This window comes from Rutidosis leptorrhynchoides, chromosome 1 (genome assembly GCF_046630445.1).
Source record: "Rutidosis leptorrhynchoides isolate AG116_Rl617_1_P2 chromosome 1, CSIRO_AGI_Rlap_v1, whole genome shotgun sequence".
NCBI lineage: Eukaryota > Viridiplantae > Streptophyta > Magnoliopsida > Asterales > Asteraceae > Rutidosis > Rutidosis leptorrhynchoides.
This window is the reverse complement of record NC_092333.1, coordinates 563,852,486-563,924,574: the sequence shown is the minus strand read 5'-3', so window position 1 is coordinate 563,924,574 and position 72,089 is coordinate 563,852,486.

Here is a 72,089-nt window from a genome sequence, read left to right as displayed (position 1 = left end):
AATAAGGTTGATTCGAACGAAAAATTGAAGTTGACTTGCTGGAGCTGTGACAAAATTGGCTAACTTGAAAAGGGATTGTAAAGTTATTTTGGGTAATAATAATGCTAAAGGATCTAGCACAGATACATGTTAAAAGTTTACTCAGGTTCCGAGAGTTTTCCAGGTGCATAACTATATGTATCAATCTTTTCTTCCGTAGATGAAGTGTGGTTGGTTCATCCTCTCAATTGAGGTGTTTTCAAGAATCATGAAAGGTTTGAACTCAGATTAGAATTTTCAAGATACAAATGGCGTTTAAGATGAAATCAAGTGGCAACTTGAAGAATTATTTAGTTTCATATATTATAATCAATATTTTAATTCATTTTAATTGTCCAATGTTGGTAGTCCTCAGTTGATAGTCCACAGTTAGCAATTCAATAATTCATATATATAATTATATATATAATATTCGAATTAATACGTATCGTGACCCGTGTACATGTCTCAGACTCGATCACAACTCAAAGTATATATATTATTGTAGAATCAACCTCAACCCTGTATAGAAAACTCGATCATTACTGCATATAGAGTGTCTATGGTTATTCCAAATAATATATATACATGCGTCGATATGATATGTCAAAACCTTGTATACGTGTCCCGATATTTAAAGTGCGTAAAATAAATAACAGAAATTAAATGACGATAAATAAAATTGCGAGAATTTAAATTGCTATAAATAAATTGCGATAAATAAAATGTAATCAGTTAGCTAGGAACAGTTAGCTAGGAACAGTTAGCGTGGATTCTTAACAAAAATTCTTCTCATAGTTTAATTGTTTGTTTCTAACAAATTTTATTTTGTCCAATGTTTTCTTCATTATGCCACTTGTTGGATTCTGATGAATCAAAATCCAATTTTGAAATTGAATGAAAATGATTACTCTGTGGTGAATCGATTCGTATAGCTGTGGGTGTAAGTAGGATAGTAAATGACTGTTGAATCAGATTCGAAGAATGTACAGTGTAACTTACTAATATGAAAACTAAATATTCCTCGGGTATTACCTACTCGTTAAAAATATTTTCACCATTAACAGTTTGTACAAAAGAATTTTTAATTACAATCTTTATGAAAATATACTTGCATATATATTTTCTTCAGATGTAATCATGGATTTAATGAGTTAATATGATATTAATCTCATTTGCTTTTCGGTTTGAGCTAGAATAAGTAATTTCTAAAACTATTAGGAACCACATATTCTTCGCAGAATATTAATGAAGTTATGGATCAATACTTCATCGTTCATAGTTGTTGGTACTCTTTGGTATCTGTAGTGCGTATGATGTTGATGTTCGTGGGACAGATTGTGAAATTGAGGCTTGGGATGCGGATGTTGTTGTTGGTGGTACTGGTTATGCTGTTAATGCTGCTGATGGTGTTTGTAACCTTTGCACCATATTCTTCAGGGTCACTACCCGAGCGCGAAGCTCGTTGACTTCTTCTATTACACCGGGGTGACTGTCGGTCGGAACGAGCAGATGAATAAATTTTAGAATTTTAGATAGAATATAATCGTGACGAGATATTCGGAAAATGAGGGTGAAAATGGTGTTTAAGATTGGTTCGTCGGTGAGTGCTTCAGATTCATTGCCAAGAGGGCAATAGGGTGGATGAAAGGGATCGCCTTCTTCTTGTCTCCGATGATTAAGTAGACTACGAACTCATCAGATGAATTGGGGATGGCTGATTGGTTGATTTATTCTGGTGACGCCGCTTTTGGAGCTTAGGTGAATATCCATATCGGAATAGCTGTCGGAATAACTATCGAAATCTGAGGGACTCGAACTGGTTGAGGGATTCATCTCGTACGATCATATGAAGGATTTTTGGTAAGAAATAAATTATAGGATGTAGATTAGTACCCTGCAATACATAATTTACATATGTATATATAATACTAAAATCCCATAAGTTACGGAGGAATCTACGGAATATGTCAGGCAACGTCTACAGTAACAGATACGCTAAGATATGAATTATCAGATACGCTACGATATGAATTTTATCTATACACTATTCATGCAATCATTGCAGTAAGATGTGTCTAGACTAAGAATGATAAGCAGGTAATTTCCTAAGGATGATAAACAGATGATTTCCGACAAAAATGATAAGCAAAACTTTTGACATGTAGACACGGTCGAAGTCCAGACTCACTAATGCATCATAGCGACTATCTGTTAGACACACTAATGCAAGATCTGGTTCGCTAAGACCAGCACTCTGATACCACCTGTAGTGACCCGTCCTAATCCTCCTGGACGAAGTCATCAACATTTGGTCCCATTGTGAGGTACTGTCCTAAATATGCCATGAATGACTCCAAGTAATATCTTTAAAATGAGCAAATGCATAGCAGAAGATTTCTTTCATACCTGAGAATAAACATGCTTAAAAGTGCCAACCAAAAGGTTGGTGAGTTTATAGGTTTATCGTAACAATCATTTCAATATATTTATAGACCACAAGATTTCCGTTTATAAATATATGTACACTCGCAAGTGTAGTGACCCGAGAATTTCTGACTAAATTTAAAGTTAATCTTTATATGATTTCAATACAATAAGCAAAGTCTGTAATATTGAGTCTCTAAATTTTTGAACTATTTCATGTCATCAATTACCCTTGAACTGTGCTCGACAATTCACGAACAATTAATTGTAAATAAATATGTATATATATTATACAAATATAACTATAAGTATATTTATAATAATTTTGAATTAGTAAAGCATACTTTAATTATTTGAAGTTTAATATTTAGAATAATAACTAGAATAATTATGTTACTACTAATATATATATATATATATATATATATATATATATATATATATATATATATATATATATATATTGATATGCTTAAGTTGTATTATTATTATTATTATTATTATTATTAATGTTAATATTATCATTAATAATATTAATATAATTTGTATTATTATTAGTATCACTAATAAGATTATTAATATCATTGGTAATTAAAAATTAGCATTATTGTTAGTAATAATATTATGATATTACTATTTATCATTTATTATTATGAGTCTTTATTAATAATATCATTTATATTTATAATATTATTATTAGTATTATTAATATTAGTAGTATTAATATAATTATACTAGTTAATTATAAAAAATAAAAATAAATAAATAAAAATAAGAATTTGATAGATATATATACAAATATATATAATCAATACATATATAAATACATTTATATCGTATGTACATATATAAATACAAATAAAATACGTATTCTATTACAAATCCTTTTCAAGCTGGAGATGATTTATTTTTCTGTCTAACAATTCGTACAAAACAGAATATAATCACTTGAACAAATCCATGAATCTGTTAGCAGTCAATTTCATTCATTATTTTCTTGTCTGCTCCAATTTGAAATATCGATCTCAATACAGAACGAAATCGGTTGCAGGTCACTATCCAGTTTTAAATTTTTTCTCCTGCCTTCATTCATTATTCGATTCTTCCAAGACTATACACAAGAAGTTAAATTAGTGTCAGATACAGGAGAAGATATTAAATTGAAGTGTTTCTGCTTTATTATATTCGTTCCTCTAATTACATATATACATATGCATATTAAAAGCGTTAAGAGAACAAGATATAACCTTCTTGATATCAAACTTCACCTTAGATCACAGCTATCATCGTTTGCCATTTCTTATCCGAACCGTATATCAAACTACCCAATAAAACTTACTGCTATACTCATTGTTTTGCTATCTATTTCGACAAAACCACCATCGGTCACCACCATTATAACCCATGAAATAAACCCGATAAACCACAATAAAAAAAAACAACCTTTCACCATCTCTTCTCTCTTCCTCTCCTAAATATTTTGATTTGCAGAATCATCACCATACAGCCTTCCCATCGTCATTTATTTTCTCTACATATTTCTGCAGACCCAATTAATATTTCGTGAAGCACCTGCTGTACTACTATTTTTTTTCGTGTGATGAATGATCGAACACAGCCATCATCTTCGAATTCTCTTTTCTCTGGTGAGCATTTTAAATACATGAATTGAGTGGTATATGGGTATTTTTTTTAAAAGAAAAACTGCCACCTTGTATGCATATAATAGTATATTAGCGCCTTTTTCTAATACAAGTGGCCAAATGGGATTATCAAGTACATAATGGTCCACAATGAAGATTACTAGGGGACATTTTTTTTTTATATTTAATTGAGGTGTGGGACAAATTTATCAAACACATACAACTTGTGATTATAAAAAGTTGATACCCACCTGCCACTAGTTGATTCACTTTTTGGTTATTTTTTTATTCGATCATAACACAGCTGGAAGGAGTTAGTTGAGATGATAAAGGAAAAGACACAAGTAGTGGCTGACCCATTTTGCTTATTGTTATTTAAATATATTTTTTTTGATAAGTGAATAGGTCTTGTTCGATAATGATTAGAATAAAATAATGGTGCTAGTTTTATGAGGAGATGAAGATTATGATTGATACATTTAAAGATGGTGAACTAATAGATGGCAGCTTATTATTTTTTTTCGATTCCTGTTTCCCATCGACAGGAGAACCCCATTGAAATTGGAACTGCTGTTTGATCCCTTGTTTTTAAGGTTGGGCCGTGTGATTTGTCTAGTTGGGCCGAGATATACATTAAAGGTTGGGCCAAGATATACATTAAAGTTTTAGTTGGGCCTATAGCTTGACTACTAGTCGATAAATGGCACACAAATATAATCAATTGAGCTGTGTTCCTGCCACTATTCCTATTGAAAGAAGAGTGAATTGATGATGAAGAAAATGTTACTCGATGTTACTATTTCCATCAAGATCCATTTATGGAATAGTGAACGATGATAACGAAGACAAATAGTGATGATGATGAATGACGATAATATGATGATGATAGATAATAATAAATGATGATGTACAAGAGGAGTAAGTTAAATGGTGATGATAATCATGATCATAGAAGGATGATGATAAGGCTTGGTTTTGATAAAGTAGAAGAAAAAGGGGAATAAGAAAATACGAGTTATATACAGTTGGTATCTAATTAATATTAGAAAAATAGAATTGGATGAAGGGTTAAGAGTGTTTGTGGGTAAGCGGGAGGTCGTGGGTTCAAACCTGGGCTTGGAAAATTTTTTCAGGACTACTCCATTGAGGTAGTTATCTATTTATTTACTTATCATTATTATCATTATAATTATTAATATAAATGTTAGTATTGTTATTAGTAAAACCATTATTTTCATAATTATTAGTAGTAGTATTATTATCATCATCATTATTATTATTATTATTATTATTATTATTATTATTATTATTATTATTATTATTATTATTATTATTATTATTATTATTATTATTATTATTATTATTATTATTATTATTATTATTACTACTACTTTTATATTAACAATAATATTATAACAAATAAATAATTCTATATAAGAATATATATATTACAACTACCATAATATTACATATAATTATATATATTAAGATTATTTACATAAATATTTACATATAACAAAATATTGATTTTAAATTAAACTATATAAATATTAATTATTTTAAATATATACAAATTAAATATATAAAATATATAAATATAATATATGAATTTATTTGATTACAATTATATGTTTTAATATATATAAATGATATAGGTTCGTGAATCCAAGGCCAACCCTGCATTATTCAGTTGTTCAATATAGTCATATGTATTTTTACTACAAAATACAGTATGGTGAGTTTCATTTGCCTTTTTACCCTTTATATTTTTGGGCTGAGAATACATGCACAATTTTTATAAATGCTTTACGAAATAGACACAAGTGATCGAAACTACATTCTATGGTTGGATTATTAAACCGAATATGCCCCTTTTTAGTCTGGTAATTTAAGAATTAGGGAACAGACACCCTAATTGACGCGAATCCTAAAGATAGATCTATCGGGCCCAACAAGCCCCATCCAAAGTACCGGATGCTTTAGTACTTCGAAATTTATATCATGTCCGAAGGAGGATCCCGGAATGATGGGGATATTCTTATATACAAATTGTGAATGTCGGTTACCAGGTGTTCAATCCATATGAATGATTTTTATCTCTATGTATGGGATGTGTATTGAAATATGAAATCTTGTGGTCTATTAAAATAATAGAAATGATTGTTATGATAAACTAATGAACTCACCAACCTTTTGGTTGACACTTTAAAGCATGTTTATTCTCAGGTATGAAAGAAATCTTCCGATGTGCAATTGCTTATATTAGAGACATTACTTGGAGTCATTCATGACATATTTCAAAAGACGTTGCATTCGAGTCGTTGAGTTCATCAAGATTATTATTAAGTCAATTATAGCTAGATATATTATAAAATGGTATGCATATCGTCAACTTTCGATGTAAGGAAGTTTGTCTTTTCAAAACAAATGAAATGTTTGTAAAATGTATCATATAGAGGTCAAATACCTCGCGATGTAATCAACTATTGTGAATCGTTTATAATCGATGTGGACTTTATCCGGATGGATTAGGACGGGTCTTCACAGTTGGTATCAGAGCGGTGGTCTTAGCGAACCAGGTCTGCATTAGTGTGTATAACTGATAAGTCGTTAGGATGCATTAGTGAGTCTGGACTTCGACCGTGTCTACATGTCAAAAGCTTTGCTTATCATTTCGTGTCGAAAATTACTTGTTTATCATCCTTAAAGTCTTACTGCTGCTATTGCATAGACAGTGTATAGATAAATTCATATCTTAGCATATGTTGTTACTTTGCCTGACAGCTTCCGTAGATTCCTCTGTAACATATGGGATTTTAGTATTATATATGCATATGTAAATTATGTATTGCAAGGTACTAATCTACATCCTATAATCTATTTCTTATCGAAAATTCTTCATCTGATTGTACGGGATGAATCCTTCAACCAGTTCGAGTCCCTCGAATTTTGATAGCTATTCCGATAGTTATTCCGACAGCTATTCCGACGTGGACGTTCACCTAAGCTCCGAAAGCAGCGTCACCAGAATGAATCAACCAATCAACCATCCCCAATTCATATGATGAGTTCGTAGTCGACTTAATTAATGGATACGAGAAGAAGGCAATCCTTTCCACCAACCAAATTCACCTCTTGGTGAAGAACCTGAAGCACTTACCGACGAACCACACCGAATCACCATTTTCACCCTCATTTCCCGAATATCTCACCACGATTATATTCTATCAAAAATTCTAAACCTTATTCATCCATTCGTTCCGACTGACAATCATCCCGGAGTAATACATGAAGTCAGCGAACTTCACGCCCGAGTTATAGTCTTGGAAAAATATGGTGCAAAATTTACCAGCTTCAGCAACATCACTGGCACCAACAGTACCACCAACATCAATACCAATACCACCAACAACCCAAGTTTCAACATCACACGCCTCAACATCTCATTATGTACCCGGAGCATAATCATCATTCTACGTATCATTTTACATCATTTATCTTCGTTCGACATGGCGATTATGAAATCTCTAATGTTTTAGAGATTATATATTCATATTCTAACGGTAAATCAAATGAGTTTAATATCATAATAACTCATTAAATCTATATTACATCTGAAGAAAATATATATATGTAAGTATATTTTCATAAAAATTGTAATTAAAAATTCTTTTGTACAAACTGTTAATGGTAAAAATATTTTAACGGGTAGGTAATACCCTAGAAATATTTGGATTTTGCATTAATAAGTTACACTGTACATTCTTCGAATTTGATTCAATGATCATTTACTATCCTATTTACAACCACCGATATAAGTATCCGTTCACCAAAGAATAACTATTTTCATTCAAATTCAATTTCATATTTGGATTTTGACCTATCAGAATCCAACAAGTGGCATAATGAAGAAATAATGGACACAATAAAAAAAAAATTGATTAGAAACAGACTAATTAACAATATGAAATTTTGTTAAGAAACCACGCTAACAAGATCCTAGCTAACTATTCCTAGCTAACTGTTAATTTCGTATTACATTTTATTTTATCGCAATTTATTTATCGCAATTTAATTATCGCAATTTATTTATCGCAGTTTATTTATCGCAATTTATATTCTCGCAATTTTATTTATCGTCATTTAATTTCTGTTATTTATTTTACACACTTTAAATATCGGGACACGTATTCAAGGTTTTGACATATCATATCGACCCATCTATATATATTATTTGGAATAATCATAGACACTCTATATGTAGTAATGCGGGAGTTAGCTATACAGGGTTGAGGTTGATTCTACAATAATATATATAGCTTGAGTTGTGATCGAGTCTGAGACATGTACACGGGTCACGATACGTATTAATTAATTCGAATATTATATAGTAAACTATATATGAATTATTATTTGTACACTGCTAACTGTGGACTATCAACTGAGGACTATCAACATTGGACAATTAAAATGAATTAAAATATTGATTATAACATATGAAACTAAACAATTCTTCAAGTTTGCCACTTGATTTCATTCTAAACTTCATTAGTATCTTGACGATTACAATCTGCGTTCAAACCTTTCATGATTCTTGAAAACACCTCAATCGATAGGATGAATCAACCGCACTTCATCTACAGAAGAAAAGATTTATGCATATAGTTATGCACCTAGGAAACTCTCGGCAACTGAGTAAAAGTTTAACACGTAGCCGCGTCAGATCCTTTGGCATTTATTAGTAAAAATAACTTTGCGATCCCTTTTCAAAGTAGCCAATTTTGTCACAGCTCCAGCAGGTCAACTTCGACTTTTCATTCGAAGTAGCCTTACTATAATTCTGATATATACGATTACCCTTTTGATACCGGAGAATTCTTTTATATTCCACCATATTACCAGCAGACATACCAGCAACCTCGTTACCTCTTGGCTTAAATCTCTCTGACAAATCATTATATTTATTCATTGAAACCCTATCATATACTCATCCACATCTTGTAACGAGAACTGCCATAACAATTATCAGGAATCAGCAATCAGTACTTTGAAAACTCACCGCATATCTACATCAACAGTTATATGTATGACATTTATCTCTTAGAATTATGATCTCTCATTCTGAAATTTTGAAAAGCACTCAATCACAAATCAATACTCTGAATGTTGAAAAAGCTGAATGAAGCAGCAGAAACCATAGACAACCGTAAACGACCTTAATCATCGAAAGTTTGATGATAAATAATAGTATGTTGGAAAAGCTCAGAAAAGTTGGAACTGGAAAATGGATTGAGCTAACCACGAAGGAGACCAAGGACAAATACAAGGACCATACCATATATTCAAAGAATCCAGGTAATTCTGGATCCGATGAAACCTTCAACGAATATCTTGCTCCGTACTCATGTTAAAATCTTGCGGAAAATCTTCCTCATCAACCATCGAACTTAGAAATTCCAAAATATCATCATCAATATCTTCAATATTTGAGGATATTTTCATAAATATTCTCGTCCGAAATTATATACCTCTTCGTGCTTCCTGTGTATCATTATATTGGAAACATTCAATAGAAAAATTTAGTACCGAAAAGCAGATTATGCAAAACTATGAAGAAAGCCGTGGACAAATCACAAAGAATAAGTTTGACTTCAAAGAATCCAAATGAATCAATGCCTGCTGAAGTCTTTAGCGAATATATTTCTCCTTACTCTAAACCCTTGGGGATAATAGTTTCCATCATCCTCTGATCTTAGATATTCAAAGATTTATCGTATCATTCATTATAAATATCCTCCATATTTCTGAAGATATTTTCATAACTATTCTTATCTGAAATCATTAACCTCTTCGTGCTATCAGTGTTACATCATATAGAAACTGTTAGTTTCTATATTATGTAAACTTTCGAGCCTAAAATATGAATGTTATTGAAGTAATGTTGGGAACTGATACATGAGTTAGTATAATATAATGACACTTGATCAACGTGATTATATTACAGTAAGTCATGCTGAGTTTCTAATGAGATGTGATGATTCACAGATCATAACGTCATCACTTGCCATGTTACATAACTTTTTCATTCTGCGTAACTTTTGAACATATCAAGAATATATATTCTTGATAGTTCTATACTCAGTGATTCTGATAATTTGACAAATCAAATCGTGCTAATACTTTCTTTCTTATTTAGAACATGATGTTTATCCGAAATTCCATACTTACAAATTCTGGACCATTACTCGCTTTACTAGAGGTCGGGAGGATAATAAAAAGACAAAGAGATCCAAAATATAAGAGAAAATATAAAGCCCAATGACAACACCGAAATTACAAACCGTGGATATCAGTACGTATAGCAATATAAAGACACGGGAGGATTATAAGTACAATAATCCCTAGAGCATAATAGAAATAAACAGATTCTTCAGGTGGTAGTTGGAAAAGAAGAACGATCATTGCGATAGTTAGAATAAGAACAAGGATCAGAACAGGGTTAAGCATTTTCATAAATCTTTTGAATTTGGAAATTGAGTATAGAAGTGGTGAAAACAAATGGAACGGAAAAGGTAAATTTATAAAGGAAATATCAGACGTAGTAATCGGGGCAGATCACCGTATTTAATTAAAGAGATCTTAATTTCCATAAATCTCGAAGAATCAGATCTTATAGATCTTCAAGATTTTCTTTTAAATCCCTTGAATTTCGGAATTCAAACCTGACTATGTCAAAAGTTAAAAACAAATCTTTGTTTCTCATTTCATTTTTTTTGTGAATAGCTTCACTCGTGCTCTTCGAATAATCAAATTGTTTTATCCATATTACTCAATGATGATAAAACTCTATTTATCAACTCATATTCGTCATGAAAACATTTTTATAGTTAGCCATGACGACCTCACTCAAATTTCGGGACGAAATTTCTTTAACGGGTAGGTACTGTAGTGACCCGAGAATTTCCGACTAAATTTAAAGTTAATCTTTATATGATTTCAATACAATAAGCAAAGTCTGTAATATTGAGTCTCTAAATTTTTGAACTATTTCATGTCATCAATTACCCTTGAACTGTGCTCGACAATTCACGAACAATTAATTGTAAATAAATATGTATATATATTATACAAATATAACTATAAGTATATTTATAATAATTTTGAATTAGTAAAGCATACTTTAATTATTTGAAGTTTAATATTTATAATAATAACTAGAATAATTATGTTACTACTAATATATATATATATATATATATATATATATATATATATATATATATATATATATATATATATATATATATATATATATTGATATGCTTAAGTTGTATTATTATTATTATTATTATTAATGTTAATATTATCATTAATAATATTAATATAATTTGTATTATTATTAGTATCACTAATAAGATTATTAATATCATTGGTAATTAAAAATTAGCATTATTGTTAGTAATAATATTATGATATTACTATTTATCATTTATTATTATGAGTCTTTATTAATAATATCATTTATATTTATAATATTATTATTAGTATTATTAATATTAGTAGTATTAATATAATTATACTAGTTAATTATAAAAAATAAAAATAAATAAATAAAAATAAGAATTTGATAGATATATATACAAATATATATAATCAATACATATATAAATACATTTATACCGTATGTACATATATAAATACAAATAAAGTACGTATTCTATTACAAATCCTTTTCAAGCTGTAGATGATTTATTTTTCTGTCTAACAATTCGTACAAAACAGAATATAATCACTTGAACAAATCCATGAATCTGTTAGCAGTCAATTTCATTCATTATTTTCTTGTCTGCTCCAATTTGAAATATCGATCTCAATACAGAACGAAATCGGTTGCAGGTCACTATCCAGTTTTAAATTTTTTCTCCTGGCTTCATTCATTATTCGATTCTTCCAAGACTATACACAAGAAGTTAAATTAGTGTCAGATACAGGAGAAGATATTAAATTGAAGTGTTTCTGCTTTATTATATTCGTTCCTCTAATTACATATATACATATGCATATTAAAAGCGTTAAGAGAACAAGATATAACCTTCTTGATATCAAACTTCACCTTAGATCACAGCTATCATCTTTTGCCATTTCTTATCCGAACCGTATATCAAACTACCCAATAAAACTTACTACTATACTCATTGTTTTGCTATCTATTTCGACAAAACCACCATCGGTCACCACCATTATAACCCATGAAATAAACCCGATAAACCACAATAAAAAAAAACAACCTTTCACCATCTCTTCTCTCTTCCTCTCCTAAATATTTTGATTTGCAGAATCATCACCATACAGCCTTCCCATTGTCATTTATTTTCTCTACATATTTCTGCAGACCCAATTAATATTTCGTGAAGCACCTGCTGTACTACTATTTTTTTGTGTGTGATGAATGATCGAACACAGCCATCATCTTCGAATTCTCTTTTCTCTGGTGAGCATTTTAAATACATGAATTGAGTGGTATATGGGTATTTTTTTTAAAAGAAAAACTGCCACCTTGTATGCATATAATAGTATATTAGCGCCTTTTTCTAATACAAGTGGCCAAATGGGATTATCAAGTACATAATGGTCCACAATGAAGATTACTAGGGGACATTTTTTTTTATATTTAATTGAGGTGTGGGACAAATTTATCAAACACATACAACTTGTGATTATAAAAAGTTGATACCCACCTGCCACTAGTTGATTCACTTTTTGGTTATTTTTTTATTCGATCATAACACAGCTGGAAGGAGTTAGTTGAGATGATAAAGGAAAAGACACAAGTAGTGGCCGACCCATTTTGCTTATTGTTATTTAAATATAATTTTTTTTTTGATAAGTGAATGGGTCTTGTTCGATAATGATTAAAATAAAATAATGGTGCTAGTTTTATGAGGAGATGAAGATTATGATTGATACATTTAAAGATGGTGAACTAATAGATGGCAGCTTATTATTTTTTTTCGGTTCCTGTTTCCCATCGACAGGAGAACCCCATTGAAATTGGAACTGCTGTTTGATCCCTTGTTTTTAAGGTTGGGCCGTGTGATTTGTATAGTTGGGCCGAGATATACATTAAAGGTTGGGCCAAGATATACATTAAAGTTTTAGTTGGGCCTATAGCTTGACTACTAGTCGATAAATGGCACACACATATAATCAATTGAGCTGTGTTCTTGCCACTATTCCTATTGAACGAAGAGTGAATTGATGATGAAGAAAATGTTACTCGATGTTACTGTTTCCATCAAGATCCATTTATGGAACAGTGAACGATGATAACGAAGACAAATAGTGATGATGATGAATGACGATAATATGATGATGATAGATAATAATAAATGATGATGTACAAGAGGAGTAAGTTAAATGGTGATGATAATCATGATTAGGATTATGATCATAGAAGGATGATGATAAGGCTTGGTTTTGATAAAGTAGAAGAAAAAGGGGAATAAGAAAATACGATTTATATACAGTTGGTATCTAATTAATATTAGAAAAATAGAATTGGATGAAGGGTTAAGAGTGTTTGTGGGTAAGCGGGAGGTCGTGGGTTCAAACCTGGGCTTGGAAAATTTTTTCAGGACTACTCCATTGAGGTAGTTATCTATTTATTTACTTATCATTATTATCATTATAGTTATTAACATAAATGTTAGTATTGTTATTAGTAAAACCATTATTTTCATAATTATTAGTAGTAGTATTATTATCATCATCATCATTATTATTATTATTATTATTATTATTATTATTATTATTATTATTATTATTATTATTATTATTATTATTATTATTATTATTATTATTATTATTATTATTATTATTATTATTATTATTATTATTATTATTATTATTATTACTACTACTTTTATATTAACAATAATATTATAACAAATAAATAATTCTATATAAGAATATATATATTACAACTACCATAATATTACATATAATTATATATATTAAGATTATTTACATAAATATTTACATATAACAAAATATTGATTTTAAATTAAACTATATAAATATTAATTATTTTAAATATATACAAATTAAATATATAAAATATATAAATATAATATATGAATTTATTTGATTACAATTATATGTTTTAATATATATAAATGATATAGGTTCGTGAATCCAAGGCCAACCCTGCATTATTCAGTTGTTCAATATAGTCATATGTATTTTTACTACAAAATACAGTATGGTGAGTTTCATTTGCCTTTTTACCCTTTATATTTTTGGGCTGAGAATACATGCACAATTTTTATAAATGCTTTACGAAATAGACACAAGTGATCGAAACTACATTCTATGGTTGGATTATTAAACCGAATATGCCCCTTTTTAGTCTGGTAATTTAAGAATTAGGGAACAGACACCCTAATTGACGCGAATCCTAAAGATAGATCTATCGGGCCCAACAAGCCCCATCCAAAGTACCGGATGCTTTAGTACTTCGAAATTTATATCATGTCCGAAGGAGGATCCCGGAATGATGGGGATATTCTTATATACAAATTGTGAATGTCGGTTACCAGGTGTTCAATCCATATGAATGATTTTTATCTCTATGTATGGGATGTGTATTGAAATATGAAATCTTGTGGTCTATTAAAATAATAGAAATGATTGTTATGATAAACTAATGAACTCACCAACCTTTTGGTTGACACTTTAAAGCATGTTTATTCTCAGGTATGAAAGAAATCTTCCGATGTGCAATTTCTTATATTAGAGACATTACTTGGAGTCATTCATGACATATTTCAAAAGACGTTGCATTCGAGTCGTTGAGTTCATCAAGATTATTATTAAGTCAATTATAGCTAGATATATTATAAAATGGTATGCATATCGTCAACTTTCGATGTAAGGAAGTTTGTCTTTTCAAAACAAATGAAATGTTTGTAAAATGTATCATATAGAGGTCAAATACCTCGCGATGTAATCAACTATTGTGAATCGTTTATAATCGATGTGGACTTTATCTGGATGGATTAGGACGGGTCTTCACAGCAAGTGTATAAAAGTATTCTATAAGTTGTAGGCACCCGGTAACAAGCCTTAACGTTCATGTTTTACCCTCTCAAGTACACCAGATCAGGTGTGTTTAAAATAACCTCGAAGTACTAAAGCATCCCATAGTCAGGATGGGGTTTGTCAGGCCCAATAGATCTATCTTTAGGATTCACGCCTACCGTACATAGACAAGTAGTTTAATGTTACCAAGCTAAGGGTATATTTCTGGTTTAAACCCACTTAGAATTAGTTTTAATACTTGTGCCTATTTCGTAAAACATTTATAAAACAGCGCATGTATTCTCAGCCCAAAAATATATATTGCAAAAGCAATTAAAAAGGGAGCGAATGAAACTCACCATACTGTATTTTGTAGTAAAAATACATATGATGACATTTAACAAGTGTAGGGTTGGCCTCGGATTCACGAACCTATATCGAGTATATATATTAATACATATAATCGTAATCAAGCAAATTTATATATTAAATCTTAAATTATTTGTATATATATTTAAAATAGTTAATATCTATATAATGTTATATATACACATGATTAATATTGTATTAAAAATCAATAATTTATTATATGTAAATATTTATGTAAATAATCCTAATATATATAATTATATGAAATATCATGATAGTTGTAATAAATATATTCTTATATAGAAAATATTTATTTGTTATAATAATTTTATTAATTATTAATATGAAAGTAATAATGATAATAATAATAATAATAATATTGATACTAATAATAATCTAAATGATAATTTTATAAATTTGGATAAAATGATATTAATAATAGTAATAATAATAATGATCATGATAATAATAATAATAAGATAATGATAGTCATAATTAATTAAGTAAATAACTACCTCAACGAAGTATCCCTTAAAAAAATGCCAAGTCCGGGTTTGAACCCGCGACGTCCCGCTAACCCGATAACACTCCCAAACCACTCCTTTGTCTCAACTTTTCTGATTATACCAATGACTTAATTTACTTAACCCAATTTTCTATTTCATCTTCTTCTTCATTTCATCATCGTGGCCAACATTATGATCATCGATCATGAATCATTATCATGTCTAATTTATATCATTCATCATTATTTTTACGCACATTATCATCATTAATTATTATCATAATCACTTACGATCATCATCTTTTTCCATTCCATTATCATTATCATTATCAATGTCAAAATCTCGTTTCATTATCACCTTGCTACTATTAATTATCATTCGGGAAACATAATCGTCACTACATCATCAACGATATCATTCAAACCAAATCATCTAAGCATCTTAAATTATTTTAACTTACACTATCATCATCATAATCAATTATTATTATTACTGATATCACCACCTTATTATCGTTGTTTCAACAGCACCTGTGTTTGGCCCAACAACAAAAATTTATACGGCCCAACTGCAAATTCCATTTAAATATTATATGGTCCGAATAGAAATATGATAGCCCAATCATGTAGTCCATTAAATCGTTGGACTTGTGATCCTGTTCGTGGGCTTGTGTTTGTGACAACTCGGAAATTTCCGAACAAATTTAAACTTATTTTTACTTGATTTCGACACGATAAACAAAGTCTATTAAGATGAGTCTCAAAAATTTTGAACTATTTCATATATGCATTTACCCCTCGACCAGTTTTGACGATTCACGAACCACTATTTGTAAATAGATACATATAATTATATATATACATATATATTAATTATTATAAATTAAAATATTATTAGAGTTAATTAATTGTGTAAATAAAATAATATATTATATCATTAATTAAAACATAACTATATATATATATAAAGTATATTAAATATACATTTTGTGATTTTGAATCTATTTAGTAAACGACAATAACACTCAGCTATCATTCGATTGACATTACACGAGTAAAAATGAACTTATGTGATTTTAAAAATAAACGGTGATCCGAAAATGAGTTCTATAAATTCTAGGCTTACTAAAAATGTATTTAGGAACTAGTTATTGAATTTTAAAACTTTTTATATTTTACTTTGGGTTGGGAGTGAATAATTAATTTAAATTTTTATTTAATAGTTAATGACTAAATTTTATACCAAAATGACTTAAATAAATAAAGATAGTTACTGTAAAAATTTGGGATTTTTCTAGGAACTTTTATCCGCCACCGATTTACAACGGATCACGATATAACATCTGAAATAAAATGTCGGTAAGAAATATACAAATGAGACAGCTGGATTCTCTTTAAAACACATTTTCATTTGCCTTTTGAATATTAAAGATTAATATTATATTATTATTAAAATTTGTTAGATTAGAGTTCACGGAGTATATAGTTATATATGTATAAACTTTGCTTAATATATAATTACACACCACCCTCACTGAATCCAACATCTCCTTCCTTGACATATACCATCTCCAATCATGTTCTTCAAACATTGGTACACTATCACTTCTTGCTCATTGTTGCAACCCTATTGAGAGCTACCATAATCCATCATAGAACACCACTCAAACCCGATACTAAACTAAATCATTCCTTGTCGTAGCTAACCTTTGCTTTCGAAGTATATCACCATAAACACCAACCCATAGGTCGAGGACACCATCAGACCAACATCAAACACCACACAAACTTCCATTCCTTCGGTTCTTAGCCCTTCCTCACTAATGATCACAACACCCATCGCCACCCATATCAACCACCACAACCATCGACACACATATCCTTGTGATATTTCTAGCTCATCGAACACCTTGCATCACCTTCATTTCCATCGTGAGCCACTTCTATACTATTTCTGTCGAGTACCACAACTACACCCACCACAACACCACTCTATCACCATTTATATTTCATTGTTGCAAGTTGGGTTACTACCATCTTCTATTAACAATAACGAGCTGTGCTGCTACCCTTATTATCTCATGTAACCTTTTCTATTCCTTTACAATACAACCCAAAACGGAACACTGTTACTGAACTTTCCTGCTCGACTTCCGTTTTACTTCTCGAACTGATTTACTGCTACACAACACGAGATGAGCATGAGGAGACATCAACAAAGTAAATTTTTTTTTGTTTGTTTCCATTTGTCACCGATCCCGTGAACAATTATGTATGCTTACATTTTGCCACACTTCCTTGAAAAATCCACTTTGATTTATTTATGGTTTGATTGAGAAAGTGTTAGACAATGGAAGTATATTATATATTTAAAAAGAAATTTACAAGTTGTTTGTATTTGACTAAGATGATCACAAATTTCTAAAGCATTGGGTTTGTTTATTACTTCTTTTGCAAGTTGACTAATGTCCTAATAATTAAGATACCTAGTGGACCGAGATATGTATTGTGGGATAATAGAAAGTAAAGCAGATATAGGTGGAAGTACTAAATTATATTTTAGTTGATAAAGTATGTGGTATAGGACAAGGGTGTCGAGCTGTACATAGATCACCAACTAGTCAGTAAATTTGAACTTTATTTGTAATATTCCTTTTACTAGAGCCATGCGACGAAACACCCTCTGATTTCTATATATATATATATTTTTTGCGGATCCAATTGAGTTTATTTGGGCTTATGATGTTACTATGTTGGGCTTCAATATCTCCTAAATGATTAGGCCGAGATTTGTGTAAATGTTGTGCCAACTTATCCCTTTTCTAAGGGGGCCGTAAAAGGGTGGCTGCATGGTTGCCATTTCTTTTCTTATTTACGCGTTCGATATGACGATTTTAGGATAGAGGTGATAGTGATGATAATCATGATTACGATTATGATCATGGTGATTAAATGATGATGATGGTGATATACTTAAAATGATAACTGATGATGAGATGCTAACAATGATGATATAGATGTTAGTTGATGATTAAGATGATTTGGGTGTTAATATGATAATGATCAAAATAGGGTGTGGTATGATAAAATCGTGATTAAGAAGTTGAGATGATGTATATTAGAGGTTAGAGAAATAAATGATAGTGATACATAAAATGATGATGACGAGTGTTGATTATGTTTATGATCACGCTGGTGGTGATTATGAAGACGATGATAACGAATAACGAATCAAATGATACACAAAATAATAAGACAATGTAGCATGAGGATGCTTATGATTCGTTAATGATAAGTGAAATAACGATAATAATAAATATGGTTAAGGATGTTTTTCGGGTTAGCGGGAGGTCGCGGGTTCAAACCCGGACTTGGACAAATTTTTAAGGGCTACTCCTTTGAGGTTCGTGAATCCGAGGTCAACCCTACACTTGTTAAATGATGTCATATGTATTTTTACTACAAAATATAGTATGGTGAGTTCATTTGCTCCCTTTTACTCATTACATTTTTGGGCTGAGAATACATGCACTGTTTTAATAACTGTTTTACAATATTTATATGCGTGAGTTCATTTGATTCCCTTTTACTCTTTACATTTTTGGGACTGAGAATACATGCGCTACTTTTACAACTACTTTATTAAATGCTTTTGAAATACATTTTGAACTGCGAATACATGAAATGCTTTTATAAATGTTTGACGAGATAGACACAAGAAAAACATTCCTCGAATGAATTATGTGGACGTGATAATTGCCACCATTGAATTATTTGGACGTGATAATTGCCACAATTGATATGAATATTTTTCCCCTGATTATTATTGCTTGGTAACCTAAGAATTAGGGAACATCACTAATTTTGAGAATTAGTGCACGTCTAATTGACGCAAATCCTAAAGGTAGCTACCGAGTTTAACACCCTCACCCAGAATGTTCACTAGACGGAAGGGCTAGTGGGCGTGGTGTTTAGTACTTCGAAGTTTATATGATTATTATACAGACGAGATATTCTATTTTGGGGATATTATTATGCGCATTATATGTTAAGGTCGGTTACCAAGCCAAGCTATGAAAGCAATAAAAAGTGAATGTTATATATCGAGAGAATGATTTTATACACAGGTTATGTGTATGTTATTTTTGTGCACAAGATATGTGTACGGTTACTAAGATTTATGAAAGATGATTTCGTACACGAGAAAGGTGTACTGTATTTAAAAGATATCGCATGTACATTACAGGTGGGTATAGGATTCGGGCCCATTTGTACCATGCAGCATTTAAATCTTGTGGTCTATCAAAATTACAGAATTTTATTGTTTTATGATAAACTTATGAACTCACCAACCTTTTGGTTGACACTTTAAAGCATGTTTATTCTCAGGTTTGAAAGAAATCTTCTGCTGTGCATTTGCTCATATTACATGGAGTCGTTCATGGCATATAGAGGTCAGAACCTTGCAATGGGACCAACTGTTGAAGACTTCGTCCAGATGGATTAGGACGGGTCACTACAGGTGGTATCAGAGCTGTGGTCTTAGCGAACCAGGTCTTGCATTAGTGTGTCTAGCTGATGGTTGTTTAGATGCATTAGTGAGTCTGGACTTCGACCGTGTCTGCATGTCAAAAGTTTTACTTATCATTGTTTGTCGAAAAATATCTACCTATCATTTTCAGTCTCGACACGTCTTATTGCAATTATTGCATAGATCGTGTACAGACGATTTCATATTCCATCACATTAGACCATGTCTGAGACGTTTCCTTAATTCCCTCCGTAATCTACGGGATCTTCTGTACTATATATAAGTATTCTATGTAAATAGAATATCATCTGATATCTGAGAATCATTTCATATCGAAAATCCTTTATCTAACCGTGTAAGATGAATTCTGCAACTAGTTCAAGTTCCTCGAATTCCGATATGGATTTCCACTCGAGCTCCGAAAGCAGTGTAACCGGAATGGATCAACCATTTAGCCATCATCAAATTGTTGAATGAATTGGGAGTGGGTACGAAATAAACTTAATCAACGGAGATGCCAAGAAGTGATCCCTCCCACCAACCATATTGCCATATTGGTAAAGAACCTGAAGCACTTACCGGCAAACCTGTTCGAATCACCATTTTCACTCTCATTTCTAGGGTATCTCGCAATGATTATGTAATATTTACAATTCTAAACCTTACTCACATGTTCGTTCGTACCGACAATCCTCCCAGAGTAATAAGTCAACGAGATTCGCACCCGAGTTGTAGCCTTGAAAAATATGGTGCAAAACGTACCAGCTTTGGCAACAGCACCAACAACAATAGTACTACCATCAACAACACCAACAGTACCATCACCACCACCAACAGCAACATCTGCATCACACGTCTCGACATCACAATCTATATTTCGAACATCAACATCATACGCACCATAGATACCAAGGAGTACCAACAACAATGAACGATGAAGTATTAATCCATAACTTCATTGAAGAAATATTCTGCGAAGAATATGTGGTTCCTAATAGTCAACGATGAAGTATTGATCCATAACTTCATTGAAAAATATTCTGTGAAGAATATGTGGTTCCTAATAGTTTTAGAGATTACTTATTCTAGCTCAAACCGAAAATCATATGAGTTTAATATCATATTAACTCATTAAATCCATGATTACATCTGAAGAAAATATATATGTATATATGTTTTCATAAAGATTTTAATAAAAAAAAAAATTCTTTTGTACAAACTGTTAATGGTGAAAATATTTTAACGGGTAGGTAATACCCGAGGAATATTTAGTATTCACATTAAAAATTATATTGTACATTCTTCAATTCAGATTCAACAGTCAATAGTAATACTGTTCAAATCCGCACATATACGTATCCGTTCACCAAAGAACAACTATTTTCATTCAAATTTAATTTCATAATTCGGATTTTGACGGATCAAAATCCAAGTCAAGATTTAACAAAAGACATTACTTTTAGATTCCTACATCTTTCAAAGCCATACTTTGAATTCAAAACTGTGCCAGAACCATTGGCGTATTAGTACTGAAAATAACTTTACAATACCTTTACAAAATTAGCCAATTTTGTCACAGCTCCAGCAAATCAACTTCGACTTTCATTCGGATTAGCCTTATTATAACTTTGATATATAAGTTTGCCACTTGATTTCGTCCTAAACTATCATTCGTATCTTGACGATTACCATCAGCATTTAATCATCTAAAAACGTAATTCTCTTGAAACCACCTCAGATTGATAACCGATGATTCAGATATGGTAGCATTAAATGCAGAGGAAACAACAAAATTATAGATGGTCAAAATGGCCAAAAGTTTGATGATAAAGAATTGAGTGTTGGGAACGCTCGATAGAAAATTTGGTACTGGAAAATGGTTTGAGCAAACCACGAAGGAAACTACAGACAGATACAAGGACCAAACCCTATATTCAAAGAATCCAGGTAATTCTAGATCCGATGAAATCTTTAGAGAATATCTTGCTCCGTAGTCATGTTAAAATCTTGCAAAAAATCTTTCTTCATCAACTTTCGAACTTAGAAATTCCAAAATATCATCATAAATATCTTCGATATTTCTGAGGATATTTTCATAAATATTCTTGTCCGAAATTATCTACCTCTTCGTGTTTTCTGTATTTCATTATATTTAAAACTTCTGTAAAACCTAAGTATAAATTATGAATGAATTGTGGAGAAGTGTTGGGAATTGAAGCATGGGTTAGTATAATATAATGACGCATGGCCAACGTGATTATATTATAGTAAGTCATGCTGAGTTTCTAATGAAACGTGATGATGGTTCATGGTAGATCATACCATTATCATGTGCCATGTTACATAACTCTTTCATTCTACTTAACTTTTGAACATATCAAGAAAATGTATTCTTGATGGTTCTATCTTCCGTGATATTGATAAATTTGAAAATCAAATCGTGCTATCATGTTCCTTCCTGATTAGAACATTATAATCATTCGAAACTCTATATCTACAAATTCTGGACCATTATTTGCTTGACTTGAAGTCGGGAAGAGAAACAAAAGCATAGAGCTTCGAAATATAAGGGAGAATATAAAGCCCGATAACAACACATAAATCACAAACCGTGTATATCAATGTTTATCGCAACATAAAGACACGGGAGAATTAAAAACACTATAACCCCAAGGGCGAAGTAGAAGAAAGCATATTCCTCTGGTGGAAGTTGGAAAATGAGAATGATTGTTGCGATAGTAAGGATGAGAACAAGGATCAGAACTGGATTAAGCATTTTCACAATCGTTTGGTTGTATGGACTAAGAAAAAAAGTAAAGAAATGGTGAGAAGAATAGAACGAAAGAGCTTAATTTATAATGAAAATATCAGACGGAGTAATCGAGACAGATCACCGTATTTAATTACAGAAATCTTACTTTCCTTATTCACCGAAGAATCAGATCTTATAGATTTCCAAGATTTTCTTTTAAATTCCTTAAATTCCGAAAATTCACCGTGACTACGTCAAAAGGTAAATCTTTATCTCAATCTTTTGTGACAGCTTCACTAGTACGCTTCACATCATCGAATCGTTTAATCTATATTAATCAACAATGATAAAACTCTATTTATCAACTCATATTCGTCATGAAAACATTTTTATTGTTAGCCATAACCACCTCACTCAAATTTCGGGACGAAATTTTCTTTAACGGGTAGGTACTGTGACGACTCGGAAATTTCCGAACAAATTTAAACTTATTCTTACTTGATTTCGACACGATAAACAAAGTCTATTAAGATGAGTCTCAAAAATTTTAAACTATTTCATATATGCAATTACCCCTCGACCAGTTTTGACGATTCACAAACCACTATTTGTAAATAGATACATATAATTATATATATACATATATATTAATTATTATAAATTAAAATATTATTAGAGTTAATTAATTGTGTAAAAAAATAATATATTATATTATTAATTAAAACATAACTACATATATATATATATATAAAGTATATTAAATATACATTTTGTGATTTCGAATCTATTTAGTAAACGACAATAACACTCAGCTATCATTCGATTGACATTACACGAGTAAAAATGAACTTATGTGATTTTAAAAATAAACGGTGATCCGAAAATGAGTTCTATAAATTTTAGGCTTACTAAAAATGTATTTAGGAACTAGTTGTTGAATTTTAAAACTTTTTATATTTTACTTAGGGTTGAGAGTGAATAATTAATTTAAATTTTTATTTAATAGTTAATGACTAAATTTTATACCAAAATGACTTAAATAAATAAAGATAGTTACTGTAAAAATTTGGGATTTTTCTAAGAACTTTTATCCGCCACTGATTTACAACGGACCACGATATAACATCTGAAATAAAACGTCGGTAAGAAATATACAAATGAGACAGCTGGATTCTCTTTAAAACACGTTTTCGTTTGCCTTTTGAATATTAAAGATTAATATTATATTATTATTAAAATTTGTTAGATTAGAGTTCACGGAGTATATAGTAATATATGTATAAACTTTGCTTAATATATAATTACACACCACCCTCACTGAATCTAACATCTCCTTCCTTGACTTATACCATCTCCAATCATTTTCTTCAAACATTGGTACACTATCACTTCTTGTTCATTGTTGCAACCCTATTGAGAGCTACCATAATCCATCATAGAACACCACTCAAACCCGATACTAAACTAAATCGTTCCTTGTCGTAACTACCCTTGTCTTTCGAAGTATATCACCATAAACACCAACCCATAGGTCGAGGACACCATCAGACCAACATCAAACACCACACAAACTTCCATTCCTTCGGTTCTTAGCCCTTCCTCACTAATGATCACAACACCCATCGCCACCCATATCAACCACCACAACCTTGTTATTCAATTCCATCACCACCATCGACACACATATCCTTGTGATATTTCTAGCTCATCGAACACCTTGCATCACCTTCATTTCCATCGTGAGCCACTTCTATACTATTTCTGTCGAGTACCACAGCTACACCCACCACAACACCACTCTATCACCATTTATATTTCATTGTTGCAAGTTGGGTTACTACCATATTCTATTAACAATAACGAGCTGTGCTGCTACCCTTATTATCTCATGTAACCTTTTCTATTCCTTCACAATACAACCCAAAACGGAACAATGTTACTGAACTTTCCTGCTCGACTTCCGTTTTACTTCTCGAACTGAATTACTGCTACACAACACGAGATGAGCATGAGGAGTCATCAACAAAGTAATTTTTTTTTGTTTGTTTCCATTTGTCACCGATCCCGTGAACAATTATGTATGCTTACATTTTGCCACACTTCCTTGGAAAAGCCACTTTGATTTATTTATGGTTTGATTGAGAAAGTGGCAGACAATGGAAGTATATTATATATTTGAAAAGAGATTTACAAGTTGTTTGTATTTGACTAAGATGATCGAAAATTTCTAAAGCATTGGGTTTGTTTATTACTTCTTTTGCAAGTGGACTAATGTCCTAATAATTAAGATACCTAGTGGACCGAGATATGTATTGTGGGATAATAGAAAGTAAAGCAGATATAGGAGGAAGTACTAAATTATATTTTAGTTGATAAAGTATGTGGTATAGGACAAGGGTGTCGAGCTGTACATAGATCACCAACTAGTCAGTAAATTGGAACTTTATTTGTAATATTCCTTTTACTAGAGCCATGCGCCGAAACACCCTCTGATTTCTATATATATACTTTTTTGCGGATCCAATTGAGTTTATTTGGGCTTATGATGTTACTATGTTGGGCTTCAATATCTCCTAACTGATTGGGCCGAGATTTGTGTAAATGTTGTGCCAACTTATCCCTTTTCTAAGGGGGCCGTAAAAGGGTGGCTGCATGGTTGCAATTTCTTTTCTTATTTACGCGTTCGATATGACGATTTTAGGATAGAGGTGATAGTGATGATAATCACGATTACGATTATGATCATGGTGATTAAATGATGATGATGGTGATATACTTAAAATGATAACTGATGATGAGATGCTAACAATGATGATATAGATGTTAGTTGATGATTAAGATGATTTGGGTGTTAATATGATAATGATCGAAATAGGGTGTGGTATGATAAAATCATGATTAAGAAGTTGAGATGATGTATATTAGAGGTTAGAGAAATAAATGATAGTGATACATAAAATGATGATGACGAGTGTTGATTATGTTTATGATCACGCTGGTGGTGATTATGAAGACGATGATAACGAATAACGAATCAAATGATACACAAAATAATAAGACAATGTAGCATGAGGATGCTTATGATTCGTTAATGATAAGTGAAATAACGATAATAATAAATATGGTTAAGGATGTTTTTCGGGTTAGCGGGAGGTCGCGGGTTCAAACCCGAACTTGGACAAATTTTTAAGGGCTACTCCTTTGAGGTTCGTGAATCCGAGGTCAACCCTACACTTGTTAAATGATGTCATATGTATTTTTACTACAAAATACAGTATGGTGAGTTCATTTGCTCCCTTTTACTCATTACATTTTTGGGCTGAGAATACATGCACTGTTTTAATAACTGTTTTACAATATTTATATGCGTGAGTTCATTTGATTCCCTTTTACTCTTTACATTTTTGGGACTGAGAATACATGCGCTACTTTTACAACTGCTTTATTAAATGCTTTTGAAATACATTTTGAACTGCGAATACATGAAATGCTTTTATAAATGTTTGACGAGATAGACACAAGCAAAACATTCCTCGAATGAATTATGTGGATGTGATAATTGCCACCATTGAATTATGTGGACGTGATAATTGCCACAATTGATATGAATATTTTTCCCCTGATTATTATTGCTTGGTAACCTAAGAATTAGGGAACATCACTAATTTTGAGAATTAGTGCACGTCTAATTGACGCGAATCCTAAAGGTAGCTACCGGGTTTAACACCCCCACCCAGAATGTTCACTAGACGGAAGGGCTAGTGGGCTTGGTGTTTAGTACTTCGAAGTTTATATGATTATTATACAGACGAGATGTTCTGTTTTGGGGATATTATTATGCGCATTATATGTTAAGGTCGGTTACCAAGCCAAGCTATGAAAGCAATGAAAAATGAATGTTATATATCGAGAGAATGATTTTATACACAGGTTATGTGTATGTTATTTTTGTGCACAAGATATGTGTACGGTTACTAAGATTTATGAAAGATGATTTCGTACACGAGAAAGGTGTACTGTATTTAAAAGATATCGCATGTACATTACAGGTGGGTATAGGATTCGGGCCCATTTGTACCATGCAGCATTTAAATCTTGTGGTCTATCAAAATTACAGAATTTTATTGTTTTATGATAAACTTATGAACTCACCAACCTTTTGGTTGACACTTTAAAGCATGTTTATTCTCAGGTTTGAAAGAAATCTTCCGTTGTGCATTTGCTCATATTACATGGAGTCGTTCATGGCATATAGAGGTCAGAACCTCGCAATGGGACCAACTGTTGAAGACTTCATCCAGATGGATTAGGACAGGTCACTACAGTGTTGGCCCGAGCTGTAATTGATGACCCATGTACAGCTCGATTATACACATAGGCATATCGATTTAATTATCCAGCTTAGGAGTTTAAGTATGCCGACAGAAAAATAGGTGGGGTTTGATCAACAAAGAAAACAGAAAGGAAAAAGATAGTGTAGCAGTGACCCTTCCACTCTTCTTTTTAAAGTCTCATTATCCTTCTCAAGTTGTCCCATTACTTTTGTCATCATCGTAGAATAAAAAAAATATATTTCACCATCATCTTTTATTATTAATTTGGTGAGAATGAGATAGAAAACAAATTACTCCGTATATAGTAGCAGCGGCGGCAGTAATTACAGCACAGCAGTTAATTGTTGATGATTGTGGTTGAGGGTGATGAAGGTGGTTTAAGATCGTTGTACATGCAGCAGTTAACCGCGTATGTAGCTACAATTTGAAAGGGTTCTTGGGCGGTCTATAATTGCAGTAGTGAGTATGATTTTGTTGGAATAAAATGAGTATAATGGTGGATCTATAATGGCTGAGGTGAAGATCAACCGAGAAGGTGATGTGGTGGTTGAATATGGGTTGTGGTAGTGGTTTGAGTTCTGCAAGGTGAATGGTGGCGGTTATGAAGGTTGATGGTTATTACGAGTTTAGAGAGAGAGGGAGGAGAGAGTTGGTCTGGGTCGTGTGGTGTTGGAGGTCATGGCATATATATAACGTGTATATATCTATAATTTAGTTGGTGGTTTAGTTTTGCATCGGATTCGGAACTAATAGAAGTTGGTACAGCATCATAAATAAAGCAATAATAAAAGAAGTAGTAGGGTTGATTGGGTCCGGTTGCAACATGAAAAGGTTACAGGTGTAAGTCATTGACCTAATATAAAATATACTAGGTAGGACAAGTGTTTGGTTGTAAATCAAATATATACAAAAAGGATTTGCTGTTATCATTAGGGAATGGGTTCACATGAGTGTTGTTTTATTTGTCTACCAACAATAATAAAAAAAATAAAACGCATGTAGCATTATTTAAAACCAAATTCACAGCTAATAATACGTACTATGAATCAGACATGGACAGCAGCAACAAAACATAAAAAGTTTCAATTTTTCTTTATGATTAAAAGGTGTTTTGATTCAATCACTAAGCATACAGTGGAGTTTGGTTGTCGGGGGTGGTTTAGGGCGACAATAGGGAAGATCAAAAGGGAATGGTGATATTTTGAGTGATCATACACATGTTGGTGATGGTAGTGTGGTCAATGAAAAATGGTTCGGGTGATAGTTAATCACATATGTATATGTATATATTTACAATATAGGTAGATAAATATAGATAGATAAAGATATAAGTGATGTAAAGATATAGATAGATAAAAGTGATGTAAATATATATTACATATATGTCTACATAATGTGTTGTGATGATAAATGAAACAAAAACAGTACCTGATTGATACCTCAAAGTTCACGGATGAACTTACTGTTAATATTAAAGTTGACAGATATGTGGTTATGAATTTCAAAAGTAAAATGGTAGGTGTCAGGTTGTTTGAAAGTATGTGTGATTGCTATTACGTGCATATAGTCTTGAAAGGGAAATGAAACAGAAAAAGAAAGGAAGAAAGTGGGTTTGTTAGTATGTCGGATACACATGTATATGTATCTATATAAATAAAGTGTTTGATTAATTGGTGATTCATGAACATACAGTACCGAATATATATATATTTACAAATAAATTGTTCATGAATCATCGAAAATGGTCGAAGGTTAAATGATTTCATAAAATAGTTCAAAATTTTGAAATTCAAGTTAATAGACTTTGCTTATCATGTCGAAACCATATAGAGATTTAGTTTAAATTTGGTCAAAAAATTCCGGGTCGTCACAAAACGCTTTTCACCACATGTTCATATATGTAAAACTAACACGAATCAATCATAAAACAAGTTTTACAAAATGGGGCTCACATCGGCCGTTTTACGAGTTTCGTACAAATCATGAGTTTCGACCACATTAGTTTAATTTTCAAACGACACTATGAGCATGGTGTTTGGGGGTTAAACTACCCAAGTCTCGGTCAAACTCCAAAAGCCATCACATCCCAAAAGCGTCCCCTAAACAACAAGCGGGATCTCTAATCCAATCGAATGCCCTTACCCTTGTCAACGCCGGAGCCTATAAAAAGATAAACAACGAGAGGGTAAGCAAGGCTTAGTGAATGCAATAATTATACATATACATATATAATATACCTAATTGCATACACTTACACACACCGTACTAATCGCTAGCAATCACAATTAGCATACAAACTCCAAGTATAAGCTAATAACCTCCAAATACCGCAACTAGCATAATCAATAGCATATTCACCAAAATAATATATTATGTTACACAACAACTCATACACAAGCTATATGGTTAACCATACACACGTCATGGTGCTACCAGCTCCGTGGTTTACACCATACGTAATGCTATGATGCTACCAGCTCCGTGGTTCACGTCACTACGCATTCGAGTCATACTCTTTTATAGTGCTACCGGCTCCGTGGTTTACACTTAGGTGCTACCAGCTCCGGGGTTCACACCTAATTTTTATAGTGCTACCGGCTCCGTGGTTCACACTTTGATGCTACCGGCTCTGTGGTTTACATCACAACACATGCACCATGATGCTACCGGCTCCGTGGTTCACATCATAGTACACTCGCACACACTATGGCACTACCGGCTCCGTGGGTCATACCATAGCATACAAATAAATACACCATTTACATACATGTAAAATTACTCCACTCACCTTAACAATTTGGTGACGATTTTATAATTCCGCAAGCTTCAAAGCAAAGTACCTAATATAATAAGTACTCCATTAACACACAAACTAGTTGGACTAAATGCCAACAATTTACACATGTGCATTCAATGACTTAATTGCATTAAATGCCCCATGTACCAAAACCGTCATTTAAGGTCAAGACCCATCATCAATCACTAAAAGCTAGTGATCATGGTCTAACAATACCGATTTACACAAACTTAGGACATTTCACCCCCATCTTGCCCAACTAGGTCAACAATTACTCATTTAATCACTTTAATGTCAACACACCCATTTCGGGTCTTCCACAAACCCACCTAACACCCATTTACTAAACATCTAGGTGTGCTAGTAATTAACTAACCAAATTATGTTCATACACCCCAATTAACACTTTAAAACCCTAGGCTAGTTACTATTGAGTCTACATGACTCAATCTTACCCAAGAACACCCGAAATCGCCAAATATGGGTTTTTATGTTCGCCATTTACCCAAACCCTAACCATAATATAAATTTAAGTAAGGAAATAAAGATTAGAGCATACCACCACAATCAAAACATAGCTAAAAGCAAGATGAACAAGTTTAATACTTGAGCTTTAACCCGGATCAAGCTCCTTCCTCCTTGATTCAAGATTTCTCTCTCAAGAACACCCTTCTCTCTCTAGAATTTGATTTGGGGTTGAAGATAAGGTTGGTGGTGAAGTTAAGCGTGTTTCACCCACCACCCAACTGGCCATCTAATGCCCTAACTCGTTTCATATGAAAAGACGACAATACCCCTCATTAAGCTTTTAATCAAAAAGCTGGAATTTTTCAACAGTAGAAGTGCGCGGCGCGCACCCCTAAATCTGCGCGGCGCGCACGAAGGCCTAGGCAGGCACTGACCCCTGTTTAACTGCACAACATTACCCACACTCTATGTACCATATTTACCCTATTTATATCACAGTACAATAATTGTTCGGGTCTTACAACTCTCCCCCACTTGACTCGGAGCGCGTCCTCGCGATCCAAGCCGCATGACAAGCGGGAAGGTACACCAACATAAATTCTTCGGACTCCCATGTGAACTCAGAACCTTTACTTCGACGCCATTGAACTTTATACGTTCTCACCTCCTTATTCCTCAACCTTTTCACCTTTTCATCAGTATAGCAACCGGCTCCTCAACATATTCTAACTTGTTGTTCAACTCGATTTCGTCTAATGGCATCCAAGAAGAATCATCCGCAAGACACTTGCGGAGATGGGAAACATGAAATGTATTATGGATCCTCGCAAGTTCTTCCGGTAATTTCAAACGATACGCAACTTCACCAACACGAGCTAAAATTTTAATTGGCCCAAAAAACCGAGGAGCTAACTTTCCCCGTTTTCGAAACCGAATAACACCTTTCCATGGCGAAACTTTAAGCATCACCATATCACCCTCTTGAAACTCAATCAGTCATCTTCGTTTGTTGGCATACGCCTTTTGTCTATCTTGAGCCTTTTTCAAATGAGCCCGAATCATATCAATCTTGCTATTCGTCTCCAAAATCAAATTGGTACTCCCGATCACTCTTTGTCCCACTTCACCACAACAAATCAGAGTTCGACACCTCCACCCATAAAGCATCTCGTAAGGTGGCATCCCGATACTAGTAAGATAACTATTATTGTACGAGAATTTCACCAAAGGTAAGTGCTCATCCCAACTACCACCGAAATCAATAATACACGCCCGTAACATATCCTCCAATGTTTGATTCGTACGTTCGGTTTGACCATCCATTTGAGGATGATACGCCGTGCTCAATTTTAATTGTGTACCCGTATCTTCATGAAACTTCTCCCAAAATCGAGATGTGAAACAGGTATCTCGATCCGAAATAATAGATATAGGAACCCCGTGTCTCGCTATCACCTCCTTGATAAACAACTTAGCCAAAGTCTCCGATGATATTGCTTCCCGAATGGAAAGAAACAAGGCACTCTTCGTCAATCGATCAACTATTACCCAAATCGAGTCAAATTGGTTTCTCGCCGTCTTTGGTAACTTTGTGATGAAATCCATGGTAATGTGCTCCCATTTCCATTTCGGGATTTCTAATGGTTGTAACTTACCATAGGGCTTTTAGTGCTCGGCCTTAACTTGCAAACGCGTGACGCATTGTTCAACATACTTTATGGCATTACGTTTCATGCCCGGCCACCAATACTCCTTTTTCAAATCATGATACATTTTCATCGCGCCCGGATGAATGGAATACTTTGACTTATGTGCTTCATCAAGTAGCACCCGTCGATGATCACCCATTTTAGGCACCCACACTCTTCCTTGAAAAGATAACAAACCATGCGGACCTAAGGTAATAAACTCCGTTTGTCCCACAATTCGTTCCTCATGCTTATTGTTAACAAAAGCTTCAATTTGAGTCTCGCCAAGCTTTACAAGAAAATCGTTAGTAATAATCATGCATAACGATCCTACTCGTATCGCCGAATGTTGACTCTTCCGACTTAACGCGTCCGCGACCACATTCACCTTACCCGGATGATAAAGTATTTCACAATCATAGTCTTTCACTACATCCATCCATCTACGTTGGCGATAGTTCAAATCTCTTTGATCGAAAAGGTGTTTTAAGCTCTTGTGATCCGAATAAATCGTACACTTGACACCATACAAGTAATGGCGCCAAATTTTCAACGCATGAACAACCGCCGCCAACTCAAGATCATGAGTCAGATATCTCCTTTCGTGTTCCTTTAATTGTCGAGAGGCATAAGCGATGACTTTACCTCTTTACATTAGAACACACCCTAGTCTGTTTAGAGAAGCATCACAATAGACCGTCATGTCTTCCACCCCTTCCGGCAAAACTAGCACCGGAGCTTGACACAACTTCTCTTTTAATAATTGGAAAGCAATTTCTTGCTCGTTCTCCCAATTAAATCTGGCATTCTTTCTCGTCAACTTCGTTAATGGAGAAGCCATCTTGGAAAAGTCTTGGATAAACCGACGATAATAACCGGCCAATCCGAGAAAACTTCGGATTTCCGTAGGCGTAGTCGGTTCCCCAACTCTTCACCGTTTCTATCTTCCACGGATCTACTTGAATACCATCTTTGTTCACAATATGACCAAGGAATTGAACTTCCCTTAGCCAAAATTCACATTTGGAAAATTTAGCGTACAACTTCTCCTTCCGCAAAGTCTTCAACACACCCCGTAAATGATGTTCATGTTCCTTCATACTCTTCGAATAGACAAGTATGTCATAGATGAACACAATTACCGAATTTTCCAACATAGGTTGGCACACTCGGTTCATAAGATCCATGAATACCGCCGGTGCATTCGTAAGACCAAAAGGAATTACTACGAATTCAAAATGCCCATAACGAGTTCGAAAAGCCATTTTCTCATTATCTTCCTCACGGACCCGCATTTGGTGATAGCTGGACCGTAGGTCGATTCTAGAGAAATACGTTGCACCTTGGAGTTGGTCAAACAAATCGTCAATCCGAGGTAATGGATAACGATTCTTTATAGTCACTTTGTTCAACTCCCGATAATCGATGCGCATCCGCATACTACCATCCTTCTTCTTTACGAATAAAACCGGAGCGCCCCATGGTGAAGCACTCAGTCGAATGAAACCCTTCTCAAGCAACTCTTGGGTTTGATTTAACAACTCTTGCATTTCCATCGGCCCTAAATGATAAGGAGTTTTAGCAATGGGAGTAGCTCCCGGAACCAACTCAATGCGAAATTCAACTTGTCTTTCTGCCGGAACACCCGGTAACTCATCCGGAAAAACATCTTCGAATTCACTAACCACCGGAATTTCACGAATAGGTGGTGGCTCATCACGAGTATCCACAACATGGGCAAGAAAAGCCATGCCACTACTAACAAAGAAACGGCGTGCCCGTGCAAAAGTGCATATCGGCACAAGTCTTCTTCGCTTATCGCCATGAATAATTAACTCTCTCCTACTCGGGGTCTTCACACGAATAGATTTTTCATGGCATGCAATATCGGCTCTATAAAGATCGAGCCAATCCATACCAATGACAATATCAAAATCACCCAAAGTCATCGGGATGAGATCAATTTTAAAGTTTTCGGCACCAAACACAACATCACAATTTTTACACACATCATCCACTAGCACCGTCTTGCCATCCGCTATTTCAACTTCTACCAGACGACTTAACTTAGCTAACGGTTTATTAAGTTTAGGCACAAACTTTGGTGACACAAACGACAAGTTAGCACCACTATCAAAAAGTATCCTTGCCGGATTAGAGTTAACCATGAAAGTACCTGAGATAACTTCGTTAGATTATTTAGCTTCGTCATTGGTCATCAAATAATTGCGACCCCTAGCCGTACCCGCCGCCTTCTCCAACTTCTTAACATGTTCACCCCGCAAATCAGGGCATTCCGGCCTTCGGTGCCCTTCTTTACCACAATTGTAACAAGTGAGCTTTGGTGTTGATGATGCATTTGTACAATCACGAGCCATGTGTCCTTGTCGTCCACAATTATAACATTTGGGTCCAAAGCCCCCGGAAGCACCCTTCTTCACACTACCAACACTCTCACTAGCACCCTTACTCTTTTTGTTAGATTGACTAGTAGCTTCAAACTTCCTTTTGCCGAAAGTGAAGCCACACTTTCTCAACACAAGCGCCTCAAAACCTTTGGCCATATTAAACAACTCATCGAAGCTTTTCACCACGTTCACACTAATCTTCTCCTGATAACTATCTGATAATGCTAAAAACAAACATATATTTCATAGCATTATTCCTCAAGAAAGACAAGCTTTTAGTTGCAACTGTTCTATTTACAAGTGATATTCGTTTAAATAATAAAAGGTGAAGACAAAAGACAGATTCGACGAATTGAAGACACAAACGACCAAAAAGCTCAAAAGTACAAAATACAATCAATGAGGTTCCAATTATTGATAAGAAACGTCTCAAAATTACAAGAGTACAAGATTCAAAACGCAAAGTACAAGATATTAAATTGTACGCAAGGACGTTCGAAAATCCGGAACCGGGACCAGAGACAACTCTCAACGCTCGACGCAACGGATTAAAAATTACAAGTTAACTATGCACATAAATAAAATATAATATTTAAATAATTCTTATAATTATTTATATATTATATTATTATTTATAAACGTCGGCAAGAAAGAAAACAAAGATATGTGACTTCTCCCAGCTGGCCATGCAATCACATGGCCTGGAGGCACAAAAGCCATGCGATCGCATGGCTCTGAAATCCAGCCCATGTCCTATAAATTCAACGCGTTTTGGCCAAAATAAAGACATCCTTTTTCTCTTCATCATACGTAAAGTATATATATATATTTTAATTTTAATTTTAATTTTAATTTCTAATAATAAGGGTGTGTTAGCGAATGTTGTAAGGGTGTAAGTCGAAATTCTGTCCGTGTAACGCTACGCTATTTTTAATCATTGTAAGTTATGTTCAACCTTTTTACATTAATGTCTCGTAGCTAAGTTATTATTATGCTTATTTAATCCGAAGTAATCATGATGTTGGGCTAATTACTAAAATTGGGTAATTGGGCTTTGTACCATAATTGGGGTTTGGACAAAAGAACGACACTTGTGGAAATTAGACTATGGGCTATTAATGGGCTTTATATTTGTTTAACTAAATGATAGTTTGTTAATTTTAATATAAAGATTTACAATTGGGCGTCCCTATAAATAACCATTTACACTCGATCGGACACGATGTGCGGAATATTTATATGTATGAATAATCGTTCATTTAACCGGACACGGGAATGGATTAATAGCCACTAGAATTATTAAAACAGGGGTGAAATTATGTACAAGGACACTTGGCATAATTGATAACAAAGTATTAAAACCTTGGGTTACACTCAGTCGACATCCTGGTGTAATTATTAAATGAAGTATTAAAATCTTGTTACAGTTTAAGTCCCCAATTAGTTGGAATATTTAAACTTCGGGTATAAGGATAATTTGACGAGGACACTCGTACTTTATATTTATGACTGATGGACTGTTATGGACAAAAACCAGACGGACATATTAAATAATCCAGGACAAAGGACAATTAACCCATGGGCATAAAACTAAAATCAACACGTCAAACATCATGATTACGGAAGTTTAAATAAGCATAATTCTTTTATTTCATATTTAATTTCCTTTATTTTATATTTAATTGCACTTCTAATTATAGCACTTTTATTTATTGTTATTGTATTTAATTGCACTTTTAATTATCGTACTTTTTAATTATCGTACTTTTTAATTATCGCAAGTTTATTTTATCGCACTTTTATTTATCGCAATTTCATTATCGTTATTTACTTTACGATTTAAATTAAGTCTTTTATTTATTTAATATTTTACATTTGGTTTTAACTGCGACTAAAGTTTTAAAATCGACAAACCGGTCATTAAACGGTAAAAACCCCCCTTTATAGTAATAATATTACTTATATATATATATATATATATATATATATATATATATATATATATATATATATATATATATGTATTTTTATAAATTTAAACTAATATAGCGTTAAGCTTTGTGAAAAAGATTCCCTGTGGAACGAACCGGACTTACTAAAAACTACACTACTGTACGATTAGGTACACTGCCTATAAGTGTTGTAGCAAGGTTTAAGTATATCCATTCAATAAATAAATAAATATCTTGTAAAATTGTATCGTATTTAATAGTATTTCCTTGTAAAATTTAATAGTATTTTATACCCTTTAGCTTTAACATCAAGTATTTTTGGCGCCGCTGCCGGGGAACGCCGAAGCGAAACGCCACACAAAAAAAAAAGAGATTTTTATTTTTAGTACGCTTTTGTAAAAATACGTTTTAAATATTCGAAAATATAAAAAGAAAAACAAAAATATAAATATTTTTAAGAGTTTGTAAGTTATATAAAAGTTTCTTTATCTTTATTTTATAAAAATATAAGTTTTATTTAATTTATATAAATATATTACATAATTTTATTAAAACAGCAAAACAGAAAAAAAAATATAAAAAACATACTCTGCCCGATCACTGTTGCAGCCCAGAGCCTGGCCCAATTTCGCAAGCCATGCGATCGCATGGAAAATCAACTAACACCTCATGCGATCGCATGAGGTGATTTGACAGGCCTGGTAACCTCAGCCGCCTGTTTAGGGTTTTAATTAATATATTATTATTATTATTATTATTATTATTATTATTATTATTATTATTATAACCCTAATTAGGGTTTAATTTTTAATTATTAATTTAGTTTTTATTATTAATTTGTATTATTTAGTTTAATTAGTATAATTAAATTATAAAATTAATAGTTTTATAAAATAAATAATATAAAAATAATATTTTTATAAAAATTGTACTTTTTACAACTTTTTATATATTTTTATATTTTGTCCCTTTTTAATAGTTTTAGCGTAATTTTTGTATTTTTCGCTCGTATTTATTTTTAACTCATAGTTTTTGCCATAGTTATTTTTACTTCTAGATTTTTAGGCTTTGCCGTAAAATCCCTTAAGTGCTTTTTCTTTAGACTAAGATTTAGGTGCTTTAGAATTTTGCGACGCCTTTTTAAGTTTTAGTTTCTTTTTAAGTTATTGCCATTTGGGATATAGTTTTTCTTGTAAGCTTTAATATTTTTAGACACCTTTTACCTATGTATCAATTATCATTCCAATTAGTAATCTCAATTTGCGATTATAATTTTAAGTTAGTGGTAGTAATAAGGTTGGGTTAGGCGAATGTTTTAAAGTTTTATAAGTCATTTTTTTTATTTCTTATTTTTCAACGCCTTTTTCAATTTTTCTTTTCTTTTTCGACCTTTTTCGACGCGCTCTTTTTCTTTCTTATTTCTCGCTATTCTAGTTTTTAGGACATAGATTTTTATTCTACTTCTTATCTAAATTTCTTAAAACTACGAAAATTTATTTTAAGTAGTTAAATTAATAGACATCAAAATTTTCTGGTTCGTAGTAATAGTTGGATTTGTACGTGGACCGGGTTATTGGAGCCAAACAGTCCTCAATTATATTGAGACCAAACGAATCCTGCCCCTCTGCTGCATCTTTTGGCTATTCGAAACGTGGGCAAAATCAGAAAAGTCTATTAATTGGATAACTTATATAATTTTTCTTTCCTTTTAAAAACTAATAGTATATTCAGTGAATGCACCGAGCAAGACGTTCACCACCTTTTGTACGTTCACCACCTGTAACTAGATCAATACATTTAGCAAATATTACCGCCGTTGATTTTTCTTTAGAATCGTCATCCAGTCGACCAAGTACTCCAGTTCAAATTTCCGATAATCCATTTTTTGAACCCGACCTCACAATTGAGAATCCGGAGAATATTCAGGAACGATTCATAGATCCTGAACCACTAAATTTTCCTCCGGAACCACCAATCATTCAAACAGAGATTGTTGAGGAACGAACCATTAAATCAGAATCCTCTAGTGATTCCGATTCAACAAATTCAATTACAGAGAATCTGGAACCTTTAAGTATGGAAGACCGAATGAGAGCTAAACGCACTGGCCAAGGTCACGCAATTACTCATCCAGACATTAATGCGCCAGATTATGAAATCAAAGGACAAATTCTACACATGGTGACTAATCAATGCCAATTTAGTGGTGCGCCGAAGGAAGATCCAAATGAACATCTTCGTACCTTTAATAGGATCTGCACACTATTTAAAATCCGAGAAGTAGAGGATGAACAGATATATCTCATGTTATTTCCCTGGACTTTAAAGGGAGAAGCCAGAGATTAGTTAGAATCGTTACCTGAAGGGGCGATTGATACATGGGACGTTTTAGTTGAAAATTTTCTTAAACAATTCTTTCCTGCATCTAAAGCCGTAAGACTTCAAGGAGAAATTGTTACGTTTACACAGAAACCGAATGAAACTCTATATGAGGCGTGGACAAGATTTGGAAAGTTATTAAGAGGATGTCCGCAACATGGTTTAGACACCTGTCAAATAGTACAAATATTCTACCAAGGATGCGACATCACTACAAGGAAAGACATAGATATAGCAGCTGGTGGTTCTATTATGAAGAAAACAGAAACTGATGCTTACAAAATTATTGATAACACTGCTTCCCACTCACATGAGTGGCACCAAGAAAAAGATATCGTTAGATCATCTAAAGCAGCTAGAGCCGAGTCTAGCCATGACTTAGATTCCATTTCCGCAAAGATAGATGCTGTCGAGAGACGAATGGAAAAGATGACTAAAGATATACACTCAATACGAATTAGTTGTGAGCAGTGTGGAGGACCACATTTGACAAAAGATTGTCTCAGTATTGAATTAACAATGGAACAAAGAGAGAATATTTCATACATAAACCAAAGGCCTGGAAATAATTATCAGAATAATTATCAACCGCCAAGACCGATCTACAATCAAAATCAGAACTATAACCGAAATATTCCATACAACAACCAACAAGGTCCTAGCAATCAACAAGTATCCAACAATACTTACAATCAGCAAAGACCTAATTTTCAAAACAAACCACCACAACCCGATGATAAAAAGCCGAATTTAGAAGATATGATGACGAAGCTAGTTGAAACTCAAACGCAGTTTTTCACATCTCAGAAACAAACTAATGAACAAAATGCTCAAGCATTTAGAAATCAACAAGCTTCTATTCAAAACTTGGAACAAGAAGTAAGTAACCTAGCAAGGTTAATAGGTGAAAGAAAACCGGGAAATTTACCTAGTGATACAAATGCTAACCCCCGGAATGAAACAGCTAAAGCCATTACCACAAGAAGCGGTACAACACTTAAACCACCTGAAATACCTGTAACTTCTGATGAAGCTATTCCTACTCCACAAGAACCACAACCTGATCAAGATAAGGAAAAAGAACCGGTAGTTGAGAAGGTTAATGAAGATAACACAGTTAAGGCTAAACCTTATGTTAAACCATACCAACCACCACTTCCTTACCCGAGTAAAATGAAGAAAGAGAAACTTGAAGCCGAGCAATCCAAATTCTTGGATATGTTTAAACAGATAAATGTAAATCTTCCTTTCATTGATGTAATTTCAGGAATGCCTAGATATGCTAAATTCTTGAAAGATCTAATCTCGAATAGAAAGAAAATGGAAGAACTCTCGGCTGTTACTATGAACGCTAATTGTTCAGCAGTACTGTTGAATAAGATACCAGAAAAATTATCTGATCCAGGAAGTTTCACAATTTCATGTTTTCTGGGTAGTCTTAGTTCAATAGAAGCATTGGCAGACTTAGGTGCTAGTATAATTTAATGCCGTTTTCACTATACACTAAACTAGACCTTGGAGAATTGAAACCAACAAGAATAAGCATACAACTAGCCGATCGATCAATAAAATATCCTAGAGGGATAATGGAGAACATGCTAGTTAAAGTTGGTACTTTAGTATTTCCAGTAGATTTTGTTGTTCTAGACATGGAAGAAGATTCTCAAGTTCCTCTCATATTAGGAAGACCATTCTTAAACACGGCTAAAGCAATGATAGACGTGTTCGGTAAGAAATTGACCCTAAGTATAGAGGACGAGAGTGTTACCTTTTCAGTTGATAGAGCAATGCAACAACCGCAATCTGCAGATGATACATGTTATTATATTCAAACTATAGATTCACATGCAGAATTGTTAGAAGAATTTCCAGAATTACAAGGAACAGGAGAATGTTCTTTAGGAGAAGGTAATGAACCAATTAATGAAGCTGAAATATTAGCTACACTTATAGCTAATGGATATGAACCAACAACAGAAGAAATTCAAATGCTAAAAGAAGAAGACAGATATCGATATAAATCATCGATAGAAGAACCTCCGAAATTAGAGTTAAAGTCACTTCCAAACCATTTGGAATACGCTTATTTACATGGTGAATCTGAATTACCTGTAATAATATCGTCTTCTCTTACTGAAAATGAGAAATCACAACTCATTTCTGTGTTGAAAGCTCAAAAACCAGCCATTTCATGGAAGATTCATGATATTAAAGCAATAAGTCCTTCGTATTGCACACATAAAATCCTTATGGAAGAAGGTCATAAAACGTATGTGCAACGCCAACGAAGACTAAATCCTAATATGCAAGATGTAGTTAATAAAGAAATTATTAAACTACTAGATGCAGGTCTAATTTATCCAATTTCTGATAGTCCATGGGTAAGCCCAGTTCAATGCGTGCCTAAGAAGGGTGGCATGACTGTCATTACAAATGAAAAAAATGAGCTTATTCCTACTAGGACTGTAACAGGATGGCGTGTGTGTATTGATTATAGAAAATTAAATGACGCCACCAGAAAAGATCACTTTCCCTTACCTTTCATTGATCAAATATTGGAAAGGCTAGCCGGAAATAGTTACTATTGTTTTCTAGATGGATTTTCCGGATATTTTCAAATTCCAATAGCACCCGAAGATCAAGAGAAAACCACATTCACGTGCCCTTATGGTACTTTTGCTTACAAACGCATGCCATTTGGACTTTGCAACGCCCCTGCAACCTTTCAAAGGTGCATGATGGTGATTTTTCACGACATGATAGAAGAATGCATGGAAGTTTTCATGGATGACTTTTCAGTCTTCGGTGATACATTTGAATCATGTCTAGTTAATCTAGAACGAATGCTTATTAGATGCGAACAATCAAATCTAGTACTTAATTGGGAGAAATGCCATTTCATGGTTAAAGAAGGCATCGTTCTTGGACATAAAATTTCAAAATAAGGAATTGAAGTGGATAGAGTAAAGTAGATGTAATTGCTAAACTTCCACATCCCACCAATGTTAGAGGAGTTAGGAGTTTTCTAGGGCATGCCAGTTTTTACCGACGTTTCATAAAAGATTTTTCTAAAATTGCCACTCCTATGAATAAACTCCTAGAAAAGGATGCTCCATTCATCTTTTCAGATGAATGTATCAAATCTTTTAATATTCTTAAAGAGAAACTTACTAATGCGCCGATCATGATAACACCAAATTGGAATATACCGTTTGAACTAATGTGCGATGCAAGTGATTTTGCAATGGGAGCCGTTTTAGGACAAAGGATTGAAAAACGATTTCAACCTATATATTATACTAGTAAGACATTACAAGGAGCACAAACGAACTATACAACTACTGAAAAAGAACTCCTTGCTATTGTCTTTGCTTTTGACAAATTTCGTTCATATCTCGTTCTAGCAAAAACGGTGGTCTATACCGACCATTCTGCTCTTAGATACCTATTTTCGAAACAAGATGCTAAACCAAGATTAATCCGTTGGATCTTACTCTTACAAGAGTTCGATATTGAAATCCGAGATAAAAAAGGAGCAGAAAATCTCGCCGCTGATCATCTTTCTCGTCTTGAAAATCCCGAATTAGAAGTTCTAAATGAATCGGCCATACAAGACAACTTTCCTGATGAATATCTATTGAAGATAGATTATAATGAAATTCCATGGTTTGCAGACTATGCAAACTACTTAGTATGTGGATTCCTTGAAAAAGGATAATCGTACCAAAAACGAAAGAAATTCTTTAGTGATATAAAACACTATTTTTGGGAAGATCCACATCTATTTAAAAGTTGTCCCGATGGAATAATACGCCGATGTGTATTTGGAGATGAAGCTAGTAAAATTTTAAACCATTATCACACAGGACCAACAGGAGGGCATTATGGGCCTCAACTAACAGCAAGAAAAGTTTATGAAGATAGATTCTATTGGCCTACAATTTACAAAGACGCACACCTTCTTTGCAAATCCTGTGATGCTTGTCAAAGGGCCGGAAAAATAAGTCAACGTGATGAAATGCCACAAAATGTTATCCAAGTATGTGAAGTATTTGACATTTGGGGTATTGACTTTATGGGTCCATTTCTAAAATCTCATAATAATCTATATATTCTCGTAGCCATTGATTATGTATCTAAATGGGTGGAAGCACAAGCTCTCCCAACTAACGATGCACGAGTTGTAGTCAACTTTTTAAAACGTCTTTTTGCAAGGTTTGGAACACCGAAAGTTTTAATAAGTGATCGGGGTACTCATTTCTGTAATAATCAACTTGAGAAAGTTCTTAAAAGATATGGAGTAACTCATAAAATCGCTTATCATCCACAAACAAGTGGACAAGTTGAAAATACCAACCGAGCTTTAAAACGTATTCTAGAGAAAACCGTAGGATCAAATCCGAAGGAATTGTCCATTAAATTGGAGGATGAACTCTGGGCTTTTAGAACAGCCTACAAAACTCCAATTGGAACCACACCTTTTAAACTCGTCTACGGAAAAGCATGTCATCTTCCAGTAGAAATTGAACACAAAGCATTTTGGGCTTTGAAGACATGTAATCTTGATTTACATGAAGCTGGACGTCTACGATTAAGTCAACTAAACGAATTAGAAGAGTTAAGACATGAAGCATACGAAAATTCATTAATCTATAAAGAAAGAACGAAGAAATGGCATGATAAAAGAATCAGAAGTTTAAAAGAATTTAAAGAAGGAGACAGAGTTCTTCTTTTCAATTCACGATTCAAGCTATTTCCTGGAAAATTGAAATCAAGATGGTCTGGACCATTCATAGTCAAAAGAGTTTTCTCATACGGAACAGTAGAATTAATAAATTCAAATGGAATTGAATTTAAAGTTAATGGTCACAGAGTTAAACACTACATAGATAGTCCGATGGAATTCGACAATGAAGTTAATCACAATTTCGATACCACAGCTAACTAAGTGTGGGGAAAATCAAGTCTTTAAAGGATAATATGTATTTCTGTTAGAGTTAGATTGTCTGTTTTCGTGTAGTTCTCAAAAATGGAACCCGAATGGTCTTTCCCTAGCAGACCCTAAAGAACTAGTCTTCTCCCCCCATTCTGAATTTTTATTTTTTTAGGTTTTTACGAAATGAATACTGCCTGTGAACTAAACCATGGTCTAATGCTACACGCTTTGATCACTAAACGTAATAATGACACACTTCCGAGTGAAATAGTATCAGTAATCAGAGAAAGATTGGACGGAGTAGGAAAAGAATCCAGATGCGAAGATAATAAGTTACAATTTGGTAAAGAAAAATCAAAATCCGCAGCGAAAAGAAGAGCACGACACCTAGAAAGATGTCACAAATGCGGAAAATGGTCACATGGAGGTAAATGTTCAAATAATCAAACCTATTCAAATACCGAATTTGTTACTTTATGCAGAGACGGACCGTTCATATGTTTAGAAGAAAAAACACTGAATGCTCGAGGTTACGCCTATGTAGCCATGGAAAACCAATTAAACCGACTATCTTATGAATGGGATAGATCATATAACTAAGAATACTATCTCACAGGTAAGTCTGTACAGTTTTTATTTTTTTTATTTTTAACCTTTTGATAATAAACGCTAATTTGTTCGCTATAAAGTATTAAATTGGTATTAAATAAAATTAGGTTTGGCGACCGAAATTATTGATATCATTCAAAAATTTATTACATCACTGCGAAATTTAACGTTTATTCTTAAGGTATAAATATCTTTAATCAATCAACACAAAATATTTCAAAAATTCGTCATGAGTTAAATTAGGTCATGGAACCGAAATTACTTTACCGAAAAGAGGGGCGTATATTTTTGATAATATTTGATTGATTAAAGTGGGATAAAAAGCCAAAAAGATTTTTAATTTTATTTTTACCATGTTTTTAAAATTAATATATAAATCTTAAATTAATATTGTAAACTTTGTAAAGACAGTATATTTAAAATTGTAAATATTTGAAAAATATAATATAAGTTTGGTGTAATTTTATAATATGAATATTTTAAATTAAGTTTGGTGTGAATTTTTAATTTTTAAAATAAGAATTTTTAATTTTATGCATTTCAAATTTTAAGTTTGGTGTGAATTTTTAATATTAATTTTGAATTTTATGTATTTTTATTTTAAGTTTGGTGTGAGTTTAAAAACAAAAATTTACTTTATCTCATTAAGTTAAAAATATGATTTTTAAAATTCGTCGTAAGTTGAAGACTAGGTCATTGAACCGAAATTGCTTTACCCGAGGGAGGGACGAGAACTTTTATTATCATTATTTTTAATCTTATTGAATTAAAGTATGCCAAAAACATTAAAAAACCCAAAAATCTTTACTTTTAAAAAACCGCGCTTTGATTTGACAAATTTTAAAATTTTGTCGAGGGACAGACTAGGACAACGATCCGAAACGCCCTCGCTCCTAAAGGAAAACAAAATTTTTAAAATTTAATTAATTATAAGTTTTATAAAGTATAAGGTTTTATAAAAAAAAAAAAACAAAAAGTACTGTAGTCGGCACCCCATGCGATCGCATGGGGTTTGCACTTGGAACCCATGCGATCGCATGGGGACCAAATGCAGGCCTGGTACAAAACTCTCAGCGGTTCTGTCTCAACACAAACACACACATACATTCACGAAAATACATCAAATCTTCACCAAATTTCATCATTTTCCCACCGTAATTCGTCATTTTTCTTGCTCTAATCATGCCTAGATTCTCATTCTTCAGCAAAATGGTAAAAATTACACCCCTAAACTCTATAAATTCCTAGTTTTTGTGATAATTACCAATTTTTTACCTAATGCAATTTTGTTAATTTCTAGTGTAATTAGTGTTAAATTGTTAGTATTTTATGCATGTATAACCTAGATTGATGCTATTTAACATGATTTGAAGCTAAAAACTTCAAAATTTTTAGAAATCTAGGGTTTGTGTTCTTGAGCAATTTGGGGCTTTTTGATATAAACAGGTTATGGCCGATTTTTATCATGAATTATTGCTAAATTGAGTAGTGTAACATGTTTAGATAGTTAAATGATCCAAACATTGATCCTAAACATGATTTTTAGAAATTAAAGTGGACTTTTTAAGTCCAAAATTCATGAACTTGATTAATTTGATATATTTGCCATTTGAGACTTGTTTAATTATTATTAATGACTATTTTGACATGTTATTTGAGTTAAATGCTTATGAATTTTGTATACATTTTCATATGTGCTTATTTGAAAAGTGTAGAATTGTGAAAAATTGTGAAAATGTGTATAAATTTAATTTTGATTTAACATGTTATAGTGATTGTTTTAAGTTGTTATTTTGCTAACACTAATGCATATTTGGATGCACAAATTTTGTGTTTAATGTATTTTGCAGAAAGCCGATACTGGAGGTTCATGAGCATCATCATCTAGACAACCAGCACCAGCACCAGAACCAGAACCAGAAATGCAACACGAACAAGAACCACAACAAGAACCACAACAACGGCCTGATCAGCACATACCTTATTATGATCCGGTACAGTTTGTTGATGAATTCATAGTATTCCCAATGAGGCCGCCAGTAGAATTCCCAACGATTCCTGAGCACACTCTACATCCTAATCTGAGATTTGATAGAAGATGGAGAGATTACGAGACATATCAAAGGAACAAATTCAAATTGGTAACAAAAAATGTAGAGGTGCCAAGGGTAATCGATTGGGCCCCTTTGGAAACGGTCCATCTAGCTGACCGTGTTAGACAGCTTTTAGTTCAAAGGTATGGCAGTTCTTCTTTTACAGATTGGGAACGTCTTTTCACCATTCGTAGACCTGTATATAAGGAATGGTGTGTTGAGTTGATGAGTACTGTATCACTTGATACAAATATAGTTAGAATAGATGATAGAAGATTTCTTTGGTTTATCCTTGGCGGTAAGATGTACAGAATGTCCATGCTGGACATGGCCAGGGCCTTACAGATATATACTCCTGGTGAGTTGCTATTACCCGATTGTACAAATTTGATTCATTATGGTGAAAGAGTAGATAGTAACTTTGACGCTGACGCCATTTGGAGGCGTATGTCACATTTTGATGTTTTTACACGAGCAGGAGGACACTCCTATACACATATTGACAGAGCCGAGCTTCGTATTATTCATAGATTTTTGGCTAACTCGATTACACAGAGAGGTCATAATAAAGAAAAAATTACCTTACATGATTTATTCTACCTAAATTGTATTCGGGATCCTAGAAGCTTTGTCAATATCCCTTACTGTGTTGCTTTTTATTTATCTAAAATGGTAGAGGGAATGCAGGACGGGAGTATAATAGGAGGAGGTATTTTTGTTACTCTCATTGGAGAGTATTTAGGTGTTGATAGGAACCAAGGGGGTCTATTACAGCTTTGTAGAGAACAGGTTGAGCCCTTAGGATTGAAAGTTTATGTGGGTGCTAAGGTATTGAAAAGTAGACGTAACCAGGCAGTACCCTATGAGGGATCTCATCCTCAGGTAGAAAGAGGCTTAGACGAGGAAATGGACGAGGCGGAAGACATTAGGGATGTCTTTCGAGATGCTATTCTTGACGTCCACATTCGTATAGATGAGGAAGCAATGACGAACGCGGCCAGACATAGTATGTATGAGCAGTGGAACTCCGAGCGAGTATACGAGGATTATAGGTGACGCCAACACGATAGATGGTTAGTTCATCAGCACCAAATCATGAGCCAGCTATCATATCAGGTACCAAATAATTACGTACCTACTCGACCTGCTCATTTTCCGCCACATAGCCCCGATATCTGACCACCCTTTAACCGGTATGACTATAACCAAGCCTATCAAAACACCTATAACCAACAATGGAACCCACCTGACGAGATGAACTGGAACCCATATCCAGACTGATTTAGTTCCATTTGGTTATTTATATGATTTTTATGTTTTTATCTTTTTACTTATTCATGTTTAAACTTATGTTATTGAATATACTTATGTAATCTTTATCATTTTTATTATTATTATGTACTAATATTTCACATTTAGGATTTGAAAGTGGGATATTAAGTCCCATTTCAAATTGCCATGCATGTTTATATTTGTATGTATGTATATTGTAAATTGTACAAAACAGGGTAAAACAGCGCATTTTCAAAGACTGGCATTAAGTTCAGCAAAAGCTACTAATTTTGACGACAAGATGACAAATAAATGTGATGTAACAACAGACGAAATGAACAAATGATATGCACCATTTATCATTCAGCAACCAAACGCCAATATGTTTGGAAACTTTGGTAAAATTTAATCATTTTTACACTAATCACCCTCAATAATTTAAATTGTTACTGATTTCTTGCAAATGAGGGCATTGCAAGATCTTAAGTGTGGGAAGGGGTTAAATTCTTTCGAATTTTAAAATTTTTACTTTATACACTTGGTTACCATTAGAAATACTAGTAAAGTAGTAGTTGTATTAGAATCTAGTGCTCTCTGATAATAAAGAACAACCCTAGTCTTATATACTGACTACCCAATTCTAGTAAAATTTTTCAAAATTTTCAATTAAATGAACTCAAAATCATGTTTATACATATTTATGAACGATAAAACTAGGTGTTAACACCGAAATTATTGTTACCTCAGAAAGGACATAAATTGAGAAACAAATCAAAATGTTAAAATTCATTTAAAATGGAATAGAGGACAATAAAAAGGAAAATAAAAGCCAAGTGTGGGAAATTACCAAGTTATCTTAAACATATCTCACATATTTCTGTAACAAATAACTGAAAATACTTTTGCTTTGGACTAAACTAAACTATTTTACCCGATGAAAGAAAAGAAGAGATGGATCTACATGATGAATCAATTCCATCATTAAAAGGAAGTAAAGTCTTTCGAAAAAGAAACGCGCTTCTTGATTTAGGTTATGAAGTTGTCGTCCAGACCAGCTGTAGGTTGATGAAAAACTTAGAAAAGTCATCACTAAAATCAGCAGGAAATCCACGGACCTCAGCATTAAACAGGGTTGCCAAGTGGTCAGATTTATCCTAACCATGAGAAGGATTTATCTCGTAAAATGGGGGGGGGCACCGTGCAAATTAGCTGGATAAGACTAATGAATCAGATCCCCAGAAAGGATAATCTCCTTAAAGATTAAAAATCAGCTTTTAAGCCTGATATTACTCAATCCTAGAGATTGACCTTAAAGATTGAGAATTCAAACTCATGGAATTCAATGGTATCTAAACTCGAGCTTGAATGAGAAAATATTTTGATCAAATTATAAACCAATTTGTTTTCTGAAAACCCATTTTCAATGCGTTCATTACCATTGAACGTAAAATCCTAGGAATTCACCTAGAATTCATTAGGTCATCTGAACCAAATTGGGTGTCAACCGTAAGAACGGTGGTTGCATAGCATGGTCAAAGACAGGACCTTGTGCCAGACCAGAAAATTATAAGGGTGAGCTATACTATTGCTCCTACCAAGGATAGTAATTGCATCCGACACGTTATAGACCATAATTAAAAACATGTAAGGGGACATTGCCTTAACAGTTGCTTGTTCAACGCTTTCCTTTACAACCGGACGGTAGTTTATCAAAAGGTAATATACGGAGCAAGTATACTGGACGTGTTGCTTTCCTAATACAAGGTTAGCAAGTGGGTGACACAAAACCACAAGTTTTGATCTAAAATTTTCAAATCTGAAACCCATCAAACCCACAAAAACAATTTGCAAACACCGGTGAAGGGTTATTCCGAAAAACTTGTCTAGGGTAAAAGCTAGATTAAATTTTCAAAAGATCAAATGTTTTCATAAAGATCCAATTTCCTTAAAGGATCTAAATTTTATAGTCATGTGGGACTGTAAACCACATCGTTACTACCATTGTTTATACTACCGTATTGAAATCACTGATGTACAAAGTGTGAAGAATAAAGAAGTGATTCTAGTATTTCAAGACTATATTGCTTGAGGACAAGCAACGCTCAAGTGTGGGAATATTTGATAATGCTAAAAACGAACATATATTTCATAGCATTATTCCTCAAGAAAGACAAGCTTTTAGTTGCAACTGTTCTATTTACAAGTGATATCGTTTAAATAATAAAAGGTGAAGACAAAAGACAGATTCGACGAATTGAAGACGCAAACGACCAAAAAGCTCAAAAGTACAAAATACAATCAATGAGGTTCCAATTATTGATAAGAAACGTCTCAAAATTACAAGAGTACAAGATTCAAAACGCAAAGTACAAGATATTAAATTGTACGCAAGGACGTTCGAAAATCCGGAACCGGGACCAGAGACAACTCTCAACGCTCGACGCAACGAACTAAAAATTACAAGTTAACTATGCACATAAATAAAATATAATATTTAAATAATTCTTATAATTATTTATATATTATATTATTATTTATAAACGTCGGCAAGAAAGAAAACAAAGATATGTGACTTCTCCCAGCTGGCCATGCGATCGCATGGCCTGGAAGCACAAAAGCCATGCGATCGCATGGCTCTGAAATCCAACCCAGGTCCTATAAATTCAACGCGTTTTGTCCAAAATAAAGACATCCTTTTTCTCTTCATCATACGTAAAGTATATATATATATATATATATTTTAATTTCTAATAATAAGGGTGTGTTAGCGAATGTTGTAAGGGTGTAAGTCAAAATTCTGTCCGTGTAACGCTACGCTATTTTTAATCATTGTAAGTTATGTTCAACCTTTTTACATTAATGTCTCGTAGCTAAGTTATTATTATGCTTATTTAATCCGAAGTAATCATGATGTTGGGCTAATTACTAAAATTGGGTAATTGGGCTTTGTACCATAATTGGGGTTTGGACAAAAGAACGACACTTGTGGAAATTAGACTATGGGCTATTAATGGGCTTTATATTTGTTTAACTAAATGATAGTTTGTTAATTTTAATATAAAGATTTACAATTGGGCGTCCCTATAAATAACCATTTACACTCGATCGGACACGATGGGCGGGATATTTATATGTACGAATAATCGTTCATTTAACCGGACACGGGAATGGATTAATAGCCACTAGAATTATTAAAACAGGGGTGAAATTATGTACAAGGACACTTGGCATAATTGATAACAAAGTATTAAAACCTTGGGTTACACTCAGTCGACATCCTGGTGTAATTATTAAACAAAGTATTAAAATCTTGTTACAGTTTAAGTCCCCAATTAGTTGGAATATTTAAACTTCGGGTATAAGGATAATTTGACGAGGACACTCGCACTTTATATTTATGACTGATGGACTGTTATGGACAAAAACCAGACGGACATATTAAATAATCCAGGACAAAGGACAATTAACCCATGGGCATAAAACTAAAATCAACACGTCAAACATCATGATTACGGAAGTTTAAATAAGCATAATTCTTTTAGTTCACATTTAATTTCCTTTATTTTATATTTAATTGCACTTCTAATTATAGCACTTTTATTTATTGTTATTGTATTTAATTGGACTTTTAATTATCGTACTTTTTAATTATCGCAAGTTTATTTTATCGCACTTTTATTTATCGCAATTTCATTATCGTTATTTACTTTACGCTTTAAATTAAGTCTTTTATTTATTTAATATTTTACATTTGGTTTTAACTGCGACTAAAGTTTTAAAATCGACAAACCGGTCATTAAACGGTAAAAACCCCCCTTTATAGTAATAATATTACTTATATATATATATATATATATATATATATATATATATATATATATATATATGTATTTTTATAAATTTAAACTAATATAGCGTTAAGCTTTGTGAAAAAGATTCCCTGTGGAACGAACCGGACTTACTAAAAACTACACTACTGTACGATTAGGTACACTGCCTATAAGTGTTGTAGCAAGGTTTAAGTATATCCATTCAATAAATAAATAAATATCTTGTAAAATTGTATCGTATTTAATAGTATTTCCTTGTAAAATTTAATAGTATTTTATACCCTTTAGCTTTAACATCACTATCATTCAAGATCCGATAGAAATCTTCTTTCAACATTTTATCATTCCCGACATACTCCGGGCAAAATTGGGTCTTGGACAAAAACACGGATTTGAGAGTGTTCAAATCCATTGACCCTTGTCTCAAGGAACGTAACTCGTCCTTAAGCCTAGTAAGCTCGGCCGAAGTTTGGTATTCGTTGAAAAACTCCTTCTTGAATTCATCCCAAGTGAATTCCATGCATTGTTCTTCGCCATAAAGTTGGATCTTCGCGTTCCACCACAATTTAGCATCGCCCCTCAACATACTACACCCGTACCTTGTCTTCTTATCGAGAGGACATTCACAAGTACAGAAAGCCCCCTCCATATCGGAGATCCATCGGGCACTCTTAAGAGGGTCTCTTTCACCTTCAAAGGTGGGAGGTTGAGAATCCTTGAAATTCTTATAGAAAAAGTCCCGTCTTCCCACATTATCTTCGTGTAGAACAAGCTTAACTTGTTCCCTAACCACATTAACTAGTTGCTCGTCGATCGTATCTAGAAACATCTTCTTACCATCTTCGAGAAACTCTGCTTTTTGACGTTTAAAGATGGCCTCAACTTTGGCCGTGAACTCAACGTCCTCACTCGTACTTCCGTCATTGGTGTCGTGTTCATTTCTCATCTTCATTCTATAAAACGGAATAGATTAAACAACGAAACGAAAGGACATAACACATATGTATATATATCTATATACCACACTACCCCATCTCGCTTAACAATCGTCGTACATTGCTTGTTTGACACGATTTGAACCCGTAACAATGGTAGCTAATCATTGTTACGCGAGCACGTCGCATTAACTTGCTAGTATAACGTCCATCTCGCTTGATGATTGCAAAAACACGACACAAACAATTAGTGCATAGTTAGTTCACCTAAACCTAGGCACTAACCAACTCCCGGTCCGACCCGTCTCCTACAAGTCCCGCATTAAATGTATACACATTAAAGTCTAAGTCTAGGCACCTATCTGAAGTCGCCTAAATCCCTTAGACCATGCTCTGATACCACTTGTAACAACCCAACCCATTTCCCAAACTGAAAATGTGAAAATATATATATATATATATATATTTTAACAGTATAGTGCGCGGCGCGCACAAGCCCCAACAGCTTCTGTCCAGAATTGCAATTTTTCAAATAAAGATCTCCCACTTCCCGACGTATTTAGATGAAACGCTTTTCACTACATGTTCATATATGTAAAACTAACACGAATCAATCATAAAACAAGTTTTACAAAACGGGGCTCACATCGGCCGTTTTACGAGTTTCGTACAAATCATGAGTTTCGACCACATTAGTTTAATTTCCAAACGACACTATGAGCATGGTTTTTGGGGGTTAAACTATCCAAGTCTCGGTCAAACTCCAAAAGCCATCACATCTCAAAAGCGTCCCCTAAACAACAAGCGGGATCTCTAATCCAATCGAATGCCCTTACCCTTGTCAACGCCGGAGCCTATAAAAAAATAAACAACGAGAGGGTAAGCAAGGTTTAGTGAATGCAATAATTATACATATACATATATAATATACCTACTTGCATACACTTACACACACCGTACTAATCGCTAGCAATCACAATTAGCATACAAACTCCAAGTATAAGCTAATAACCTCCAAATACCGTAACTAGCATATTCACCAAAATAATATATTATGCTATACAACAACTCATACATAAGCTATATGGTTAACCATACACACGTCATGGTGCTACCGGCTCCGTGGTTCACACCATACGTAATGCTATGACGTTACCAGCTCCGTGGTTCGTGTCACTACGCATTCGAGTCATACTCTTTTATAGTGCTACCGGCTCCGTGGTTCACCCTTCGGTGCTACCGGCTCCGTGGTTCACACCTAATTTTTATAGTGCTACCGGCTCCGTGGTTCACACTTTGATGCTACCGGCTCAATGGTTCACATCACAACACATGCACCATGATGCTACCGTCTCCGTGGTTTACATCATAGTACACTCGCACACACTATGGCACTCCCGGCTCCGTGGGTCATACCATAGCATACAAATAAATACACCATATACATACATGTATAATTACTCCACTCACCTTAACAATTTGGTGACGATTTTATAAATCCGCAAGCTTCAAAGTAAAGTACCTAATATAATAAGTACTCCATTAACACAAAAACTAGTTGGACTAAATGCCAACAATTTACACATGTGCATTCAATGACTTAATTGCATTAAATGCCCCATGTACCAAAACCGTCATTTAAGGTCAAGACCCATCATCAATCACTAAAAGCTAGTGATCAAGGTCTAACAACACCGATTTACACAAACTTAGGACATTTCACCCCCATCTTGCCCAACTAGGTTAACAATTACTTATTTAATCACTTTAATGTCAACACACCCATTTCGGGTCTTCCACAAACCCACCTAACACCCATTTACTAAACATCTAGGTGTGCTAGTAATTAACTAACCAATTTATGTTCATACACCCCAATTAACACTTTAAAACCCTAGGTTAGTTACTATTGAGTCTACATGACTCAATCTTACCCAAGAACACCCGAAATTGCCAAATATGGGTTTTTATGTTCGCCATTTACCCAAACCCTAACCATAATATAAATTTAAGTAAGGAAATAAAGATTAGAGCATATCACCATAATCAAAACATAGCTAAAAGCTAGATGAACAAGTTTAATACTTGAGCTTTAACCCGAATCAAGCTCCTTCTTCCTTGATTCAAGCTTTCTCTCTCAAGAACACTCTTCTCTCTCTAGAATTTGATTTGGGGTTGAAGATAAGGTTGGTGGTGAAGTTAAGTGTGTTTCACCCACCACTCAACTGGCCATCTAATGCCCTAACTCGTTTTCATGTGAAATGACGACAATACCCCTCATTTAGCTTTTAATCAAAAAGTTGGAATTCGCCAATAGTAGAAGTGCGCGGCACGCACCCCTAAATCTGCACGGCGTGCGCGAAGGCCTGGGAAGGTACTGACCCCTGTTTAACTGCACAACGTTACCCACACTCTATGTACCATATTTACCCTATTTATATCACAGTACAATAATTGTTCGGGTCTTACATTTTGATGCATTGAATGCTTAGCAATGTTGTTTATGAGTGTTTAGTTGTATTGTATGCATAATTACCTACGAAACAGCGTATCACATGTGTGCATTTAATTTCCGAATCATCAAAGTGCAATTATGAACTTGAAAGCATTTATGGTGAACATTTAATGAACTTTCAACTTGGATTTGATTATTGTAAATGATGATTTTGTTTGATGAAATATGTTTAGTTGTATTCTTCGTTAAATTACCTTTCCAACGATGTATGGCATGCGTTTTAAATGTTTTCGGTTCATGAGTTAGGTAAATTTGAAGTTTGGCCCGAGACTTTACAAATATTGCAAACAACACTTTTTCCAGGAATGCGCGCCGCGCATACCTTCGCGCGCCGCGTAAATGTGAAGTTTCAGATGCTTAACCCCTTAGACTATTTTTGACCTGGTTCCACGCCTAAATGCGTGCCATGCATTCCCCCAGACCAAAATTTCTTTGTGTTTTACTTTTTACAAAATTTTTCCCGCTTAACCGCAACTCCGATTAACATGAAATTTGGTTAACATGCTCATATATGATTTCTCATCATGGAAAAATTTTCGGATACCCAACCCGACCCCGTTGACTTTGACTTTGACCAAGTTTGACTTTTAGTCAAACCTAACCAAATACTTATGCAATCGTTCTAACTTGCTTTTATACTTGTATCTTGCATGAAACTTGACAACGTGATTCACATGCTATATAATTGAGTCGTAACGAGCCATAGGACTAATTGAACATCTTTGACCAACCGTGTTTACCGTTATTGATACGACCTACTTGTTTAGGTCAAGACTAGCACCCGTTCTTGCACACGTTACTTTGTGAAGTACTTTATTTACTCGTGCACTCAAGGTGAGATCATAGTCCCACCTTTTCTACAACTTTTACTCTTTAAATTAAGGGATGAGAAACATATACGTATCATACTTTATGCTTTGAACATAAGTACGAAAACAAACATTCCACAGCGAGTTAGAACAGAAAGCCTCAATTCAATTATCATTAGTTACACTTGCAGGGTGTAAACGTGAACTTATGTTATGTGATCACATGAGCTTGACGAGCCCTCATTCGGACGGTTCGCTATTGTTAGCGGATGAAATATATTTTCGAGTCTAGTGTATGTTCTAACACTACATAACAGGGTACAAAACAGTTAAGTTTGATAATTGGGTGCTCGCGAACGTGCAACAACTTTTGGAATGCAAACGATTTAGAAAATCAACTTTATGGAAATATTAAATCTTGTGATTCAAATACAACGTTTACTAATACACCTATGATTTCACCAACGTTTTCGTTGACAGTTTTCTATATGTTTTCTCAGGTCCTTGAACGCTATGTGATACATGCTTCCGCACTCTTTTTGATACTTGCTTGGATGTCGAGTATATATGCATACATGGAGCATCTTTTGACTTACTTTTAAATTGTGTCGCATAGGATTCATTTGTACCTTAAACGTTGTAATGCAACTAGTCTTGGAACTATTTTTGTAAACCTTGAAACATCCTTACATTTGAAATGAATGCGACATATTTTCGGGTCAAACGTTGTTTTAAGGACTTATGACCACGTAACGGGACCTAAGTAGACGGTGCCGTCAATGACGATTTTGTCTGGTCGCTACATGAGATTTATACCCTGATATTCAAACAAAATTAAGAATGCAAATGAATATTTCTCGGTATGTGTATATAAGATAAAAATATAACAACACAATAACAACAACAAAACTCAATCCCACATGTGTAGGGTATGAGTGATGTGAGACGCAGACAATCATTCATCTATCCTACAATAAAGAGAAGTCCTTTTTCCACCCCGAGTAAAACACTCCAAGAGTAGAGAAAATATTTCATCTCTCTGTTCGACGAATAAAGAGATTGCTTCCAAAAGGACCTCTGGCCCGAAATAATGAAAAAAAAGGTGTGTGTGTATATATATATATATATATATATATATATATATATATATATATATATATATATATATATATATATATATATATATATATATATATATATATATATATATATATATAGCCAGAAGTTCAATACAGAACTTTTTTAATGTGCACCATTGTGCACAAGTGTTTTTGTGTGCACAAATACAGAACTTTTTTAATGTGCACCATTGTGCACAAGTGTAAATCTATGCACATTAGTTAGTTCTGTAGCATTTTTGGTTCTGTATTGAACCTTCCCATATATATATATATATATATATATATATATATATATATATATATATATATATATATATATATATATATATATATATATATATATATAATAAGAATAAATAAATCCAAATAAATCAAAATAAATAAATAAAAAATAAAATAAAAAAGGATAAAAAATATAAATATAAACATAAATCAAAATACAAAATAAAAAATAAAAAAATACAAAATAAAAAAAATAAAATACAAAATATAAAATATAAAAGGATAAAAAAATATAAATCAAAATAAATGATAGAAGCATGAAATAGACATAAAAGTACAATATAATTATTAAAAATTTAAATCATATATGATAACGTTAATCATGTAACTATTAATCTACTGTAAGGATAATTAATATGTAACGTAATGTGTACTTAAATTCTTTTTTTTTCGGGGTAAAGAGATTACCCCAGCAAATATTATTAATAATAATAAAAAGAATAATATAATGAGAAATAGCTGCTTCTAGCGAATCTAGAAGTCAAGCGAAAACGACTCACTAGCTATCAAAACAAAAGACAATTAGACCCACAACCAAACACACACCACTAGCTTAACTTCCAGACTTCTTTTAATTGATTGACACGAGATGAGACCTTGAAATGAATATCATCTATTTTAACCTCACATTCGATCTAATCAACTCGAACAATTGCTCCACCGATTTATGCTTCCCTTTAAACAAGCGATTATTTCTTTCCATCCAGATGAAATAAGCCGTCGCGCCAAAAGACAACTTCGCAACCGCAACCGTTGAAGAGTTACGGTTAGCTAGAGGGACCAAAATATCCCTACACGCCTTCCAATCATCATTTAGGAGGCTGGTATGAATTAACGCACACATGCTCTTCCAGATTTGGACAGCGTACACGTATTAAAAAAATAAATGAGAATGAGAATCCATACATTGATTGCAAAACACACACTGCAACACCGGATTAGCACGCAATTCCCAAGGCTTGAGCTTATCTTGAGTCTTTAGTCGTTCCCCCATTAACAACCACATTATGAACGCATATTTTGGGATACACTGACTAAACCAAACCACCTTAAACCAATTCACACGAGGAGCTTGAGGATGAATCGAGTCCCAAATAGCAGCTACAGTGCCCGAATGCACAAAATCATCACTTCCCTTCCAACATAATCTATCATCTTGCGAAGAAAAAGTAGGGAAAGTAATCGACTGTAAAACGGGATACCTTTGAATCTACTCTATCGGCCAAACAGCTCCATTCGAGCCTATGACATCACAAACTCTATCATACTTGTAGAAACCATCATTCACAATCACCTCAATGAGAATGATATCAACTAAAGGGCCAACATTGCACCATGATTCGAACCAAACAAAAGCCGTATGACCATTACTCACTTGATTTATAAAGGACTTCCGAACCATTGGACGAATCTGCATCAGTTTGCGCCAACTCCACGATGCGTTCGAATCTATCCCGATCTCCCAAATACTGCGACTGCAAGTTTATAATCCTTTATCCATTGAACCAATAACGAGTTATTCACCGTTAGTAATCGCCATAACAAAGAAGCCATTAGAGCTGTATTCCAAGATTTTAATCTTTTAATAGCAAGGCCTCCTTCATCTTTTGGTAAACACACATCATCCCAAAGAACCTTGTGTAGTGACCTGAACTTTTCCATGTTTATATATATATTAAATGAAATTGTTATTTACATGATTAAGTGTTTCCAACATGTTAAGCAATCAAACTTGTTAAGACTTGATTAATTGAAATAGGTTTCATATAGACAATTGACCACCCAAGTTGACCGGTGATTCACGAACGTTAAAACTTGTAAAAACTATACGATGACATATATATGATTATATATATAGTTAACATGATTTTATTATAAGTATGTATCTCATTAGGTATTTTAACAATGAGTTATATACATAAAAATGAGACTATTAATTTAAGAAACTCGAAAACGATATATATAACGATTATCGTTATAACAACGTATTACTAGGTACATATGAATCATATTAAGATATTGATACACTTGGTTAATTATGTTAAATGATAAGTAAATATATTATTAAGTGTATTAACAATGAAATACATATGTAAAAATAAGACTACTAACTTAATGATTTCGAAACGAGACATATATGTAACGATTATCGTTGTAACGGCATTTAACTGTATATATATCATACTAAGATATATTATATATCATAATATCATGATAATATAACAATTTAACATCTCATTTGTTATAATAAACAATGGGTTAACAACATTCAACAAGATCGTTAACCTAAAGGTTTCAAAACAACATTTACATGTAACGACTAACGATGACTTAACGACTCAGTTAAAATGTATATACATGTAGTGTTTTAATATGTATTCAAACACTTTTGAAAGACTTCAAGACACTTATCAAAATACTACTACTTAACAAAAATGCTTACAATTACATCCTCGTTCAGTTTCATCAACAATTCTACTCGTATGCACCCGTATTCGTATTCGTACAATACACAGCTTTTAGATGTATGTACTATTGGTATATACACTCCAATGATCAGCTCTTAGCAGCCCATGTGAGTCACCTAACACATGTGGGAACCATCATTTGGTAACTAGCATGAAATATCTCATAAAATTACAAAAATATGAGTAATCATTCATGACTTATTTACATGAAAACAAAATTACATATCCTTTATATCTAATCCATACACCAACGACCAAAAACACCTAAAAACACTTTCATTCTTCAATTTTCTTCATCTAATTGATCTCTCTCAAGTTCTATCTTCAAGTTCTAAGTGTTCTTCATAAATTCCAAAAGTTCTAGTTTCATAAAATCAAGAATACTTCCAAGATTGCAAATTTACTTCCAAGTTTTCTAAATCCATTCCAAGTAATCATCCAAGATCAAGAAACCTTTGTTACTTACAGTAGGTTATCTTTCTAATACAAGGTAATAATCATATTCAAACTTTAATTCAATTTCTATAACTATAACAATCTTATTTCGAGTGGAAATCTTACTTGAAATTGTTTTCGTGTCATGATTCTGCTTCAAGAACTTTCAAGCCATCCAAGGATCCTTTGAAGCTAGATCTATTTTTTTCATTTCCAGTAGGTTTATCCAAGGAACTTGAGGTAGTAATGATGTTCATAACATCATTCAATTCATACATATAAAGCTATCTTATTCGAAGGTTTAAACTTGTAATCACTAGAACATAGTTTAGTTAATTCTAAACTTGTTCGAAAATAAAAGTTAATCCTTCTAACTTGACTTTTAAAATCAACTAAACACATGTTCTATATCTATATGATATGCTAACTTAATGATTTAAAACCTGGAAACACGAAAAACACCGTAAAACCGGATTTACGCCGTCGTAGTAACACCGCGGGCTGTTTTGGGTTAGTTAATTAAAAACTATGATAAAATTTTATTTAAAAGTTGTTATTCTGGGAAAATGATTTTTATTATGAACATGAAACTATATCCAAAAATTATGGTTAAACTCAAAGTGGAAGTATGTTTTCTAAAATGGTCATCTAGACGTCGTTCTTTCGACTAAAATGACTACCTTTACAAAAACGACTTGTAACTTATTTTTTCGACTATAAACCTATACGTTTTCTGTTTAGATTCATAAAATAGAGTTCAATATGAAACCATAGCAATTTTATTCACTCAAAATGGATTTAAAATGAAGAAGTTATGGGTAAAACAAGATTGGATAATTTTTCTCATTTTAGCTACGTGAAAATTGGTAACAAATCTATTCCAACCATAACTTAATCAACTTGTATTATATATTATGCAATCTTGAGATACCATAGACACGTATACAATGTTTCGACCTATCATGTCGACACATCTATATATATTTCGGAACAACCATAGACACTCTATATGTGAATGTTGGAGTTAGCTATACAGGGTTGAGGTTGATTCCAAAATATATATAGTTTGAGTTATGATCAATACTGAGATACGTATACACTGGGTCGTGGATTGATTCAAGATAATATTTATCGATTTATTTCTGTACATCTAACTGTGGACAACTAGTTGTAGGTTACTAACGAGGACAGTTGACTTAATAAACTTAAAACATCAAAATATATTAAAAGTGTTGTAAATATATTTTGAACATACTTTGATATATATGTATATATTGTTATAGGTTCGTGAATCAACCAGTGGCTAAGTCTTAATTCCCGATGAAGTAAAAATCTGTGAAAGTGAGTTATAGTCCCACTTTTAAAATCTAATATTTTTGGGATGAGAATACATGCAGGTTTTATAAATGATTTACAAAATAGACACAAGTACGTGAAACTACATTCTATGGTTGAATTATCGAAATCGAATATGCCCTTTTTATTAAGTCTGGTAATCTAAGAATTAGAGAACAAACACCCTAATTGACGCGAATCCTAAAGATAGATCTATTGGGCCTAACAAACCCCATCCAAAGTACCGGATGCTTTAGTACTTCGAAATTTATATCATATCCGAAGGGTGTCCCGGAATGATGGGGATATTCTTATATACGCATCTTGTTAATGTCGGTTACCAGGTGTTCACCATATGAATGATTTTTATCTCTATGTATGGGATGTGTATTGAAATATGAAATCTTGTGGTCTATTATTATGATTTGATATATATAGGTTAAACCTATAACTCACCAACATTTTTGTTGACGTTTTAAGCATGTTTATTCTCAGGTGATTATTAAGAGCTTCCGCTATCGCATACTTAAATAAGGACGAGATTTGGAGTCCATGCTTGTATGATATTGTGTAAAAACTGCATTCAAGAAACTTATTTTGTTGTAACATATTTGTATTGTAAACCATTATGTAATGGTCGTGTGTAAACAGAATATTTTAGATTATTATTATTTGATAATCTACGTAAAGCTTTTTAAACCTTTATTGATGAAATAAAGGTTATGGTTTGTTTTAAAATGAATGCAGTCTTTGAAAAACGTCTCATATAGAGATCAAAACCTCGCAACGAAATCAATTAATATGGAACGTTTTTAATCAATAAGAACGGGACATTTCAGTTGGTATCCGAGCGTTGGTCTTAGAGAACCAGAATTTTGCATTAGTGTGTCTTATCGAGTTTGTTAGGATGCATTAGTGAGTCTGGTCTTCGACCGTGTTTACTTGAAAAATGATTGCTTAACAAATTTTGTTGGAAACTATATATTTTTAACATGTGAATATTATGTGATATATTAATCTCTTAACGCGTTTGATATTATGTGATAGATGTCTACCTCTAGAACAAGTCCCATTGACTCACCTAATAATAATGAAGAGTCAAATGTAAATTGGAATGATTCGTGGACTGATTCACAAGTTCCCGAAGAGGAACCGGAAGAAGAGTCAGAACCGGAAGAAGAATCAGAACCGGAAGAGGAGGAACCGGAGGAGGAAATAGAACCAGTGGGGGAAATAATAAAACGGTTAAGTAAAAGAAAATCCTCAACCAACCGACCAAGGTTAATTATGGTCAATGGTGTTTCCGCCAAGGAAGCAAAATATTGGGAGGATTACCAATTCTCCGATGAGAATTCCGATGATGTTATAGAAATTACCCCAACTGAATTTAAAAAGGCAAAAGAAAATAATAAGGGAAAGGGCATAAAAATTGAGAAATCAAATTCCAACCCCGATGAACTTTATATGTATCATCAACCCCCGAAGCCCTTAAGTTGTAACAATGACCCGGGAACCTCTAAACCACCAGGTTTTTCTAAACCAATGTGGAAAACGACGGCTCGTATTAGGGGAACATCATATATCCCTAGAAACTTGGCAAAACGAACCAAAACCGAAGAAGAAGAAACGAGTGAGTCAGAATAAGATAGTTGTATTCGTGTGGTGTAATATATGTAATATAGTGTGCTTATGCTTTATGATATATGTAAAAATTGCTTGTATTAATAAGTAATTTTTTTATGAATCTAACTCTTGTCTATTTTACAGTTTAAAAACACAAAATGGATAGACAACCCAATATTTTAAGAGACCTACCCGGAGACATGATTGATGAAATCTTGTCTAGAGTCGGTCAGAATTCCTCGGCACAACTATTTAAGGCGAAATCAGTTTGTAAGACATTCGAAGAACGTTCCAAGAATGTCTTGGTTTATAAGAGACTTTCGTTTGAAAGATGGGGGATATCACATTGGGAAACCCATAAGTTACGATGTGTTTACTTTGACGCATATAGTGCGGGGAACCCAAATGCTATTTTACGCAACAGGTTAAGAAATTATTTTGACTCAATGTATCCGAATATAGGACTTCATGATTTAGAAAAAGCGGCTAACATGCAACATAAAGAAGCATGCTATGCTTACGAGTTAGTAATGTTCGCTTCTCACCAAAGTGAGAACAAGAACATCGGGCTACAACTATTAAACAAAACGTTCTCACAAGTAACGGAGTCGGTAATTGGGGTAAGAAATGAGGTTTTTAGATTGTTACGGGACTGTTGGACATTACGTAACCCTCGTCCCTTTGACGACGTTACAACACGCTGTCTTATCAACGGCCATAACGGTTATGTTCCACAAGACCAAGGATGGGAAGTAGTCCTAGTAAAACCAGAATGCAGGACTTATTTCCGGACGTATGAATTACGTGTCTTTATTGCCTTTGCTGAACGACTTGTGTACTAGCTAGAATTATCTTCACAACTATCTTGTATCAAAGTTATTGTGTGCTATATTTCATGCTTTATGTAAAATAAGCGGTATTGTAAGTTTGTAAAATATTGTATAAAAGTTTGAACACGAAATATTATTATAATCAGTTTTTCATATAGAATTGTAGTAGTTGAATTGTATATTAGCTACTAAGTATGAACTTAACGGGTAGGTACTACCCGAATTTAAACTTATAAAACGCTAATATGAAGAAAAAGCTTTTATAAATGAGTTCATATTATGCTACGAAATACTATTAACTACTCTTAATATTCTGTATGATTAACTTGTTCCATTTGACTATTTTGAAGGAAATGGCACTCACTACTCGACACACCGTGAATATGAATGAAGAGGAATTCCGTACTTTTCTAGCTTCAAACATAGCCGCAGTACAGGCTGCGCTACATACCAACAATAACCTTGGATCTAGCAGTACAGGAAATCGTGTAGGATGCACCTACAAAGAATTCACTGCCTGCAAACCTTTGGAATTTGATGGAACCGAAGGACCGATCGGATTGAAACGGTGGACCGAGAAGGTCGAATCGGTGTTTGCCATAAGTAAGTGTACTGAAGAGGACAAAGTGAAGTACGCTACGCATACCTTCACAGGTTCTGCGTTAACATGGTGGAATACCTATCTAGAGCAAGTGGGACAAGATGATGCGTACGCACTACCGTGGTCAGCATTCAAGCACTTGATGAACGAGAAGTACCGTCCCAGAACCGAGGTCAATAAGCTCAAGACAGAACTTAGAGGGTTACAAACCCAAGGATTTGATATTACCACGTACGAAAGACTATTCACAGAATTGTGCCTATTGTGTCCGGGAGCATTCGAAGATGAGGAAGAGAAGATCGACGTGTTTGTGAAAGGATTACCGGAAAGAATCCAAGAAGATATAAGTTCACACGAGCCCGCCTCCATACAACAGGCATGTAGAATGGCTCACAAACTAGTGAACCAGATTGAGGAAAGAATTAAAGAACAGACGGCTGAAGAGGCCAATGTGAAGCAAGTCAAAAGAAAGTGGGAGGAAAACGGTGATAAGAATCACCAATACAACAACAACAGCAATTACAATAATAATCGCAACAATTATCCCAACAATCGCAACATCAATCGCAACTACAACAAACGGCCCAACAACAACAACAACAACAACAACAACAACAGCAACTACAACAATTATCCCAACAACAATAACAACCGCAACAACAACAACAATCAGAAGCAGCTATGCCAAAGGTGTGAAAAGTATCACTCGGGGTTCTGCACCAAATTTTGCAACAAGTGTAAAAGAAATGGTCATAGCGCGGTGAAGTGTGAGGTCTACGGACCAAGGGTTAACAGAACGAAAGGAACAAATGGTGTCGGAACGAGTAATGGCGGAGCAAGTAGTGTCGGAGCAAGTTATGCCAATGTAGTTTGTTATAAATGTGGAAAACTGGGCCACATTATTAGAAATTGCCCGAACCAGGAGAACACGAATGGACAAGGCCGCGGAAGAGTTTTCAATATTAATGTAGCAGAGGCACAGGAAGACCCGGAGCTTGTTACGGGTACGTTTCTTATTGACAATAAATCTGCTTACGTTTTATTTGATTCGGGTGCGGATAGAAGCTATATGAGTAGAGATTTTTGTGCTAAATTAAGTTGTCCATTGACGCCATTGGATAGTAAATTTTTACTCGAATTAGCAAACGGTAAATTAATTTCAGTAGATAATATATGCCGGAATCGAGAAATTAAACTGGGTAGCGAAATATTTAAGATTGATTTGATACCAGTAGAGTTAGGGAGTTTTGATGTAATAGTTGGCATGGACTGGCTGAAGAAGGTGAAAGCAGAGATCGTATGTTATAAAAATGCAATTTGCATTGTACGAGAAGAAGGAGAACCCTTAATGGTGTACGGAGAAAAGGGCAACATGAAGCTACATCTTATTAGTAATTTGAAGGCACAAAAACTAATAAGAAAAGGTTGTTATGCTGTTCTAGCACACGTCGAGAAAGTACAAACTGAAGAAAAGAGCATCAATGATGTTCCCGTCGCAAAAGAATTTCCCGATGTATTTCCGAAAGAATTACCGGGACTACCTCCACATCGATCTGTTGAATTTCAAATAGATCTTGTACCAGGAGCTGCATCAATAGCTCGTGCTCCTTATAGACTCGCACCCAGCGAGATGAAAGAACTGCAAAGCCAACTGCAAGAACTATTAGAACGTGGTTTCATTCGACCAAGCACATCACCATGGGGAGCTCCTGTTTTGTTTGTCAAGAAGAAGGATGGTACATTTAGGTTGTGTATTGACTACAGAGAGTTGAACAAACTTACCATCAAAAACCGGTATCCACTGCCGAGAATTGACGACTTATTTGATCAACTACAAGGCTCGTCGATTTATTCGAAGATCGATTTACGTTCTGGATATCATCAAATGCGAGTAAAGGAGGATGATATTCTAAAAACTACTTTTAGGACGCGTTATGGTCATTACGAGTTTATGGTTATGCCGTTTGGATTGACTAACGCACCAGCTGTGTTCATGGACCTTATGAACCGAGTGTGTGGGCCATATCTTAACAAATTTGTCATTGTTTTCATCAATGACATACTTATTTACTCAAAGAATGATCAAGAGCACGAAGAACATTTGAGAAAAGTGCTAGAAGTATTGAGGAAAGAAAAACTGTACGCTAAGTTTTCAAAGTGTGCATTTTGGTTGGAAGAAGTTCAATTCCTCGGTCACATAGTGAACAAAGAAGGTATCCAGGTGGACCCGGCAAAGATCGAAACCGTTGAAAAGTGGGAAACCCCAAAAACTCCGAAGCATATACGTCAATTTTTAGGATTGGCTGGTTACTACAGAAGATTCATCCAAGATTTCTCCAAAATAGCAAAACCCTTGACTGCATTAACGCATAAAGGGAAGAAATTTGAATGGAAGGATGAACAAGAAAAGGCGTTTCAATTATTGAAGAAAAAGCTAACTACGGCACCCATATTGTCATTGCCTGAAGGGAATGATGATTTTATGATTTATTGTGATGCATCAAACCAAGGTCTCGGTTGTGTATTAATGCAACGGACGAAGGTGATTGCTTATGCGTCTAGACAATTGAAGATTCACGAGCAAAATTATACGACGCATGATTTGGAATTAGGCGCGGTTGTTTTTGCATTAAAGACTTGGAGGCACTACTTATATGGGGTCAAAAGTATTATATATACCGACCACAAAAGTCTTCAACACATATTTAATCAGAAATAACTGAATATGAGGCAGCGTAGGTGGATTGAATTGTTGAATGATTACGACTTTGAGATTCGTTACCACCCAGGGAAGGCAAATGTGGTAGCCGACGCCTTGAGCAAAAAGGACAGAGAACCCATTCGAGTAAAATCTATGAATATAATGATTCACACTAACCTTACTACTTAAATAAAGGAGGCGCAACAAAGAGTTTTAAAAGAGGGAAATTTACAGGATGAAATACCCAAAGGATCGGAGAAGCATCTTAATATTCAGAAAGACGGAACCCGGTATAGGGCTGAAAGAATTTGGGTACCAAAATTTGGAGATATGAGAGAAATGGTACTTAGAGAAGCTCATAAAACCAGATACTCAATACATCCTGGAACGGGGAAGATGTACAAGGATCTCAAGAAACATTTTTGGTGGCCGGGTATGAAAGCCGATGTTGCTAAATACGTAGGAGAATGTTTGACGTGTTCTAAGGTCAAAGCTGAGCATCAGAAACCATCAGGTCTACTTCAACAACCCGAAATCCCGGAATGGAAATGGGAAAATATTACCATGGATTTCATCACTAAATTGCCAAGGACTGCAAGTGGTTTTGATACTATTTGGGTAATAGTTGATCGTCTCACCAAATCAGCACACTTCCTGCCAATAAGAGAAGATGACAAGATGGAGAAGTTAGCACGACTGTATTTGAAGGAAGTCGTCTCCAGACATGGAATACCAATCTCTATTATCTCTGATAGGGATGGCAGATTTATTTCAAGATTCTGGCAGACATTACAGCAAGCATTAGGAACTCGTCTAGACATGAGTACTGCCTATCATCCACAAACTGATGGACAGAGCGAAAGGACGATACAAACGCTTGAAGACATGCTACAAGCATGTGTTATTGATTTCGAAAACAGTTGGGATCGACATCTACCGTTAGCAGAATTTTCCTACAACAACAGCTACCATTCAAGCATTGAGATGGCGCCGTTTGAAGCACTTTATGGTAGAAAGTGCAGGTCTCCGATTTGTTGGAGTGAAGTGGGGGATAGACAGATTACGGGTCCGGAGATAATACAAGAAACTACCGAGAAAATCATCCAAATTCAACAAAGATTGAAAACCGCCCAGAGTCGACAAAAGAGCTACGCGGACAGTAAAAGAAAAGATATAGAGTTTGAAATTGGAGAAATGGTCATGCTTAAGGTTTCACCTTGGAAAGGCGTTGTTCGATTTGGTAAACGGGGGAAACTAAATCCAAGGTACATTGGACCATTCAAGATTATAGATCGTGTCGGACCAGTAGCTTACCAACTGGAGCTACCTCAACAACTCGCGGCTGTACGTAACACTTTCCACGTCTCAAATTTGAAGAAATGTTTTGCTAAAGAAGATCTCACTATTCCGTTGGACGAAATCCAAATCAATGAAAAACTTCAATTCATTGAAGAACCCGTCGAAATAATGGATCGTGAGGTTAAGAGACTTAAACAAAACAAGATACCGATTGTTAAGGTTCGATGGAATACTCGTAGAGGACTCGAGTTCACCTGGGAGCGTGAAGATCAGATGAAGAAAAATACCCACATTTATTTCCAGAAGATACATCAACACCTCCAACTGCTTAAAATTTCGGGACGAAATTTATTTAACGGGCAGGTACTGTAGTGACCTGAACTTTTCCATGTTTATATATATATTAAATGAAATTGTTATTTACATGATTAAGTGTTTCCAACATGTTAAGCAATCAAACTTGTTAAGACTTGATTAATTGAAATAGGTTTCATATAGACAATTGACCACCCAAGTTGACCGGTGATTCACGAACGTTAAAACTTGTAAAAACCATACGATGACATATATATGATTATATATATAGTTAACATGATTTTATTATAAGTATGTATCTCATTAGGTATTTTAACAATGAGTTATATACATAAAAATGAGACTATTAATTTAAGAAACTCGAAAACGATATATATAACGATTATCGTTATAACAACGTATTACTAGGTACATATGAATCATATTAAGATATTGATACACTTGGTTAATTATGTTAAATGATAAGTAAATATATTATTAAGTGTATTAACAATGAAATACATATGTAAAAATAAGACTACTAACTTAATGATTTTGAAACGAGACATATATGTAACGATTATCGTTGTAACGGCATTTAACTGTATATATATCATACTAAGATATATTATATATCATAATATCATGATAATATAACAATTTAACATCTCATTTGTTATAATAAACAATGGGTTAACAACATTCAACAAGATCGTTAACCTAAAGGTTTCAAAACAACATTTACATGTAACGACTAACGATGACTTAACGACTCAGTTAAAATGTATATACATGTAGTGTTTTAATATGTATTCATACACTTTTGAAAGACTTCAAGACACTTATCAAAATACTTCTACTTAACAAAAATGCTTACAATTACATCCTCGTTCAGTTTCATCAACAATTCTACTCGTATGCACCCGTATTCGTATTCGTACAATACACAGCTTTTAGATGTATGTACTATTGGTATATACACTCCAATGAACAGCTCTTAGCAGCCCATGTGAGTCACCTAACATATGTGGGAACCATCATTTGGCAACTAGCATGAAATATCTCATAAAATTACAAAAATATGAGTAATCATTCATGACTTATTTACATGAAAACAAAATTACATATCCTTTATATCTAATCCATACACCAACGACCAAAAACACCTACAAACACTTTCATTCTTCAATTTTCTTCATCTAATTGATCTCTCTCAAGTTCTATCTTCAAGTTCTAAGTGTTCTTCATAAATTCCAAAAGTTCTAGTTTCATAAAATCAAGAATACTTCCAAGATTGCAAGTTTACTTCCAAGTTTTCTAAATCCATTCCAAGTAATCATCCAAGATCAAGAAACCTTTGTTACTTACAGTAGGTTATCTTTCTAATACAAGGTAATAATCATATTCAAACTTTAATTCAATTTCTATAACTATAACAATCTTATTTCGAGTGGAAATCTTACTTGAAATTGTTTTCGTGTCATGATTCTGCTTCAAGAACTTTCAAGCCATCCAAGGATCCTTTGAAGCTAGATCTATTTTTTTCATTTCCAGTAGGTTTATCCAAGGAACTTGAGGTAGTAATGATGTTCATAACATCATTCAATTCATACATATAAAGCTATCTTATTCGAAGGTTTAAACTTGTAATCACTAGAACATAGTTTAGTTAATTCTAAACTTGTTCGCAAATAAAAGTTAATCCTTCTAACTTGACTTTTAAAATCAACTAAACACATGTTCTATATCTATATGATATGCTAACTTAATGATTTAAAACCTGGAAACACGAAAAACACCGTAAAACCGGATTTACGCCGTCGTAGTAACACCGCGGGCTGTTTTGGGTTAGTTAATTAAAAACTATGATAAAATTTTATTTAAAAGTTGTTATTCTGGGAAAATGATTTTTATTATGAACATGAAACTATATCCAAAAATTATGGTTAAACTCAAAGTGGAAGTATGTTTTCTAAAATGGTCATCTAGACGTCGTTCTTTCGACTAAAATGACTACCTTTAAAAAAACGACTTGTAACTTATTTTTTCGACTATAAACCTATACGTTTTCTGTTTAGATTCATAAAATAGAGTTCAATATGAAACCATAGCAATTTGATTCACTCAAAATGGATTTAAAATGAAGAAGTTATGGGTAAAACAAGATTGGATAATTTTTCTCATTTTAGCTACGTGAAAATTGGTAACAAATCTATTCCAACCATAACTTAATCAACTTGTATTGTATATTATACAATCTTGAGATACCATAGACACGTATACAATGTTTCGACCTATCATGTCGACACATCTATATATATTTCGGAACAACCATAGACACTATATATGTGAATGTTGGAGTTAGCTATACAGGGTTGAGGTTGATTCCAAAATATATATAGTTTGAGTTATGATCAATACTGAGATACGTATACACTGGGTCGTGGATTGATTCAAGATAATATTTATCGATTTATTTCTGTACATCTAACTGTGGACAACTAGTTGTAGGTTACTAACGAGGACAGCTGACTTAATAAACTTAAAACATCAAAATATATTAAAAGTGTTGTAAATATATTTTGAACATACTTTGATATATATGTATATATTGTTATAGGTTCGTGAATCAACCAGTGGCTAAGTCTTAATTCCCGACGAAGTAAAAATCTGTGAAAGTGAGTTATAGTCCCACTTTTAAAATCTAATATTTTTGGGATGAGAATACATGCAGGTTTTATAAATGATTTA